Below are 72,089 nucleotides of genomic sequence, written 5' to 3'. Positions count from 1 at the left end.
TAATTTCAAACACTTGCTAAATCAAAACTCTCAACCATTAAAAGAAACATTCACGGTCGAAATGGATAATGGGAAATCCGAATCCACCAACGATATATACATAGGATGTACTCTTACTTTGAATAACTATTCGTTTCCTATTGACCTTATGCCGGTCTCTATCAAGAGTTTCGACGTCATAATAGGTATGGATTGGTTGTGTCCTAACCGTGCTGACATCCTATGTTATGAAAAAGCCATTCGTCTGAATCTACCAACCAATGAAACTCTTGTTATTTACGGCGACAAACCTGGAATGAACCTCCAAATCGTTTCTTGCATCAAGGCACAAAAATACTTTCGCAAAGAGTACTGTGCTTTCTTAGCTCACGTTGTAGACAAAAAGCAAGAAGTGAAAGATATCGCGGAAATTCCTGAAGTCCGTAACTTTCTCGACGTTTTTCCCGATGATCTTCCAGGAGTGCCTCCCAAACGACAAGTCGAGTTCAGAATCGATTTAATTCCAGGGGCTACCCCTGTTGCCAAATCTCCATATTATCTTGCACCTTCAGAAATGCAGGAATTATCCAGCCAGCTTAACGAACTCCTTAGCAAAGGTTTCATAAGACCAAGCTTCTCACCCTGGGGAGCACCGGTTTTGTTCGTGAAGAAGAAGGATAGATCATTCCTTATGTGCATAGACTACCGCGAGCTGAATAAACTTACCATTAAGAATCGATACCCTCTGCCTCGCATTGACGATCTGTTCGACCAACTTCAAGGTGCGAGCTACTTCTCAAAAATAGACTTAAGATCCGGGTATCACCAATTACGGATTTTGGAGGATGACATTCCCAAAACCGCGTTCATAAATCGTTATGGTCATTATGAGTTCGTAGTGATGCCATTCGGATTAACGAATGCACCTGTTGTGTTCATGGATCTAATGAACAGAGTGTGTCGTCCATTCTTGGACAAATTCGTTATAGTCTTCATTGACGACATCCTTATTTATTCAAGAAGTAAAGAGGAACATAGCCAACATCTTCGTCAAGTTTTGCAAACTCTTAGAACAGAGAAACTCTATGCGAAGTTTTCAAAGTGTGAATTTTGGATTAGGAAGGTTGAATTCCTAGGTCACGTGGTCAGTTCTGAAGGAATACACGTCGACCCTTCCAAAATTAAGGGTATTAAAAACTGGTCAGCACCCAAAACACCTACAGAAATCCGTCAATTCTTAGGTCTTGCTGGTTATTATCGCAGATTCATCCAAAATTTCTCTTGAATAGCTAAACCACTTACCACCCTGACGCAAAAGGGGGTAACTTTTAGCTGGGGAGAAAAACAAGAAACATCGTTCCAAACGCTGAAACGAGCCTGGTGTAGTGCACCGATCCTGTCCCTTCCTGAAGGGACAGAGGATTTTGTAGTGTACTGTGATGCTTCTAATCAAGGGCTTGGATGTGTTCTTATGCAAAGAGGAAAGGTTATATCCTATGCCTCAAGACAGTTAAAGACGCATGAAGTCAACTATACAACACATGACCTTGAACTAGGGGCAGTAGTATTTGCTCTAAAGATCTGGAGACATTGCTTATATGGCACGAAATGCACAGTATTCACGGACCATAAAAGTCTTCAGCACATCTTCAATCAGAAAGAGCTGAACATGAGACAACGACGATGGGTGGAGCTACTAAACGACTACGATTGTGAGATTCTTTATCACCCTGGTAAAGCTAACGTTGTAGCTGACACCCTTAGCAGAAAAGAATACTCGGGACGCCGAGTAAAGTCGTTGACCATTAAAATCCATTCACATCTGTCCACACAGATTAGAGAGGCTCAACTGGAGGCCTTAAAACCTGAAAACATGGCAGGTGAAACATTGAGAGGAATGGATAAAAACTTCAAAGTCAGGGATGATGGAGTCCATTGTTTCATGAATCGAATCTGGACACCAAAGTTCAGTGGTTACAGAGATGTAGTCATGAATGAAGCACACAAAACTCGATACTCCATTCATCCAGGTTCAGACAAGATGTACCTGGACCTTAAGAAACTGTACTGGTGGCCTAACATGAAGGTCGAGATCGCTACCTTCGTGGGCAAGTGTCTTACTTGCGCCAAAGTTAAGGTAGAATACCAGAAACCTTCAGGTTTATTGCAACAACCTGAAACACCAGAATGGAAGTGGGAGCGGATTACAATGGATTTCATAACCAAGTTACCCAAGACAGCGGGTGGTTATGATACACCCCTTATTTTAGTGCTTTAAGGCCGCACACTCAACTTGTATGCTAGCACATGAACAAAGACACATAAGGGATACAAGATATGACCTTGGAAATACGTTTTTGACCATTTTTACTAGGAGTGTGCGGCCGCACACCCCATGGCCGCACACACCTGGCCACACACCCAATGGGCAGCACACCTGGTGGCCGCACACGTCCCTATACGACCATACACCCATTTTAGTCGACTTTTGATGCTTTTAACACTTAAATCTAAGTGTTTTCTAAGTCATAGGGTGTTTTCCTTTCATTATTAGTTGTATATAGACTAATTATATACATATATGTGCCTATATATGCTTATTAGGATCCGTTGTGCTCAAGCCTACACTTGACACTTAGCATCCTACAAACCGATCTTTCATTCATACCACTCACTGCAGGTGAGTTCATACCCCCGTATTTTTATAGTTTTTACTGTTTTAAGGGGGGAATACAAGTCTAACACAAAGTTTTTGTGTTATAAACAAGTGATTTCAAATATCTTATCAAAATGAATTTCAGTTTCTATCAAATCAAATGATTTTCAAAATTTGTTTCAAAACGACATCAAGTCACCAAAATGGATTTCAAAATATTAAACTTCTTTTAAATGTTTTATAAAAATATGTTTTCCTCCAAAAATCGTGTTTGTATATAAATATATATATATATATATATATATATATATATATATATATATATATATATATATATATATATATATAAGATTTAAAAGGTTTAGGACTGATAACCCACTTTGGTTCCTTTTCGTTGTTTGGATGTGGGATTACAAGTAACAGTTGTCTGTCCGAGTGTCATTTAAATTTTACTTATATATATATATATATATATATATATATATATATATATCTGTATATGTATACAAATATAAAAGTTTGTTCATTAAGTTTCAATTACCCTTTGTAACATGTTGAGCAAGGGGTTACATTCATGAATACTCATTATCAATTCAGAAAGTTCATATAAATTATAATAGGTATAATTTATGATTCATAGAACATTGATTTATAATTCAAGTATACTAGAGTACATTAGTTTACAAGAACAAAGGTTGATTCAAAACTATTCAAGGATATACATTCTTTCAAGATTCCTGTTAAGAATACTAATTCAAGAACATACTAACAATCATTCATTTCAGAAGGATTAGATTTTCATAACTATTATACAAATAACGTTATATGCTTTTATGAGTCAAGTAGTACATGTTGTTTAATTCATTTTAAACAATATAGTAAAGTCCTAACATTATGACCAGAATCTCCAGCAGGGGATCGAAACAATATGTGTATAGATCTATATTGGGATTGACAACCCTGCACTCGGACTGCTGGCTACAGTCAGGCATACACGCCTGTGAGTGACAAATTGTTATCATCAACTTTCTGCGCATTCATAGCGTTGGGTCAGGCCACCTAGTCAGTATGGTTATAAAAACTCATATAAGATATTAACAACACGTTAATGTATAATTAACTAAACTTTAGTACCTTTTCAAAAGTACTAGTTTTACAAGATACAATTTACAGTTTACAATATTTCAGTTTGTGTAACTAAAACTACTTTCTCATACAACAGAAAATATAGGATTTTCTGGAAACATTATACATATTCAAGAAACAGAAAACCTTCTTTCAAAACATAAATACTTATGCACTCACTCAACAGTTGATACTCTCTTTTTCAAATTACTTGTATTCTCAGGGAACCAGTAAACAGGTACACCTCGAGCTTTTGAGAAGATGGAGTTGTTTATGTCTTGTCTTCTTCTTTTGTATAACTTTCTAGTTACTGTATACATTAGTGAAACTCATGTAAATATTTATACTTTTTAAATACAGTGGTTGTTTGTACTTTGATTACTATTATACATGTGTTGTGATACTGTAAATGAAGTCCTCCACCCCCGGACGTTTCCGCCGTCTGGTTTGGGGGTGTGACAGATTGGTATCAGAGCATTGTTTATAGTGAACTCAATATATCAATCCATAAAAGATATACAAACTATAAATACATTTGGGGCTGAGAGCTCTGACTACAAGTATTCTTTTAAAAGTTTAAGTATTTTTACAAGAAGTATACTAACACTCATACCTATAAGTACAGTATCACAGTCATAAGAACTTAAAAGTATTTGGATGTTGAACATTACATTCAAACCTGGACAGTTATGTAATCATATCTGGGATTAATATAGCCTGATCAACTATATTGATTTGAGATATGACCAACATGCGTTTGGGAGTGATAGCAGTGTTGTGGCATGTCTAAAACTTACCATATATATTCAGAAGAACTTTAGAACAGAACATAAAGATTAAAATACTATAGGGGTATTTTAGGCACTATATACTAATAATGAACATGTGAATTCGGTAGAACAATCAAGGGTAGAACTATAAATATTAAGGGTATATTACAATTATATATAATTAAAATTATATAGACTTAGAATATGTGATTTAGCTTCAATTCATGTTCTTTGTTTGGTTGTGGATTTAGAGCCGGGTCATTTAATCGAAGGTCGAATATAACCAAGTTATACATAATTAATATACACTTTATAGTTATAGTAATATCTAGACCAAGTTGTACATAATACATTATTTGTCAATTGTAGGTCTTTCTAGTAGAAACTTATCGTTACTAACTATATTCTATATCTCTTATCCCTATTCTCGCTTAGATAACAATGGCTGGATTTCACATACCCGGAGATCCGTATTTCCCCAATCAAGAACAATTCCGAATCAGAAGCCTATAATCCACCGCCAATTGCTCAAAATCATAACCCTCGTCCGGTTTTCCAAGGCCCGACGCCTCTGTAGGTAGAAAGCTTGGAAACATGGAGTCAAGAGCAGGGCCAACCAATGCCATACAACGGAGACAGAAGCTTCTACAACTTAAGCGAAGGAGGCTCAGCAGACAGAGTCCTGCCGATTATAGTCAGCAAAATTGCTCGAAATGAAATTCAGGGTAGAACAGCCATCAACCGAATCGGGGAAGTCGATGCTAATGTGAGAATTAATACAATCAATATTAATCGTCTCGAATATGCTCGTGAGAGAGATACAAGGGGCAATGAATCTCTATTGCAAGCATTAGCTGAAACTCGAGCTGAAGTCATAGAGCTTCGAGCACGCCTGACAGTGTATGAAAGACATCTGCTTGCTATGGAGCGTCAAATGGCTGAGATGAGGTTACATCCAAATGATACCCGTCGCCATTAGGGGATACTCTACTTGTTTCCTATTCAATATTTTGGTTATAGTTAAGTCTATGGATAGGTTTTAGCGTTATTTTTCAGGTTTTTCAGTAAGACCACGAAAATTTTATTTTCGATGGGTCTGTATGATGTCGATGTTTTTCTCAAAATTTGGGGTATTGTAGACCTGTCTAGGGTCAAGTTTTCCAGACTTATGTATTCAATATGCCAATTTAATCGACACGCATTTTCTTAGTATTGAAAAATAACCATTCATTTCATATTATTCAGTTACAAGTTGTACTTATCATAGACTTCTATTTCCAATTCATTCCAAGATTCATGTCGAACTATATGTTTTAGTTCAGAGATATCAGAATTCATATTCACTCTTGATATCTTACCATCCTTGTATCTTTTAACTTTTATAGAAAAAGATGCCTCCTCGTAGAAATCCAAGACGTAATTGTGTTAATGAAGAGCCAGTGCCACCTCCGCCACCACCTCCTCAGTTTGACCCCGCTATGTTCCAAGCGGCGGTCACGGCGGCTGTAGCTGCTGCTATGTCTCAATTCCATACATCTGGTGCTAGTGGGTCTGGAACTGGTACAAATCCTGCTAACCAGGGAGAAGGTCATGGGCATTCACGAGAGTGCACTTATAAAGATTTTTCTAATGCCAAACCCAGGACCTTTAATGGGACTGGGGGAGTTATGACATTAAGGCAGTGGATAGAGAAGACAGAAGCAATTTTCGAAATCTGCTCCTGTCCTGAGAGCAGCAAAGTCAAGTTCGCTGCTTGCACTTTTTCGGAAAGAGATTTGACGTGGTGGAATGGTCACGTTAAGTCACTTACTCTGGTAGTGGCTAATTCGATCAGCTGGGAGAACTTCAAAGGTATGCTTATGCGGGAATATTGTCTGCGAGGCGAAGTCCAAAAACTTGAGCAGGAACTTTGGGGTCTTTCAATGGTCGGTTCCGATATATCAACCTATACTAGTAGATTTTGTGATCTGGCAATTCTGTGTCTGGATATGGTTGCTATGGAGAGCAAGAAAATTGAGAGATATATTTGGGGACTGTCGCCCCAAATTCAATCAAGTGTTTTAGCTTCAAGGCCTGTTACTTTTGACAGTGCCAAAGAGCTGGCACCATCTCTTATCGACCATGGAGTCCATCAACACTCAGTGGTTGCTGCACCAGAACAACCAAAGGGAAACAACAACAACAACAACATCAAGAAGGGTCGGAACAAGAGGAAGGGCAAGTTTTCACCGGATTCCTCAAAGAAACAACAGCTGGCTACAGTCAACGCTGCGATTGTACCTACTGCTGTTCCTGTTAATCCAGCACTAGCCAAGCCTAACGCTGCGATTGTACACCTCGAGCTTTTGAGAAGATGGAGTTGTTTATGTCTTGTCTTCTTCTTTTGTACAACTTTTTAGTTACTGTATACATTAGTGAAACTCATGTAAATATTTATACTTTTTAAATACAGTGGTTGTTTGTACTTTGATTACTATTATACATGTGTTGTGATACTGCAAATGAAGTCCTCCACCCCCGGACGTTTCCGCCGTCTGGTTTGGGGGTGTGAGAGACATGCACCGATTTATGATACAGAAAAATGTGTGTCATAAAAATAATGTCCGCTCTCCCAAAATTTAAAGGATTTACAGCACACATTTTTGCGTGTCCTAAAAGTAGTGTCTCACAAAAAAACACGGAGGGCGCTTATCTTAAACGCATGTCCTCTATAAATGTGGCTTTATAGTTTTAGAAACGCACGCCTCCTCTTTAGCAACTAGTAGCGGGAAAAGGAAATCCAAAAAACTAGAAAACCTTCCTTCATTGTTTCCCCTATTTTGCCCTAGGAATTTTCTTTTCCCCACAAAAATCATCGCCGCTCTTCCTTCCCATCCTTACGTCGACTGCTGCTTGCGTCTTTCCTTTGCACTCCGACCGCTGCCAGCTGTTCCTTCCCATTCTCCGACGTCGATCAAGGCAACATGATCACCATCGCTGAGGTTATGTATACATTTTTCTCCACTCACCCTTACCAAAATCACACAACAACCAAACCTAAAAATTATATCTCTTCTATTTCATGTTGAAATAAAACACTATAACTCAAATGGGGTTTCTCTATTTATGTGAACATTTAGAACTTTGTTCAGTTTCAACTGATTGAAAATGTTGTTGCCCTAATTGTCAATTTCTTTTACATGTTCTAATTGTTATAGGATATTGAAAGATTTGGTGGATGTGTGGGTTGAGTCTAAGCATGGTGATCCAATCCCTCTTTTTTACAATTCTTATTTATGAAACTTTAATTTCATATACTTGTTTTTATGCTTTTGCTTCTAATTTCTATATGACTGCAGATGGGGATTCACCTATAGTGCAAAATGAAGTAAGGAGTTCTTAAAATGGTCATCACTAGGAGAGAAAGAAAGATTATTGCAACCCACACAGTTAAGTATGGAATTTGAATAAATCATCCGATTCTTTTACGAACTTTGTTGTGGAGTGATTTTTGATCAATTCTTTACACCAAATCAATTCTGTTATATTTCTTGACATTTGAAAATAATATGTTTAGAAGTTGGTCATATTCTTTGAGTGTTGTCCAGAACAATTTTTCCTTCACATATTAGAAGCCATTTTTGAAGATCATCACGTATGTATGCTTTCATGTCATGTTATTCACTATGTTGTTTTTTATAATTCTGTATCATAATAACATGTGTATAATCTTATGTGGTTTGCAGGAAATTAATTAAGGTAAATACAACACTAGCTGTTAACGGGTTGACACCGTTACTCATTTCAAGATTTAATTACCATGATGCGATATCATGTCTTACTTAGCTAAAATTAATAAAGGTTGGAATTGAAAATTTGAAACTTGTTACTTTTTTCCATGAATAAGTCATTGTTCATTCTATATTTTTTAGACAGGCTGTATATAAACATCATCCACGTCTAGAGCAGATGATTGTAGAGAATGATTTGCCGCAAAAATTACAAAACTTAATTGAAGAACGAAGAGATTGGCAAAGTTCTGGTAAAGCAAATGTCAACCTCACTTTATTGTAACCAAGTTACCCTCAAGGTAATTTACCCTCCCTTTATTGTAACCAAGTCCATTAAAGAACTTTTCTCTTTATCTTCCAAGATATTAATCTTTATTATGTTGGAGGGTTTGGGTACCATGCTTATGGAAAGGCGGGTATTGTTGCTTCATTTATTAATTTCTCTTCATCTATTTTATTACTATATTCTGATTTTTATGCATTTTTTAGGAAAATGCAGTATAATTGGGTCGAAGGAACACTTGTTGTGTCCATTTGTGAGTGAATACCCAATTGTGTCCATTGAGGATCCATTTGACCAAGATGACCGAGAACGCTATTCCAACATGACAAAAGAATGTGGTGAAGAAGTACAAATTATGGGAGGTGATCTTTTAAAAAAAGTTAGTTTTAGTACCTAAGTTTATTAGTTTTCTTTCATGAAGTGTCAAGAGGTAATTTTGTAAATTGCAACTCTTTATATTTTTTTCTTCAAATGTTCCATTAATTATTGATTATACTTTTGAGGTCAAATTTAAAGAGATTCTTTGTATACATGATATTTTTTGTATAATGAAAAAGTTATTGTATGAAATTGATTGTTTTGTTATATATGTATTTTATTTTGTATTATATGACATTAATTGTCATTTAATTTGAAAATTAGTAAATCTATCAAATATATATATTTGAAAACATTTAAAATTATGACATGCAAAAATGTATGTCGTATTTCTTTATGACAGAGGCTTTAATGATACACAATGAGTGTCGTAAATGCATGTCGTAAATGCGCATCGTAAGGTTACGACACGCAAATGCATGTCGTCTTCCTTTATGACAGAGCCTTTCTTGACACGCAAATTCTGTACCCTTTTATGACACGCAATGCGTGTCATTAAAGGGTATTTTTCTAGTAGTGAAATCAACCTCGGTAACTCACTACGCAAATGAATTGCCTAATTTATTTTGATATATGTTCAGATTGTAGACCCTAGCTTAAGTTAGGGATTAGCTTGGATATTAAGAATGCCTCAGAATGTGTGGTGAACTTAAATCATGTTGTGATATCTTATTGTTAATAATTTCACTAATTTTCAAACTTGATTAAGTTTATATTTTGGGACCAGGTTGTTTTTCTGCAAAACATAAACTCTTAATCATTTTGGAATATTTTCACAAATGATTTTCTTAAGTATAATTTCAAATAGCCCCAAGCGAGGGGTGTTTCAGTAAGAAATCCTAAACACCCATTTTGTAACATCCGGAATTTCAGGTATGATATTATTCGGTTAGATTCTTGAGGTTTATGGAGTGACTCGACAAGTTGGGAGCCCAACTCGCCGAGTAGGGTCGAGCAGTCGTATGGGATTAAATGAATGAACTGGACGAGCCGGGAGGTAGACTTGCCGAGTTGGTGCTGGGCAGAGAAACCCTAAGTCTCAGGGTTTGTGACCTATTTAAGGGGCTTCAAGCCCTCATTTCCGCCTCCATTCACCCTTGAGAGCCTGAGAGAAACCCTTAAACCGTTCTAACCTTTGTGAAGTGAGTGTGTGATCATTTTGGGCAATCTTGGTGCATTTCTATGAAGAAGGATGAAGAGCTTCATGATGGGAAACAAAGGAAGGCAGTGGATCTGTGGTATTGAGTGTTTCAGCTGCTAAGAGAAGGTACAAAGTCCTCATCTTGTTCATTCCTTGTACTAGATCTCATTTTGGGAGTTTTAGGGCTTTGCTTCCATCCTTTTGAATCTATGAGTCGAATGAGACATGGTTTGAGGTTGGAAACCTCAGATCTGGACCTCCTAAGGTCCTTAGAGTCTAGGTGTCCCAGCTTTAGTCGTTCAAATGAGGGTTGATGAGCTAAATCCTTCATGAAAGGCATGTATTAGCATTTTGGAGCAATAACCTCATGTATGAACGTAAAGATCGAAGCTTTACGTGATTATTGAGCCTTGGGATGATAGATCTGATTGAAATCGTCTGAATGAACATTTGGTCTAAATGAACTCGCCGAGTCAATGAGCCGACTCGACGAGTTAGTTAGGGTTTGTCCCGAAGAACTGAATCATGCGATAGCTTGACGAGTTAGGGGTCAACTCGACGAGCTGAGCTGGACTGTCACGAGACTTCTGAGGAAAATAAGTGGACTCGACGAGTCGCAAGGGTGCACTCGGCGAGTCGGGTCAAACATGGACTGTTGACTCGAGTTTGACTTCTGTTGACTTTGGGGCTTTGGTCAACATGAGTAGTAGAGACCATGGAGGGGTAAAATGGTCTTTTATCCACTTCAAAAAGTTAAAGAGAGGAAGAATAGCCTTCGGTCATTAGAGTATCACTTAGAGATATTCATCCCTTGTGTTAGGCGGAGGCTAGTTCGAGATTCAGGAGCGAGGTTTTTACTTGCTGCTTGTCAGGTGAGTTTTCTCACTATACTTTACCTAGAGTGGTAACTATGTGTGACCGAAAGGTCTTAGGTGCTTATATGTAAAATGTGATATATGTTTTATGTGATATGCTATGTTATGAGTTGCCTGGTTCGGACCGGAAGGTCGACAGGGCGTGGACCGGAAGGTCAACAGAGTTGGGCCGGAAGGTCAACAGAGTAGGACCGGAAGGTCATCATGGGTAGGGCCGGAAGGTCTACCAGAGTTACAGCCTCGAGTGGCTAATATGTGCATTTGGTATTTTGGGGAACTCACTAAGCTTCGTGCTTATCGTGTTATGTGTTATGTGTTTCAGGTTTCCTCAGGATCGCGGGACGGCACCGACTTAGTTGTACACACCATTGAAAGAGTTACATTTTTGAGGATCCTGGATTTTAACCGAGTAATTATGGAGTTTGAGCTGTAAACTTAATAAATGAGATATTTGTGAAATACATTATGGGAATTATGTAATTTTAAATGAAAAATTTGTTTTGAAAATTCACGTCGTTACAAGTTGGTATCAAAGCCTTGGTTTGAGGGATTCGGATACACCTTCGGGTATGTCTGGACTCAAACCGAGGATTTGAGAAAAGTTTTCAAAAGAAACGATTTTTCTGGAAACGAGTAAATATTTCAAGAGAAAGCGGAAAAGAGCAGTGTGTATAATCAGCCAGCGCCCGAACGGTGATTTCCCAAAATACCCTTACTTTTGTATTATGAGATATGTTACGAGATATGATGCATGTTAGAGATAGGCTAGGTATTTCATATTTTAGGACTAGAGTGGCCTGATTTGTGATGCCTTAGCCTAGGAGTTGTTGTTATTTGTGATGTGCTTTCGAGTATATGCTGAGTAAGAGTATCCAGCAGGAATCCTTTTAGAGAGGGATTTGAGTAGAGGAGTAATCTAGGAGAGATACCTAGATGAGCATTTGTGGAGCCTATTGAGAGAGTAGTTAGATACCCGCGAGGGGTAGAGTTGCTGAGTTCGGTGATATCTTTTGAGTATGAGTAGAGCAAGTGGAGTTATCACCTATAGTGGTTCTGTGTGATGGTAGAGACTATTCGATGCCTGAATGTTGCTTGCTTCGTGCTTTGTGGGACTCCTGATGATGGGAATCAACTACCAAGTGAATATGACGATATTCAGGAGGTAGGTGACTGGCGTCATAAGGAGTTCTTCAGCAGCTGATGGCAGAGAAGGGTGAGGACCTAGGAAGAGCCTAGGGGGTGACCATGGTCCGATGAGTGCGCTGACAGAGTAGAGCATTTCGCTGGGGAGCGAGTACGCGTGTCGGGATTGGTGATTGAGAAGGTTGAGCAGCTACTTAGGAAGTCCGGGATGGTCCGTGTAGAAAGTATGGGTAGATGTGGCAGGTAGTATGGGCCCGTACTACTGAAAGCAGAGGACCCATACTCGATGCAGGGAGTATTCCGGAGGTTCGAAGTAGCAAATCGAGAGGTGATGTCATGGTTCGAGTACCATGATTTGTAGCAGATCGAGAGGTGATGTAATGGTTCGAGTACCATGATTCGTAGCGGATTGAAAGAAGAGGACATGGTTCGAGTACCATGACACGTGGCGGTTAGTGCTTCTGGTTTTACCGGTTATTCCGTGGTGATTGACTAGACTGAGATCAGATGAGAAAGAGTATGGGGCTAGAGGGCCATGATGAACGAGTTTCAGTGGAGCATCCCTTGAGAGGGAAATCGAGTTAGCTCCGAGGGATTGTTGGTGAGATGCCAGTTGGAGTCGCAAGACTCAGGGATGAGTAGGGAAGGTGCGTTATGGGAGAATACGGTCTGGGCTGAGCGACCGGCCGATAGTGGAGATGTCACTTTCTGTGACCTGAGTGGTGCTATTTCAGTGTTCTGCGGGAAGCAGTAGAGATATGGAGTTTCTAGTTTAGAGTTGAAGGTAAACCCTGTGGGGTAGCAAGCGTGGTGACCTTTTCACCAAAATATTTGGGCAGTATGTTGGCTGCGAGGTATTTTTATACCAAGAGAGAGTCATTAGTGGGACAAAGACGGATGAGAGCAAAGAAGTGCCTTGTTGAGGTAAATGTACTTGTATTAGTAGTTTCCGGTGGTTAAAAAGGAGTATATCGGGGCAGTGGCCCTCGTGGTCTACATGGTGTATCGACAATGAGAATGAGGTCTGTGCTTTTATGATCATTCCCATTTTGGGAGGCGGATCGATGAGCTAGAGTCGAAGTGCGCGATAGGACACTATCTCCGGATTTGAGATAGATTGGATTCGGAACAGTGGGGTTTCCGATGGTGTGTCAGTCTGAGGCTTCAAGGTGGCTAGATGCAGTCATGTGTGGAGGATTCCAAGATTTTGTCAGGAACGTGATATTGGAGATTGTTTGGTTTCCTTTGGGAAGGCCCTGGGATGATTGCGAAATACGTTTAAGAGTCAAGTGTGACATGACTGGTGAGACAATCTACTGAGTAGACTGTGGATGTGCCAACTAATGATTGTTCGAACCCTGAGTGGGGGAGAACTGGTTCTCCAGTTAGGGGATCAGTGATCCATTCATGTGTGGTCAGAGGAATGGATATGGGAATCTGCGGTGCGGACGCATGAGCCGAGGATGAGGCGAGGTGCCAGACGGGAATATGTAAGAGTTTGTGTTTACGAAAGGATGAGTGGATCCACGGCAGGTGGCCGTGGATTGGGAAAAATTCATTGTGACCTGTGATTTTCGGAATTAGCATATGTTGAGTTCTAGTGCGATTAAAACGCTGGATTGCGGATGCAATAGTTGTGATTTGTAAGTGAAGGTATAGATTGTGATCTATACCCCTGGAAGGGAAGCATTTGATTTGTCGATCAATTTCAGGGTCGATATGAGTAGTTCTGTATGGGTAGTGACCAGTAGAGGGGGAGCTTCGGGTTTTCGTCAACATGTTCGGAGCTATTGACGATGCCTATGTGTTTCAAATTGGGAGATGGCATTCTCTGAGGTTCTAGTGGTGCGAGAGTAAGATCGGTTGAGAGACTCTGAAAGAGCAATGCAGTATCCAAGTACAGTGTCGTGAGTATGAGATCAGTGGTTTGGGCAAAACATCATGAGATTCTGTGTTGGTGTACCGAGGTATCCGGGTATGATGTCCTTATTTTCGATTATTTTGAGTTCTGAGTTGAGAGCTGGCAAGTGGTGTAGCAAGTATCTATGGTTCCGGTGGGAGCACTTCGGCTAATTGATGTTAAGTGAGATTATTCAAGAATGGGGATTGCAGCAGGGAAAGGTGTTCCGTTATGTCAGATGTCGTCAGAAATAGTGATGCATAATTTGGGTAAGTGTGTACACCTATCTATGGTTGGTCCGCAGGGCATGAGTTAATGATCGCAGTGTGGCGTCGACCTGAGGATGAGATTGTGAAGTGGTAAGAGCAAGTACGGTAAGACTGCGGGGAGCTGCAGTTTCAATGAGTTAGTGCAAAGGGGTGTGGTGATACTACGGGGAGACGTAGTATCCACTAGATAGCGAGATGGTGTGGCGATGCTGCGGGGAGCCGTAGTATTCGCCAATCAGAGGGTGTTGTGATGCTACGGGGAGCCGTAGTACTCACTAGTCAGCGAAAGGTTGTTGTGATGCTGCGGGGAGCCGTAGTACTCACTAGTCAGCGAGAGGGTGTTGTGATACTGCGGGGAGCCACAGTACTCACTAGTCAGCGAGAGGGTGTTGTGATGAAGTACTCTCTGATCAGAGCATGACGCAGAAGAGTTTTAGGTTTGGGTAGTCGTATATTTGAGGTTTGGTAATCTGGTGGTCGAACTAGGGGCGAGACTGGGGTCTCCATATTTGTCGGGAATCGTTATATTCTGAATTGAGTTGTGGTTGTCGCAACCAAAGGGAAGTGGAAAAGTGGTATACGCGCGGGTTGCGGGTCATGAGTCATGAGTTGAGTGCTTCATTGCGTCGAGTGGTTCCAACTCTGGGTTAGACCAAACTCTCTAGTTTGAGTTTGGCTCTGGTGGTGTGTTGGGTAGGCGAGATGAGATTCTGGATTCTAAGGTGGGTTCCATGTTGAGTGGTATTGGTTGTCAACTGATGTCTTAGACCTGTATAGGTCAGTACTCGGGTACTGGAGGTACCGCAAGAGGCATAGAACTATGAGCAGTGATAGACAGAGGTCAGGGTTGAGTTGACCTTCAGTTGGGAGTGTAGCATTCGGTTGGGATAATGCAATGGTTAACCTTGGATGTTCCACTGTTGGGTCGAGATCAGACCGGGTGCTCAATGTTAAAAAGGGATATGTGGAATGGAGCTGAGGCTTATGATTTTAGATGTCTGAGGGCACTTCTGAGCGAGCATGATTATTCTCTTGTGTCTGAGGGTAGAGTGTTGAGAATTCATTGTTCGGATGGGTTCTGATAGCAGTTCAGTGGATGAGCCCTGGTGGGATGTGAACCCTTCCGTTCCTTAGGGCGTGATTCAGATCATTTAGCATGCTTGGTATGAGTGAGCGGTAGCCGATTGTTGGATTTTTGTCTTGTGAGAATCAGAGGAGCAGTGAGATGTCAAGGTTTGATATTCGGGGAGCGAATAACATGGTGATGTCTTGAGTGGGTGGTCTGGCAGCGGGCCATGCCGCTAGAGTTTCCAGATTTTGGGAAGGTCAGAAAACGGGGTATCTTAGCGACAAAGGGGTCGGTCTTGTTCCAGATTTGGGAGTTCCTGTTTGGATTCAGGTGTCCATGGAATAAGATATCGGTGGGGTATGAGGTCCTTTCAGTGGTGATTTCGAGTTATAGGTTCGAGCTATGTGTTGTTGAGGAGCGATTTCGAGGGCGAAATCTAATTCAAGTGGGGGAGAATTGTAACATCCGGGATTTCAGGTATGATATTATTCGGTTAGATTCTTGAGGTTTATGGAGCGACTCGACGAGTTGGGAGCCCAACTCGCCGAGTAGGGTCGAGCAGCCGTATGGGATTAAATGAATGAACTGGACGAGTCGGGAGGCAGACTCGCCGAGTTGGTGCTGGGCAGAGAAACCCTAAGTTTCTGGGTTTGTGACCTATTTAAGGGGCTTCAGGCCCTCATTTCCGCCTCCATTCACCCTTGAGAGCCTGAGAGAAACCCTTAAACCGTTCTAACCTTTGTGAAGTGAGTGTGTGATCATTTTGGGCAATCTTGGTGCATTTCTATGAAGAAGGATGAAGAGCTTCATGATGGGAAACAAAGGAAGTTAGTGGATCTGTGGTATTGAGTGTTTTAGCTGCTAAGAGAAGGTACAAAGTCCTCATCTTGTTCATTCCTTGTACTAGATCTCATTTTGGGAGTTTTAGGGCTTTGCTTTCATCATTTTGAATCTATGAGTTGAATGAGACATGGTTTGAGGTTGGAAACCTCAGATCTGGACCTCCTAAGGTCCTTAGAGTCTAGGTGTCCCAACTTTAGTCGTTCAAATGAGGGTTGATGAGCTAAATCCTTCATGAAAGGCATGTATTAGCATTTTGGAGCAATAACCTCATGTATGAACGTAAAGATCGAAGCTTTACGTGATTATTGAGCCTTGGGATGATAGATCTAGTGTTTGGAGTGATAGATCTGATTGAAATCGTCTGAATGAACATTTGGTCTGAATGAACTCGCCGAGTCAATGAGCCAACTCGACGAGTTAGTTAGGGTTTGTCCCGAAGAACTAATCATGCGATAGCTTGACGAGTTAGGGGTCAACTCGACGAGCTGAGCTGGAATGTCACGAGACTTCTGAGGAAAATAAGTGGATTCGACGAGTCGCAAGGGTGCACTCGGCGATTCGCGTCAAACATGGACTGTTGACTCGAGTTTGACTTCTATTGACTTTGGGGCTTTGGTCAACATGAGTAGTAGAGACCATGGAGGGGTAAAATGGTCTTTTATCCACTTCAAAGAGTTAAAGAGAGGAAGAATAGCCTTCGGTCATTAGAGTATCACTTAGAGATATTCATCCCTTGTGTTAGGCGGAGGCTAGTTCGAGATTCGGGAGCGAGGTCTTTACTTGCTGCTTGTCAGGTGAGTTTTCTCACTATACTTTACCTAGAGTGGTAACTATGTGTGTCCGGAAGGTCTTAGGTGCTTATATGTAAAATGTGATATATGTTTTATGTGATATGCTATGTTATGAGTTGCCTGGTTCAGACCGGAAGGTCGACAGGGCGTGGACCGGAAGGTCAACAGAGTAGGACCGGAAGGTCATCATGAGTAGGGCCGGAAGGTCTACCAGAGTTACAGCCTCGAGTGGCTAATATGTGCATGTGGTATTTTGGGGAACTCACTAAGCTTCGTGCTTACCGTGTTATGTGTTTCAGGTTTCCTCAGGATCGCGGGACGACACCGACTTGGTTGTACACACCAGTGAAAGAGTTACATTTTTGAGGATCCTGGATTTTAACCGAGTAATTATGGAGTTTGAGCTGTAAACTTAATAAATGAGATTTTTGTGAAATACATTATGGGAATTATGTAATTTTAAATGAAAAATTTGTTTTGAAAATTGACGTCGTTACACATTTAGCCTAAAGTTTGAGATGAAAGACTTGGGTAATGAAAAGAAAATAATTGGCATGAAAATTTCAAGGAATCGATCTATATGCAAGTTATACTTAGCCAAAGCAACTACACCAACAAAGTTTTACACGATTAAACATGCAAAATGCCAAACCCGTGAGTAAATCACTTGCCGACCATTTCCAGTTTTCTTCTAAACTTTATCTAGAAACAAATGATGAGATTGATAAGATGCCAAAGGTTCCTTATTTAAGTGCGGTTGAATCATTAATGTATGTTATGGTGTGTTTTCGACCCGACTTATCACATGCTTTAAGTGTTGTAAGTTGTTTTTATGGCTATTCCGAAAAAACGACATTGGAAAGCCATCCAATGGATCTTTCGCTGCCTTCAAGGTAATTCTAATACATGTTTGGAGTTTGGAAAATCAATATATGGGTTATATGGGAACTTTGATTCTGATTATATATGCGATCTCAACAAGAAAGTTACTGAAGAAGGTGCACTAGATACTGAAGAAGAAGGTGACAACTTCGCCACCAAGGGAGTCACTGGAAAGCGGTATGAAGGCCTTCGACTCATCCGCTTATTGTGTCTGCTCTCACTAATCATACTACTTCCGTTTCCCTCTTATTTAAAAAAAAAGATGTGTTTTTCACTTATACATTATATACAATCGCTTTCAGTTTGTTGTTAATTTATCAATTTCATATTACAACCAATTGTATATAATTGGGTACATACAAGGATAGAGCTAGGATTTTAAAATAAGAGGCCCAATGGAAATACTCATAATCATTATCTTTGATAGAACGTATAAATGACATTTTTTTTAATTTAAGGCAAAACTTTTATTTATAATGTTAAATATAAATAAGTATGTAAAAGTAACTCTTCAAAAAATATGAAAATGATGAAAATAGAAAATAAGAAAATAAGTTGAAAATAAAAAGGTCATAAATATAACTTTTGAAATTTTAATTAATTGTCTGACACTCTCACTCTCACAATCAAATGAAAAAGGATGAAAAATAATGTTAGTGTATCTCACATCGGTGTAACATGATCTTATAAGTGGTTATATATATTAGAGTTTCACTATGTCCACAACGATTCTTTCGGAGAGACAATCTTGAGCTCCACATATATTTACATGGTATCAGAGCCAACATCCCGCACCCCCGTGGCTCAGCACATCCCCGTCTTTACTCATCGAGCCTCTGACTCTGAGGGGGAGTGTTAGTGTATCCCACATCGGTGCAACATGATCTTATAAGTGTCTACATATGTTGGAGTTTCATTCTCTCCATAAAGGCTCTTTTGGAGAGAGTGAGATGTTGTTTGTTTTTTCGAAACGAAGATTCATGAAGTTTACGGACCACCTCTGCAACCCTCTGCAGCAGAAGAGGTGGAAAAAACGGCTGCAACCTATAATAAAAAACATGTTTGTTTTTTAACATCTACGGACTGTTACAGTAAACTGACATTTAAATAAAATAATTTTATAAACTGAAAATAGTTCTTAACAACGAAATTTAAATAATTCTAGTCTTAAAACATTGAAATAATTCTAAAAAGAACATGTAAAAAAACAAAAATGAAAATTTCTAAAAAAATCCAAAAAATATAAAAGAAACTATCAAATTTTTTTTAAAACTAATTTTAAAAAACATAAAAAAAATTAAGAAAATATTGCAAACGATGTCTACAAAGTTTAGTAAAAGAATTACACATGTTTAAAAAGATACAACCGAAACTGAAAATATTATTAACAGAAACGGTAAAAAAATTTAAAAAATCAAAGTTTTTAAAAAAAAAATCAAGTTATAAAAAGTTATGGAAATTTTAAAAAGAAATTGTATCAAATCCGTAAATCAAAGTTTAAAAAAAAATCAAAGTTTTAAAAAAATAAGTTATACCAAAATTCTAAAAAAAAGATTCATTTGAAAAAATGAAAGCTGAAGAGGTTTGAAGTGACAAGTCAAGTGTTGTGCCGCGCAGAACACGTGCAAATGTTTTATAGTTTGAAGTCTTTCAAAAAAACAAACTGATGAGAGAAGGCAAGTTCTGCGCGTGTGCCGCGCCGCGCAACAAAAAATAGTTTGAAGATGTTTTTTGTAGAAAAACAAATAGGACCTGAGAAGACAATCTTAAGCTTCATATCTCCCTATTCTAATAAAAAAATAATTTTAATATTCTTTTGACATGTGTCATCATATTAAACCTCCTAATTAATGCATATTTTATTCTTTTTTTTGCCATGTGTTACCCTATTAGCATCCTAATTAATGCATGCCACTTGTCAACCTATTAATTTTCTATTTCAAATTTAAAAATTTAAATTTCACACTCTAATTACATTAAATTAATAAATTAAAATTAAATTAATACAAATTATAAGATGATATAATTTCACGTATTTATTTAAATTAACGATTATAATTTTATATAATTAAAAAAATATCTCTTAATTAATAATTTATTTAAAATAATTGTTTAATATTTTTAGATTCTCACTATGAAAGTTTATTTATCTTTGTAACCGTACCACGGTTATAAACTAGTATATTTCCAAATAACTCTTCAAAAGTGTAAAAATAAAAAATAAGTTGTAACAATTAGAAATTTGATTATATGTCTGTCACAGACCACTCTAAGATACCATAAAAATCATAAACCTTAAGGTATTATTACTAATTTCTCCTTAAATTATTTACAGCCGCCGTATATACGATATAACCTGTTCCTGTGGAAAAATGAAAATGTGATAATATTCCTCCCTTCAATAAAATCTTTTTGGTTGTAGTACTTATCGTGACTTCTATCTCATACATTGTTATGATCGTATGCCCTTATTCTTAATAGCATTTAATTGCCGGTCATTTTCTCTCCTAGTAAACACTTTGCACGTTGAATTATGATCAGGTTACTACCATTTATTAAAAAGTGCACATAAAGATACTTATTTAAAGTGCAGAATGGTAGATTATCCCATAAATTAATTTACATATATATAATTTTGCTCAAGTTCTATCTGAATGTGAAATAAAGTGCAGAATGGACATTAAATCGGTTATGATCAATAACTATTATTCTTTAGATCTAGTACCAAGACATAGACATATATAAATCGTCACACAACACATAAATAACGAGCGTGTTTCTGTTCTCGTTTTATACATACGTTACATATATAGTTCTTGAGCAAACGTAGTTTAACATGGAATTACACAACACTTGATTGTTGATTGTTGGATGATTTTGTTTCTTCGTTAATTTTTAAATTAACATAAGCATTATTTATAATTATAAAGCACTGATGGGATACACCAGGTCATTTATGAAGGAAAGCACCTCATGTGGCAAGAATATATTGGCTGCAGACTGAGGTCAAGCTCGTTTGTCCTTCCTTCAGCTGCTTCTCCTTCACCACCACCACCACCTTGGTTGTAATTTCCTCTACATCACATATAAAAACAAATTATAATGATCCCTGATTTTGGCATAATGATCATAAGAATAATGTACGCTACACTGAGTTTCAAGCCAGTGATTGTGGCCTTCTCATAATCAGAAGAGAATCAATACATATGCATCACAGAAAGCTTATATATAAAAACAAAAATCGCAATTAAATGGCAAATATAATATAAAAAACCGATTACCCCATGTGGAGAGAGGGAGGTGGTGGTGGCATGAGGAAGGATGGATCGGTTTCCATATAGTTATGGTGATCCCATTCATGAGCATTTTGTGTTACTGTCTTTTCTTTCTCCTTCTCTTTGATCTATTCATAGAATACACACTAGATATCACACACTTGCCCAATTTGACAATAACAAACTCAAGAAATTTGCGAGAGTGTAAACCTATCAACTTTTTTCTTTCTTTCTTATTTTATTTTATTTTATTTTGAATTAGAAGAAGAGCAAACGAAACTTACTTTCTTGGTCAACGTAGTGTTCTGCTCTTGTATGGCCTTTCCCTAGTGAATCAATATTAATGTCATGCATGAGAAAATGGAAGAAGTTGCTAAAAAATCATATAATGAAAATGGACATTTAACTTTACTAGACTGCAAGGATAGATCTGTGTTTTATATCGTTTAGTGAAAACTATTATGCATGGTTAAATTAATCTTTGAAATTTGATAATTATCTTCTTTGTTAAACCATTAGTGTCGTTTGTTGTCTAGCAAAAAAAATATTTGAGAAAAAAACTGTATGTTTTTCAAAAGACAAAAAAACATAAAATAATTTGACATTTTCTTTTCCTAAAGACAATAAATAGTTTCTGATTTTGAAAGTCATTTTTTAAGCTGTAACCCTAATATGATATTTTTTTCCACCTCCACCTCCGCCTCCGCCACCATCACCACCTCCTCTGCCACCTCCGCTGTCACTACAACTGCCGCCATCCCCACCTCCTCCGCCACATTCAACCGCCGTCTCTCCTCCTTCACCACCACCGCCACCTCCACCTCCACCAATACCACCCGCCGCCATCACCAACACCAACATGCCAGTCTTTTTAATGAAGACTTTAAAGAAACATAACAATTTTTTTATGAAGATTAAAGACATATAAAGAAAATATTTTACTGAGGCATTGTGAAATGGTGAATTAGTTTTTCTGAATAAATAAATGAAGATAACAAAAACAGATATAACCTGAAAAAAATGCAAAAAGGAAAGGAAATAAATCCACCACCTTTTTCTGAAGCTCGGAGATTGATTCATGCAGGAGTTGATTCTGCAAGATAAAAATTTCAGTGACTCATGATCTAAAACTATATATATAAGGTACTTAACAAATTAAATATCTAGTATATATATGCATGCATACTTTTCTTGTGCGAATGTTCTTGAGACCAGTATCAAGCTGTTGCTCCAAATTTTGGATTTCTTTCAAGCTCAATGACTCTATATCTTCTCCCATATAGTGCCTAAACAATCAAACAAACAACCAAAAGTTTTTTAAAAAAAAAGAAAAAGAAAAAGATTAGTTCCTTTCTTGAAAGAAGAAGAAAGAATAAATACAAAAAATGCACCTGTGATTTCTTTGTAAGAGTTCAGCCCTAGATTTAAGTTTGTTGTACTCCAGGGTCCAGCTTCTCTGTGTATATATGCAAACAGAGTCAATCATGTCATCATTGAAAGATCAGAAACAAATTGTAAAAATTAAATTATCCTGTTGAAATAACTAGATCAAAAGCATTTGTCATGAGTGAAAATATTGTCAGGTACGATGAATGAATGATTCTTTAGCAGTGAGAAAGTGAAATATTAAGGTACCGGTGCAGCATCGGCTGCAACTAGCTGTCTCTCAGTGTAAGAGTACCGCTCATATCGCTCCAAGATGCTTTCCATGCTGTGGCAAGTCAAAACAAAAACATTAAATAAAAACATAAAACTCCAATTTAAACACTTTTTTTTTTTTTTTTAAATTTAGATGTTCAGTAGATAAAATCGTTGCCTATTGGATCTTTCTTTTCCGCCAAGTGATTTGAAACCAGAATCCAAAGGTTTAACATAAGGTATTATAGAATTGTATTTCATGAGAGTTGAACAGTACTAATACCACAGTAGGGGATAAACATGTAAAACTGAGCTGAATATTCTAATAGAACGGATAGATTTGAAATATAAAATAGATGGATTAAAACATTTTATAGATAATTAGGAAGGAATTATTCAAGATAAAAGAAGGAAAATATATATGAAATAAATTGAAGATGATACAAATTATAAAGAAAAAAAATACCTAGCCTATAAGACGTATATTTCAATAAGTGATTTTTGGAACCCTCCTTATAGTTTAAGCTTAAACAATGAACGTTCTACCAAACATGTATATGTTTGGTTATTAGAATGTTTATAAATCTTTTAAAGAAAATGGAGTGCAAGGGTGTTGGAATTTAAATAAATAAAATTATAATGTGTCTGGTTGACAAAAAAATTCAAAGGAATTTAATCCAAATCTTTTATATATGGGGTTGGCTAAAAGACACCCCAATTTGCCATATAGACACCCTAATTAATTTTTGATTGCAAAAGCCGCTAGATTACTCTAGGCTGGTCTATCGGCGACTAAAGACTACTCGGGGATTAGTGATCACCTAGTCAAGACCATAAAATTAAAAAAAAAAAATTCTAAGAAATAAATAAATATGACTAATATCATAAAAAAAACAGATGAATATAACTAATATCATAACATAATAGATACACATGATTAAAAGAACACATATTATTCCTCAAAAAGTTTTATATTGATCTAGAACATCTTTAAGACATTAAAAATTTATAAGCTTATAAAGCTTCACTAATTGTATAGATTGTGATAAATGCCTAAGTGTCACCTAGTTGGCCACCTACCCCTAGGGACTAATCGGTGACTAGTCGGGATTTTTTTTAACATTGTTTGTAATTATGTCACATGATTTGGAATGTAAATAATAATAATGACACGATTACCCTTTATTAATTGTTTGTTTATAAAACTCTTAAAAATTGTTCATAAAATTCTTCTAAGTGTTTGTAAGATATATAAATATACATTTTAAACTAAGGCCCTCCAGACTCTCCACAGAGGGCTCCGTTGTTCAGGTTGGCATGAACTACGAACCACGAACACCACCTCGGAAGTCCGTTGTTGGCCGTGATCGTGGTTGGTTGTGGTGGCTACGATGACTAACCCGCGACACAACCTTCACCACCACCCCGACCAAAAAAAGAAAGAAAAAAAACCCACGGTTACCACTTCAACCAATCAAAACGAAAAGGTGAATTGGACAAAAGAGGCAGAATAGAAATTAACACAAGCATGAGTTTCGGCTTCCCAAGACCCCATAAACAGAGAGGCTCAAACATAAACTTATTTTTGGAAAATGTTCGAACCATGTTCTATTGTTTAATGGGAAGTGAATGTCGAAATTCCGAGCAAATTAGTTCAAAGCGGCGCAATTTGAGACTAAAATATAGCAAATTCGGTGGAATCTACAACAATCTAAACAATATGAAAAACCAAAGACAACTGGTAAAGTTTTTCCATATCTTAAACCTTGGCTAAAATTGAAGGATACTCCAAAATGGAGAGAAAGGACATAAGGGAAAGAAGAGACTTCTTTTGGTTCGAAGCGTACAAGAAATGTCGATGGAAGTTAACAATAATCAAACGGCCGAATACACATCGTCATTGACCGATATGAAGAAATAGAGCAAGGAAAGCGGCTTCCAATTCGAGTTCTAACGCTCACGATCATTTTGGAGAAAAATTTGATCGATATGTCCAAATACAAGAGAGAAAGGCGGTGATGATGAGTTGGGTGGAAGAAAAAATGGTAGACACGCAAACGTTGTTTCAATCAAAAAACGATTTAGAGATATTGAAAATTAAAGTCGTCAACTACGAGGGAAAATATATGAGGATTTTTCTCACAATGAAAGAATCCGTTCGAGCGAGATATATAAATAAGGAGTAGTTTTTTTTTTTTTTTTTTTTTTTTTTTATGTTTGGAATTTTTATGTTTTGTAGTTTTTTTTTAATTAATGTATTCTTTTTTTAATGAATGAAAAACTAGTTTAAAAATAATATCTATGTTTTTATTGTATTTTTCTATTTAATTTTAAATAAAAAAATATAAGGTAGAGTGGTGTTTAGTGGTGTGCATACCAAGTGCTTAGCGGTTAGATGTGGTGATGAGGTGACACCACCACATAAGTGATTAGAGATGAGTGCTCTTGATGGCCTAATGTTAATAAATATATAAATGTTATTAATTTATTTCATCCTTAAATCTCTCTCTCTCTCTCTCTCTCTCTCTCTCTCTCTCTCTCTCTCTCTCTCTCTCTCTCTCTCTCTCTCTCTCTCTCTCTCTCTCTCTCTCTCTCTCTCTCTCTCTCTCTCTCCTGGGTGAAAGTCATTCTTTTGTTGGTGCAACTTTTCTCTTTTGCAGGTACCGTTACTACTTCGACAACATGTCTCACCAACACCTCTAGCCACCATAAACAATACTTCACGTCCTCATGTTGCAACACGGCATAAAACTCAAAAAGGTGCATAAGTAAGTTCGCCCATTTTAGTGCTCTCTAGGACATCCCATACCCCATCCCACTCTCGCCATTGGTTTCCTCCCTATCACCTGTTTTTTTATTCCAAACCCTTCATCTTGACACGAATCTTGCTCGTCTATCTCTTTCCTTTCCTAACAGATCTCCTCAACAACATTCAACCTATCCTCACTTTACCTCATCCAGGCTCCAAACAACCTAGTTTATTGATAAAAGTAAAATAAGAAAACCTATTTTGACTTCTAGTCTGGCATAGTGTATCTGAGAATCGATGTAGTCCGAGAACTTATATGTAATGAAAATAATATTATGAGGTCTTTAATGGTAAGAAGTGATCTTTTTGGAATAGAGGTGGGCCATGATGTTTTGAATAGAGGTCGGTCGTGAGGATTGGGTGAACATATTATAGAGACACAAAAATTTGTTAGAAGATGGCATCTCTCATGGTGATCTTTTTAAAAGAAACATGGGAGTTGGCAATATAAAACTATTTTCTTGAATGATATTTGGCGTGGGAACTTGACTTTGAAAGATTAATTTCCCAATGTCTATGTGTTATGTTATGGAGCCTAATCTTCCCTTGGATGTTTTTGCCACTACGAAGACTAAGCATTACATAGTGACAACAAGGTGACTGTATAGGCATCTACTAAAAGACTACATAGTGATTTTTGTTTAAGCACCACAATGTATGGCGACTGCGGTTTTAAAGCAATAGTCAAATGTGTATACGACTTTTCTTAGGCATAACTGCATGTCAACTTGTGTCTATATATAAATAGAGTTAGGGTTGTTCACTATTTGGATAAAACCAAAATATACAATTAAACAATTTGGATTGAACAATTTGTTTCAAATATTCGGATTTTTGGATTAGTTTTTAACAAAACCGAATTATTATTTTAAATTTCAGATTGGTTTTGATTTATAAAATAATAACAAAATATTCAAAAAACCGAATAATATTTTATTATTTATTTAATATATCTATAATTATTTATTAATTTTGTAATTTATTTTTTCAAATAAGATCAAAAGTGTCGCCTAATAAAAAACATTAACATGCATTTTCTCTTAATAGTTTATTATTATTATTATTATTATTATTATTTTTATCTACACTATATTAAACTATAATATTACTTCTTAGTTGTTTCTTATAAATGTTAAATCACAACAAAATAATTTGTTTTCTCTTCTTCTGTAATATTGGGTTATATCATAATTATATGTCGTTTTAAAATGTTTCAATTTTTGATAATCAAATTATAAAAATCGATCCAACCAAATTGTAAATGGATTAGATGAGATCGGATTTGAATTTAGTTTGAACTATTCGAATCATTAAAATCAAGTTGGATTCACTTGATTGGATTAGATCGAACCGATCCATCCAAACGAACACCCCTAAGTAGAGCTCCCTTGTATGAATGTAACCCTAACACAAAAATGTGTGACGACTATTATTGATAAAACTTCTCCCTAGTTCGTCTGTAGACATAAGTTAATTTTTATAATCGAGTGAACCATATTAAATTATTGTGTTTTTTTTATTTTCTTTGTATCTTTATTTGGTGTGTGTGATTATGTTTATCAGTTTAGTGAACTCCTTAATCCTAACACTATGTTATTGAAGCTACCTAAAATTTCCTAATTGCTAATATAGTGATTAAGTAATAATTATGGAGATTTTGTTTGGGAGTGGAAGAGAACGGTGCATTCTGGATAGGAATCACAAGAAATGATTAAACTTTTACGACTATTGTGGTGATGTTCTTTTGTCATCCAACCTGGATTATTGGAGTTGGGTTAGTGATGGACATGTATGTTACATTCAAATCCTTAAATAGAACCATGGTAGATGTTAACTTTGATTCCTTACATTTAGAGCTTGTTTGGCGATAGCTTATTTTATTTCCTTATTTTTATTAGTTTATTTTAATATTTTTTGCTCTTTTTATTAGTATTGCCTTGTATATTCTTTATTTTTTTATCATGGATCGTGTCGGGTATTTTCTATTTTTCATAAGATATTTTGCAGGGTTTTGGGCTCATTGAGGTTGCGGTTTGACTGGAGTTGGGCTTAGTGGGCTTCTCGATGCATTATTGGGCTTTACGGATCCATCAAAGGAGATTTGGGCTTAAAAAGTTGAAGATTTGGAATGAAGTGGGCTTGTGAAGATGGATCATGGATTGTTATTTTGGGCTTGGAGCATCCATATTTAAAGCTAAAAGATGATTGGTTAATTTGAATCATGTGGGATATGGAGGGGACCAAGGGAATCTTTGGTAGTGGGATGGTTAGTGGAGGAGCCAATAGCATTCCAGCAGCACTTGCGCGGGTGGAATTTCCGTCGTGCGGGTACCCGCGCAACTGCCCAGTTTTGGGCATTTTGGTCATTTGGCTTGCCATTACCTTGGGGGATGAGATCTATCAGCTATCACTTCGATTTTACACCATTGGAGACCAGAAGAAGGCGATTTTGGAGCTTGAGACTCATTTTTTTTCATCTTTTCAAGTTATTGGTAGTTTCTTTATGCAATTAGACTTTTGTGATTGTTATTCTATTGCCATGAGTGGCTAAACTCTCTATTTTGGTTAGCCTTGGCTAAAACCTTTGAATGTTTGTGGGTTTTTGAAGGATTCATGTTTATTTATCATTTATCTTATGTCTATGATTCTAGTTCATATTTCCTATGCTTGTTTAATGCTTTGATCATGAGCTTGGTACTTGAATAAGCAATTGTTGGTTTATTTCTTTGGTTTAGCATTGAATCATTGAATTTACTTAGAACAAGGGCTTTATGATGGTAGAAATCATATCTAGCTTATGAATCATAACTCCTTTATGGATGTGTAAGCATTGACATCCTCTAGGAATTGGGGATTCCTTCATTCTTAAGGCTAATCGACCTCTTGGGTTCAATTGCTTCAATTAGATCTTTGATTTTGATTAAGAAGGTGTGTTGTGGGCTTCCCCAACCTCCATACTACCTATGAGGAATCTTGGCATATCATGCTTCATGATTGCTATAACCAATTTGGGATGAATGATAAGCTTCATGTTGAATCCTAATGATAAACACACAAATGTTCATTGTGTTGAATTGCCTTGGTTAACCAATTCTCTTCAATATTTGAGCATCTCATCATCTTGCTTAATTGCAAGCTTTTTAGTTATTCAAGTCTTTTAGTTTTCAAGCAATCACAACACCCCCCCCCCCTTTTTAGTTTAATTGTAGTTAGTTAGTTTATTTACACTAGTTCTATTGGATTGCATTGGTGATTGAATACAACCATTTCCCCAAGGATCGATACCCCTTTTTACCATTATATTACGTTTTATTTGCAAACAAAGGGTGTAATTTGCTTGGGGGACTTGACATCCCATCAAGTTTTGGCGCCGTTGCCGGGGAAATTGGTTATTGTTATTTGATTGTTTATGCCTAGGTCTACAAGAACCGGTGAACTACTCTACAATCCGGAAATTGAAAAAGAAGCAAAAAGGTTGAAAAAGTTAGCCAAACAAGCAAAGTAACAACAACTAGTTCAAGCTTCTTCCTCTTCTCCACTAATCAACATAGAAGATCAAGTTCATACTTCAAGTGATACCGATACCGAGCCGAGTTCTCCAATTGTTGGTCATTCCTTTGAAGACATTTCGTTTGAAAACTACATAGCCATGAATCACACTCCACCTCACAATCCCAACCCAAACCCAAACAATCAAGATGCCAATACCCCACCCCAACAACCAAGACAACAAAACCTAGAACCTCTAATAGATATGCACCTTGGAATCAACCCCCTCATCAACCAAATCAACCCAATTATCAACAACCACAACCACAAAACCAAAACTTCCATCAAAATAACCAACCTCAAAACAATGCTTTTCAAGTTCAACAACCACAAGCACATCAACCAAATCAACCTCATTACCCACAACCTCTAATGTACCAACAACCAATGTACCCCCAACAACAACCTCCCTACAACCAATACCCTAACTACCAACCTTATCCACCACAAATGTACAATCACCAACAATACCCATACCCACCTTACCAACAACCTCCCAATTACATGCACCAATATCCCAATAACTCCAATCCACCCAATCCCCCTCAAGAGTTGACACTTAGACAAATGATGGAGACGGATGTTACCCACACACCCCTTGGTATTGTTTATCCCGCAAACCGTCGAAGGATTGAATTGAAGTCAAGTTTCATACATCAACTCACCAAGTTCCATGGTTTGGATAGAGAAGATCCTCAAAGGCATTTGAAGTCCTTTCATATGATATGTGTTAGCATGTTGCCCGAACATGTGACATTGGATGACTTCAAGCTAACCGCCTTCCCTTTCACCTTGGAAGATAAAGCTAGAGAGTGGTTATTCGACTTACCACCGGCATCTATTCACACATGGGAAGAGTTACTCAAAGCCTTCAATAGCAAGTTCTATCCCACCTCCCGGATATCAAGTCAAAGAAGTGACATTTTGGGGATTCGTCAAGAGGAGAATGAGACTTTTCATGATTTTCGGGAGCGATTCAACAACTTGTGTACAAGTTGCCCTCAACACAACATACCCGAATAACTACTTCTTTAACAATTTTATGAGGGCATGAATGAAAAAGATCGAAGGATGATTGATGCTTCGAGTGGTGGTGACATCTTTAACAAGACACCTCAAGAGATAAGATCACTTTTTGGAACCATTTCTCAAAATCAAAGGAGCTTTGGGACCCGAAATGAAATGAAGAGAAATTCTCCACAAGTGGTCGGTGAAGCTAGCAACACCAAACACTTGGAATCAAAGCTCTTGGATTTGAATAATGTGTTAAGTCAAATGGTGGTGGGAAGTGGCCAACAATTAATGGTGTGTGGAATTTGCGCAATGACGGGACATTATACGGATAAGTGTCCCTCACTTGGTAGTGAACCAGAGGATGTTAATGCAATGGGCGAATATCAAGGTCAACCAAGACCCATGAGATTTCAAAACACTTACAACCCAAATTGGAGGAATAACCTAAACAACCCATACCCACGAAAGCAAAACCCACCAAATGTTATGACGAGACCCCAATATCCACAATATCCTTCCCAAAATCCTCCATATCCACAAACATCTTATATCCCTCCAAATTACCAACAACCTCAACAACAAGGCCAATCAAGTGGTAACCATGACATGAGTCTTCAAGAACTTGTCACTTCTCTTGCTCAAATCCAAACACAATTTCAACAAGAGACAAAGAACACCTTCTCCAACATTCAAGCACACAAATTGGAGACTTGGCCACCGCTCTCAACAAGATAAAACAAAGGGGTAAACTTCCATCTCAGACCGAGAAGAATCCGAATGTGAGTGCAATAACCTTGAAAAGTGGGAAAAACCTTGGAGAAAGCAACCCCAAAAGAGTTTCAAGGGAAGAAGAAGATGAGGTTATTATTGTTGAGCCTACAAAGGTTGTAGTTCCTATAAAGGAACCGATTGTGAAAAATATTGAGCAACCTGAATCTTCCAACAAGACCATCAAACCATTGGTCATACCACCACCCTTCCCTTCCCGGTTAGCTGCTTCAAAGAAAAACGAGGAAGAAAATGAATTCTTTGAAACTTTCCGCAAGGTCCAAATCAACATTCCACTATTGAATGCTATTAAGCAAATTCCAAGTTATGCAAAATTTCTCAAGGATTTGTGCACCAAGAAGAGGAAATTCAAGGCAAATGAAAAGATTCAAGTCAATACAAACGTGTCCGCGGTCATCCAAAAGAAGTTACCACCCAAATGCAAGGACCCGGGAATGTTTGCTATCCCTTGCACTATCGGTGATTTGCATGTTGAAAGTGCTATGCTAGATCTTGGAGCATCGTTCAATGTGATGCCATACTCGGTTTTTCAATCTCTCAATGTTGGACCTTTAGAAGAAACCAGAGTAATCATTCAATTAGCGGACAAGTCAAGTGTGTCTCCAAGATGAGTGTTGGAGGATGTGTTAGTACAAGTTAATCAATTTGTTTTTCCCACGGATTTTTATGTCATTGATCTTGAAGAGAAGACTCCTTCCAAATCATCTATGATCCTCCTTGGAAGACCTTTCATGAATACCGCTCACACGATCATTGATGTCCATAAAGGGAAAATTACTATGGAGTTTGATGGAGAGATCATTCACTTCAACATCTTTGAAGCAATGAGGTACCCTAGCAACATTTCTCCATTGTATCGGGTTGATGTGATTGAGCCAAAAAACGGGATAAGCCCTAAATCATGCACACACAAGATTCTTATGGAAGATTATTGCAAGCCTAAGAGAGAATCTCAAAGAAGATTGAATCCTCCAATGATGGAAGTAGTCAAGAAGAAGATAATTAAAAGGTTCAAAAGGTGCAAAGAGAAGAAAAAGGCATTTCATGACAAGCACATAACCCAAAAACACTTTATTCCAGGTCAAAAAGTTCTTTATCATTCGTGTTTAAAGTTATTCCTGGGAAAATTGCGATCTCGATGGCACGGACCTTTCATTGTTATAAAAGTGTTTGATCATGGTGCGGTTGAAATTAGGAGTTTGGATACGAATCAAATATTCAAAGTGAATGGGCACCGCTTGAAACCAATTTATGAAGTCTTTGACATGGGAAAATTCGACAACGTAACATTGGAAACTCCGATTTATGAGGATTGAAGGAAGCAGGACCATGTCTTGGCAAAGACGTTAAATAAATGCATTGTGAATAAATAATCTCCGCTTAAAGTTTTGATGTTTCTAGGCTTGAAGTTGGTTAAAAATAAGCATCCTGAGGTTTAGCAATGATCTTGGTAAAGTATGCAAAAAGTGTCAAAAATATGCAACTTGCGCGGGTGCCCGCGCAAACGTTGCGCGACCCAACCCTACCCGCGCAAAATCCGAGCTCAAATTACCCCCACACGAGTTTCATTATGATGTATGCGCGCGGCTGCTCCCCACCCGCGCAAAGCTTGTGAGACTGCCCCCCACCCGCGCAAATATGCCACTTCATAAGAAAAATTCGAGCCATTTCATATGCTTCCTTTGTGCGACCAAGCTTTCATCCATGTGTATTTAGTCGGCCAAGAACTCCACCCACACATCATTGTACGACCCATGTGTTACTTCCGTACCGTCCTTGCGGGCCTCCTCCACCTTTATCCTGGTACGATCCTTCCTTACTATCATCCTAAGCATTGAAGACAATGCTTAATTTTAAGCTTGGGGTGAGGTATTCTTATATTTTATTTTTTTTGTTGCATTTAGGTTGTATATAGTTGTATTTAGAGTAAGTCATTTAGGCCATTCATAAAAATTGCATAAAAATTCAAAAATATTGCATATTTTATTTCTTTCTTTTTGAATTTCATACTTTTTAGTTGCATTCTAGTAAAAATATTGCATATTTTATTTCTTTCTTTTTGAATTTCATACTTTTTAGTTGCATTCTAGTTTATGTTCATGCATTTTTGTTCTCTCTTTACTTCTCATCCCTACAGGTACCATAGCGTCGAGTCATAAGTATTGAATCATAGATTGGTCCCGGGTCTTGATATGGAATTCCTTGTATTGGATAAATGGGACACGTTTTGAGCCTCACAGACCACTTTGAGACCGCTTGTGTGGGGCTGAGATGCAGGTAGCTTGATTGGGTCTAGGTGCGGAGGTATGTGGTTGGTCAAACCGATGTGTGCGAGCAAAGATTAGCCCGGTAAGGTATTTAGAAGACATTGAAGACTCGCATCTTGGTTTTGGGGGGAATACCCCTTAGTACTCCCGAGTCTCGTCCGAGCCTTGCTTAGTTAGATTCTCACCACCTTTTTAAGATAGGTCATCATTTTTCTAGGGGTCTAGAGTAGATAGTTTGATAGATTTTGTTTATCACACCTTGCATTGAGGTGCTTGATGAACTTTGAAGTGGGTCCCCCAATTCACATCTTTTGGGACCAAGTTTTTTCGGTAACACCCATTTTTGAGTCATATCCCACCCTTTTTAGTTGATCTTGGCACATTGTTAATGATCATGAGGTGTTAATGTTAGCCCCCATCCTATGTTTCATGGTGAAATTCCTTAAACCTCCAAGAAGAAAACATAAAAAAATGAAGAAATTGGAAAAGTGAAGACAAAAAGAAACAATGAAGAAGATTAAAGAAAAGCAACAAAAAAAAAAAAACAAAGAAGAAAAATGAAGAAAAAGAGCAACACAAAAAGAAGAACAAGAATCCAAGTTCAAGACTTCTCTTCAAAAAAAAAAAAAGAGAGAGATCGAGCTACAACGAGGCTGAAGTCCAAATAACAGAAGTTCAAGATTGAAGATTTAAGTTGTTAGGTTTAAGTTTAGGTTAAGTATAATTTTCTTATTTTATTTTATTTTTGATTTTGGTGAGAAAAGGCTATGACGATGAGACGGTAAACTATAAATGACAGTACAAGGGAGAAGCCTCTGAAACCGGATGTTTGCCCGGAGGCAACGCTGCAAAACCCTATCTCGTACTATACACTTTAGCCTGACAAATGTAGGAATCATAATGTGTGAAGATGCGACATTCCTTCGTGCACTATGGTCTACATTGGTGATTTAAAGTGCCCCCACTGGGCGCATCCTCTGTTTCCCTTGTCTTGCACACTGCGATTAAATCCAGTGGTGATCTATTCGCCCATCAAGTGGTTGAGAATGTGGTTTATGGTTCTAAAGCGGGGAACATTTTGAAGATGTGTAGGGTCCATGAAAGACTGATTCTGACCATGTTGACTGATGTTGACCAAGTTCTACGGTATCTTTCTTTTTCCTTTTTAGTTTAGCTCATCCCGAGCTCATTTTAGTCTTGTTCTAACTTGAGGACAAGTTAGGTTTAAGCTTGAGGTGATTTGGACTAATTGAATTCCTTTGAAAGTATATTGCTTCTCTCGAAGAGCAGGTTTCAACCACATACATATAGCTACAAATCTATCTCGTCGTGGTATAGTAATTCATTTACCTAGGGACGGAATCATAATTTTTTTTAATAAAAGGGGTTATTGTGATATATATATATATATATATATATATATATATATATATATATATATATATATATATATATATGGTAATTAATTTCTTTGTACCAGATTTTAGAAAGTTTTATATCATATTATTTAGTTTTAAAGCATTCACTTACTTTTCGTGTTTTTATGGTAAATACAAACTTTTTAATTTAATAATATATATTAAAACATAAAAAAACATATATTAGAAGTAAAAAAAAGTGATTGTAAATAGTGTATTGTTACTTGTACCACTACCTTGTTTAAAGAAAAGAAAACGGTGCCGATGGGTTTTAAGGAAAAATACACTAATAGCAATTGAGTTAGGCGGCGCAACACTCACTAGCCCCCCTACTGCTTCCGCCCGACATTTACATTGATGCTTGTTTTGCAAAATCGTGGCAGAATCTGTGAACCATACTTTTCTAACCTGCTCTTTTGCTAGAGTTGTCTATAAATGGGCATATTCCTAGAGAGGTACGGACTTCGTGGCTCACTCATCCCTTTAATAATGTCTAAGGCATATTGGTGTAGCTTACTGAAGAAAAAAATTCAAGTTTACTCGTATATAGGTGTACTTCGCTATTTTGTTTGTATGGAAATCTTGGAACACAATCAAGTTTAGAAAGACACAAGCATCCTAATGAAGGTACAAGATGAAATACAACCAAATTTGTTTATCATGATTAAACAAACGTCTAAGTTTTCAAGCATGAACTGGTACGACCGGTCTTGCTCGCATGTCGAGAGCTATTTTACTTGGGGAATCATTTCAAGCATGAACTGGTACGACCGGTCTTGCTCGCATGTCGAGAGCTATTTTACTTGGGGAATCAGGGGTTCTATTTTGGGTTGTCAAAGTTGGGTGTTTGACGTGTGTAGACTCTTGTCTTTTCAAGTGGTTCAATATATATATATATATATATATATATATATATATATATATATATATATATATATATATATATATATATATATATATGTATAATTTCTACCAGAATTTTTTTTTCTACACACCATTCTAGTCTTACCTCAAACACCAATCTAGTTTTAGGCATAGATTTTCTTTTGTTAAGATTTTTTTAACTTCTTGTATGAATAATTCCTTTTTATACGATTATTACTTTTAATTTATTATTTTCTTTATATAATAAATACTATTTTGTTGGATTATTAGATTATTTGTTTATTTTTAATGTATACTATTAATTCTTTTTAATTTATTAGTTCCACCACAAAGTCGCCAGAATACGCAAAAGTGTTGCCTCTCATCATCGAAAATCATTGGGATTACCACAAAACATCTTCAACGGAGGTCGGATAGAAACCAACCAACCTTTTCCAACCAACGATGACGGTAGTCACCTGCGATAACACCACTACCATCACCCGATCAATATCACCACTTTTAATGTTTACCGATAAAGTGGCTAAAGTAAAAAAGGTTCTTAAAATTAAGAGAGAAAGATTGAGAACAATTCATTATGGATATATATTCTTTATAAATATATTATTTTTGTTTTATTTATTTTGTAAAAAATATGGCTTGAAGGAAAATTTAGATGATTATAAAGTTATTTTGACGATATAAAACAAAAATTTAGATGACAATAAAGTTATTATTACGATATAAAACAAGAAACCGATACCATATAAATTCTCTTATTTTATTAAATATTTAAAGATCTTAGGTTATTTTAAAAAGATTTTATGTTTTTTTTTATTTTAATCATATTAATTTTTATTGGTTGAGAATAAATATGAATAAAAAATAACTAATTATGAGGAAAAAACTAAATTATATGAATAGTGATTAAAAGTTAAGGTTTGTAGAGTTTTAGTCAAATGATTAGATACCATAATAACCTATATAAATACAAGTCCATCTATCTATATCCCTTGATAGTATATTTATACCCTCTGATAATTATATTTTATATTTTCCTGAAATAACTTATAGCTATAATTATATAATAACTAGACGAATTCTCGCGCGTTGCGCAGCGAAGATTAAAAATATATTGTTAAAATATTAAGAAATATATGTTTAAAATGGTTATGTTATTGACATTAACTTTGAGATAATATTTTTACAACAATATATATATATATATATATATATATATATATATATATATATATATATATATATATAATCTCTATTATTTTGAACAATAATATTCATTGACATCAACCCACATTTTTCATTAATAGAATTAAATATAATTATCTATTTAGTATTATTTTTAACAATTATTATTATTGATTAATTATATTTTTACTTATGCGATCATTTTCTAATTTCAATAATGATGTTCATTTAAAATACAATTTATTTATAGCTAAATGTAATTTATAATTTGATGTTATTATCATTTAAAATTGTTATTCATTAGTTTTAAACCACTTATTATTAATAATAAGTTAAAGAAGACTTTTAAGAAACACTTAATATTATTATTAAAATGTGAAACATATACTAAATAATAAAGTGATAAGATAGACAATTTGCATTTCAAAAGAGACTTGCATGGATAATATCACATATCCATGTAATTTGATTTTATTATTTATAATTATTGCTTATTAATTTTAAAACCACTTATTATTATTAATAAGTGAAAGAAACTTTTAAAAAACACTTATTGTTATAATTAAAATGTTAAACATATACTAAAATATAAAGTGATAAGATAGACAATTTGCATTTTAAAAAAGGCTTACATGGATATTATGGATAATATGACATATCCATTATTTTTAATTAATTATTGTTTTGAAGCAACATGAACATACAAACATGTATATAATAGTTAATTAAATATTATATATATATATATATATATATATATATATATATCATCTTCCATAACATATGATCGATAACATGAATCTAATTTAATCTACATTAAAATTTCACCCACAACATACAATGATATTCTTAAAATAATACTTAAATCAAGAAAATACAAAAAATAATTAGTATATAACAAACTTACAAATTAAAAACTTCAACATAATAACATGGCTCGAAAAATTGTTCAAATCCCTCAAACCAACACAAAAAACTTTAAACTTGTTTTCTTTGTGAATTTTGTATGTGATTTGTATTTGTGTGTCTACTAAAAAAGATTGACTTTTTTATAGTAGAATATTCATTAATTGTTTATTAAATATATTATATAAGTTATAAAACCTTTGAATTATTAATCATTATTAAGAGACTTTTGAGTAGTATTCATTAAAATAGGAGGTTTCAAATGCATGAGGTGTTTGCAAATTTTTATGAGGGTTTCAAATGCATGAGGTTCAAGGAAAAATGCTAACTTTATAAGTATGTATGATTAAATGTCATTTCATTCTCATCAATGTTGTAATCATTATATGAATTGTAATATAATTACAAATATTTAAAATAAAAATACACCAATTAATCCACGAGATAAAATTAAACTTCGATTTTTTCTTTACTCAATTGAATGTAAGGATTTAAATATCAGTTGCCGCTTTGAAAGGGGAGCATTTATTCTTCTTAAAAACCAAGTTATTACGAGTTCTCTAAATACCCCACAACATCTATTATATTAATAGCGGCCTGAGTTCAATCTCTTCTTATCAATACCAAAGGAAATCAAAACCATTTTAAGCTCATCACAATAATTGGGAATGCAAAGGCAGTATATATATATATATATATATATATATATATATATATATATATATATATATATATATATATATATATATATATATATATATATATATATATATATATATATATATATATATATATATATAATTTCTGCAACATGTTTGTTTAGTTTCTCTTTGTAATTATAGAATTATTATTTGTGTACGTTATTTGCATTATTGTCCTATGAGCATTTATTAGAACGCTTTAAGAATTTTATCCATGCCATTATGTTTCATCGACAAACTAGTTGGTACTCCCAAAATAATGGCTTACTAGTCAATAATACACCTTTAGGTTTACAACTACCTCTGAGACATAAATTAGTGTACATTCCATGATGGACCAGGTAAACTTGATCTTCACGTTTTAATCAATTATTGTATGCGAATGAATAAAATAAAAAATAAAATAAAATCGAACATGATTTAAGAGGTTATTAACGAGATAGACCAGATAAAGTTTTTTTAGCTTATGAAAATAGGTTGTGGTAAAGTTTTCCATGATGACAATAGTTTGGATATTTAGAGAAACAAAAAATATTAAAAATGAAGGCTATGAAACGGTGTTAACGAGGAGGCTTTTGTATTGAAGGCAAAAGATATACCAATGGGACTTGGTTAAAGTGAAGATGATCATTGAAACTGATAAAAGGTAATGCAAGAACAAGTCACCAAAATATTAGATTTTTTTCTTATTATATCATCATAAAGATATTATCTCGAGGAAAAAACACTGAAACAGAAAGAACAAAGGGAGACCGTGGAGATATCGATAGTCGATACTGAAAAAAGGAAAGAAAGAGTAGAAAAAGGAAGAACATGTATCATGTATGCCTCCTCAACCTTCTTTCTTTCATGGATATTCATTATTATAACAAATATTTTTCTTGGGAATGGAAGTATGAATGATGTCTAAAGCATAGAGAGTGTGTATTCAAGTAAATCGTACTATTAGGTTAGGAGTAGTAGTTCATGAAGAAAAATGGTTCCAAATGTCATAGGTGTAGCAAGAATTGGCTAGTTGTGAAAGAATGCGGAGATTGGTATGAAGATATTGGTTGTTTATGTATTTTCATTACAAGGTCGTTCACTATCATTAGGACTTAAGAGGATAAAGTAAAGTAGTCATCTCTCTCTTCTATAAACGACAAGTTAGCGAGACACTAAGAATACAAGTCGGAACAACATTCAGGATATGGATTACAACGCCAATTGGCTTATAACTTGCACCTAATTATATATAGTATTGAGGGGAAATTATCCATATTCAAGACATTTGTCTTGGAGTTCCAACAATTCCATAACACCAACAAAGTTGTAGAAATCACTGTGTCAAAACAAGTTTGGAATTCTTAATGTTTCAAAACATTTGGCCATGGAAACGATGGATGTTAAATCCACAGCCGACCAAAAGTGGCCAATATCCCACCATGTAAAAATTACATGCCAAGTCGTATATGTACCTAGGGGTCGATCTAATTTTTTTGAATAATGAGCTTAAAAGAGATTGAGTATAGAATAAGGAAGACTTAAATTGGGCAGTGGTCTTTAGGTATAGTGAGATTTAGCTGGTTGAAGACTTATAGTCCAATTAAGAGAGATGAATTAGGGGGCTCAACACACATCTGTCCCCTGCTAGCTCCAATGCATTACAAAAGAGAAACTTGTGATCTTTAGTTTGCTCATCTGAACTACAAATAAGACATAAAGAGGATGATAACACCATGACCTTAATAGATATATTAACATGAATATGTAACATCCTCTCCTAAAACTTCATATGAGGATTTTCACCATGCATTAAAAAGCTTACTCCATCTTATCTTGTAACCTTCAAAGGCTAATAGGACCACATACACCATCGATCTTAATATGTTCGTGAAGAAACTAAAATATCAAAGGTCTAACACCCATACTCACAATTGTCGGAAATGATATCCCTATTCTCCAATTGAAGAGCCAAAGAGCTAAGATGTACTCATACTACAAATCCTCTCTCAAATCATGCCTTTAAATCAACATAAAAGCAATATTAGAATGACAAAAGCCATAATTTCTCTCACTAACACGGGCGTCTAAGTTGCCGACCAAAGGTATATAGCATAGCCTAGGATATATAACAAATATGGGAGATTAACCAACCACACGCCATACCAAAAATGAGAATGCTCTCCCAACTTATGCTCCAACTGAAGAAGGAGTGAATATGAATGTTTAAATAATCGAAAACCTTTTGAATACCGATGATGTTTGTCTAAACTCCAACCCTAATTCCTTTGTGATTAGAACCATCTCATCTTTGAAAGGCAATAATAATAATATGATTCCTGAAGAGCATCAAAGTCAATCTCCAACAATCATCACCATCTTTAAGCTCATATCATCCAACCAAAAGATAATATTTTAATAACATCAACTTCATATTCATAACTCTAGCTCAAGAGATAATTTCATTTACAATGAGAATATTTCCAATTAGATGCCCATTTTTTATGTAGGTAGATTGGACATTACTTAATACTGATGATATTACTCTTATGGGCATGTTGGCTAGAATTTAGCAATAGTTTTTATGTACAATTAAGAAAATGGAAGATCACTAACATATTGCTCTAGAATTTCATTTAAGGAGAGAAAAAAGAAGCGAGAGGATTGAGAAAAAATCATTGCTCCTAAGTTTATTTATTGGAAGGAATATGAGAGAAGGAAAGAAAGATTTATGCTAATCTTCCTTAAAAACTGTCCTCCAAATCGGAAGGAATTGGAGACAAATGAAAGGAATATCATTCTCTTTCTTTTCTTTTCTCTAGTTTCCTTTTCCTTTCTTTCCTTTAGTGAACGCGGAGCAGAGTGTAACCTTAGGAATGAGGTTATCAAAGGATGAGTTACAACCTCTAGGCACACATACCAACCTTTTGTATCCTTTTACGAAACAAATGATATCGTTGTCGATTATGACCTAATTGTTGAATCTAAAAGTGAAGCCATCCGGGCCTGAAGCAAAACCCAAGATCCTTTTTAGCTTTCATTTAAAGACGAGGAATTATCTTGGAAGGAATTTTTTTGGCAACCGTAGCTTTTTGAATAAAGAGCTATGTTGACTTAGTTAAATAAAGGTCGAAACTTTTCTAAAAGGTTTGAGGAATCAAATTTCAATTTGTTCAAATGTTTTTATGTTGTCCCACCTTGATCACTCAATTTTTTATAAAGTTTAACACTTAACTTTCAATTTTCATCCTTTATTCTATAAGTTTTGAAACAATATTACTAAATAATAACCAAGTTTTCATTACAAGCAACATAAATATTAATACTAACATCGATGCAATACACATATTCTAGTAGACACTACAAAAAATGAGTAATGTACTTAAATGTAACCTGTTTCTAGTTATAAAATCCAAACATATATATATATATATATATATATATATATATATATATATATATATATATATATATATATATATATATATATATATATATATATATATATAGGGAAATGATCAAATGAGAACATCTAAAATGTTAAGAACGCGAGAATAAGTATATTCATTTGTGATTCCATGTATTCATTTGTGATTCCATGTATTCATTTGTGGAGAAATGATAAATTTTTACGCACAATCAACATGAATATGTCTTTTCTCTTCAATTGAAATTAAAGGCGTAAAAATTTATCATTTCTCCACAAATGAATACATGGAATCGCAAATGAATATACTTTGTTTTCGCGTTCTCAACCTTTTTGGTGTTTTCATTTGATCCTACTCCTATATATATATATATATATATATATATATATATATATATATATATATATATATATATATATATATATATATATATATATATATATAATCCACTTTTATCTTTCTAAAACATTCATTTTCTATATTTGTTATAAAAGTAATTATGTTATAGTTATAAGTATACAATGTTCTTTGCATTCTTTATTACCTTATTGAAAAGCAATACATACACATTTTTTTATAAGGTTATGTACTATTAAGATAAAACCTAATTGTCTAATTTTGTATTATTTGGATTGGATTATATGATTCGGTAATTCGAATCTTTGGATTAGTTATGCCAAAACCGACTTATGATTTTGAAGTTTGGATTGATTGTAATTATTATATATTTGGATTAGATTATATAGTTCAAATAATCGAGAATACTTGGAATAGTTGTTTGCATTGGATACTTTTAATATATATATTCAGTTATATATAGTTTATTAGCACTATTTTTTAAATTAAACTAGAAGACATGCATTCCCAAACAAATCGAATATCAATTAGTTGTAGAAAACATACACTGAAGTGTCTGAAAAGACAGATTATTTTTTATAATTATTTAAGTAAAATTCTTATTTGAAAATGCAGGAACATAATTCTTGTAAAAGAACTGATTTTTTTGGTTAAAAGGATCATAATTTCAAAATAACAGAATAATTGTATAACTTAGTTACTATTAATTAACTGACATTGTCTCAATTTTAACACAGGTAGCTATTTTTTCGGTAAAGAATGAAAAAGAATTCAAAACAATAAAACATAAGTAAAACTTCAATGCTTAGCAACTTAATTAAAGATTCCAATGATGAAGATGATTGTTCCCAGAAGAAAATATGGTTCTTTTCAAGTGCTTGTTATCAGATAATGAAAGGTAACCCGTTAGTATTCATCTTATCTAACATTAGCATAATTATAAACATATATATGATCAATGCTCAATTGCAAAATCTATTACTTTTAAAAGAAACTTGTTGTTCCATCACAATCAACACCGAAGAGAAAATTTGAATATTGAAAACAAGCCATTGCATAAGTTTTGGCCGTTTATAAATGAAATTTTGCTGCTTTTGTACGTTTAATTTATTTGCTGGGCTAAATTATTGAAGAAAATATTATGTTAACTTTTTAGTGAAAAAAATCATTTCATTTAAACACATTTAAAAAAAATTATGTTTTTTTTTCCTATGATTCACTTTTGGTTACACCATTCCAGGATGAATGACATTGACAATACTTTGCCTCGTCTTCAGTGACACCAATTGTTTTACCACATTAATAATTCCTGAAGGATTTGTATACATATATTTCCATAATTGTTTTGCCACATTATAAATTACCGAAGGATTTGTATACATATATTATTATATATAGGCTTCAAATTAAGGTTAAAAAAAGTGTCCTTTTTAGTAACTTTATGTAATGCAACATGGTATTATATATTTAACCAAATGAATAAAACCTAAAACCCTTAAAAATATTTATTAAACGGTGAAAATTTATGAAATATTTCTTTTGCTATAAGGTATTTTTCAATAATTTCATATAAATACAAAGGGTTTCCCTATATTTAGCCAGTTCCTTTCTCTTCCAAGTTTCATAATGTGTTTGATTTGAATGATTTTAGCAAAGCAAGAACACAATAATATATAGACACCTGAATGAATCATTTGCATATATAGAAAAATCAATGGATACTAGGGATATTATACTATTATAAAAAATAAAAAAAAAAAAAAAAAAAAAAAAACCAAAGAGAGAGAAGCTAAAAGACTACGAGACTAATAATAAACTCTCCCCCAAATCTCTTAATGTAACATAAAAGACCTTCATAACCTAGTTTTGGTTTTGGCACAACTTTCTTAATTCTTGAGTGTGGAGAGTAGCAATTTAATTAATTAATGTGTGGATTTGGTTCAATTTTCATATTATTATAATGTCTAATAAATTGGGAGCCTAGGCTTTAGATGCTATTTGGTCCAATTAAAAAATAAGAAGTATATATATATATATATATATATATATATATATATATATATATATATATATATATATATATATATATATATATATATATATATATATATATATATATGTGTGTGTGTGTGTGTGTGTTTTAGAGACTATGAAAGCTGCCATAGAAACTAACTATCATGTTTAATCATAGCATTTAAAATTGAGTAAAAAAAATCAAGATTGAGTAAAAAAAAGAGTATGTCAAACATGAGTGGTTAATTGTCACGTGGTTCGTAGAATGTCATGAGAATCTTTTCTGTTTTGCATGCCTATAAAATGGCTTGTGTCCATTTCAATAAGCAATTGAATCATTCACACAGCGACTGCTTTCTTGATATAGTTTCTTCTGAGATTCTTTCAGTGACTCCATCCTTAAGAAGCTCAGTAATCGTGAGATCAAAGACATTCTTCTTCTTTTTGGTTAGGAGTCACCTTTAAAAATTGTAATATGGTGACGTGTGATATTAGCAATGCAAGAAAGTGGTAATTGTATGAATGATTCACTTTTGCTTATTAAAATGGAAACTAGCCTTTTTCATAGGCGTAGAAAACAGAAGAGAAAAACGGAACTGTATATATGGAACCTGAAAGAACAAGAGAGAAAAAAAAAAAAAAAAAAAACTCTCCGCAGGTTAATGCTCCTAATGTAACTAACTAAAAGAGCCAAATGATAATATTATAAGAACCATATGCCCTTGAATAATTAAGTTATTTTTAACTTATTGTACATATAATGATGTTCGATACTCATTTGTGCTTAATCTCATATGTCAATTTTGTTAATGTATAAAGAAACCTACCATAGGTCATATTTATACCTATATATGTCCCCTATCACCAAATGCTGTTAGTTTTGATCTTAAACTTGTTGATGTTTTGACACATGTGAATGGTGCGCTGAGGCATCTGACTCTCAAACATTTTGAAAACTCAAACAAATTATCAAATTGGTCGGAAATAAAATGAAAAACAGCCAAAATGCTTCTCCTTAAGTTGTAGAACAGAAACCCTAAATCATGGTAATTAAGAAAGACTTTAATGTTTGTTCAAATGATTAGAATGAACATTGATCAAACCCTCAATCTCCAAATACTTTGGTGTTGGCTGTAAAGTTGATTTTAAAAGTGCAAGTAAAAAATATAAGGTCAAAAGTATTCCAAGAAATATACTTAATTTCAAGTATTGATTCTCTTTATTTTTGTAGATCCAAACAATAAAAATATTCTTTTAAAAAAATTGACATGAATTCCCCAACTCAACTTTTAATACAGAAGAAACAAGAAAAGAAATATTCCCAGGTCAGATTTTATTAAGAAAATCTGATGGAAATGTATCGATCGAAGGAGAAGAGGTAGAGAACATTATCCCGTAAAATTTAGAGCTATAAAATTCAACACACATGGTAAAAATGGTTGTGTTTCTAACTCAATTTATGTATATCATAATTAAAGATTCCCCTTAAGATCAAAGACACCTACTCATACTAGATAAATTAGTACGGACCCTTTCTAAATTCTTCAAGGATTAGTAAATTATACATATAAAAATTTGATTGTAATTGTTACTTTTTATATATAAGATAAGAAAGTAAAGAGACAAAATTATGCGAAAACGAAGCAGCTTTGAAACATGATTATTTACTTAATAAGAAGATCAGACGTTAATCACCTTTTCTTTATGATATCTATATTAGAGTATCCAAACACACACAAAAAAAAAAAAAAATTAAATAAATAAAAAATAAAAAATGAAAACCAGGTGAAAGTTTGAGGATTTCACATATATTCCATGAGAACACTGTTGGATCGAAGACAACACCCATATATAGTTGATACAAAACAAATATATTAAAAGTAATATTAGTTTTTGGTAGATCCGAATTGATTGGTTTGCCTTAATATTTTTATGATCCCAAAAGTGGGTTTAGATTAATTAAAAATATTATTTTTGTTGCTTTTTGGGTTTTTTTTGTTTTTGGAAACAAGCTTTGAGAATTGTTACAGATTTAGAACCCTAGTTGAAATAAGAATATATATAGAGAGAGGAAATATATAGATGTATAAAAGAGGAAAGGAAAAGGGTACCAAGAGTCGGTAGAAAACTCAAAGAGCTTTCCTTTGTTGGAGAAGACAATTAAGGCAACTTCAGCATCACAAAGAACGGAGATCTCATGGGCTTTCTTCAACAACCCTCCTCTCCTCTTTGAGAAAGTTACTTGCCTGTTAATCTTGTTCTCTATCCTCCTCAGTTGTACCTTTCCTCTACCCATGATTTCTTTTCTCTTTCTTTCTCTGATCAATCTATCTTCAGAAAACCAAACAACCAAATCCTGAAACTGAAGATACTCTTGGCTAGAAAAGGAAAGCTGTGATCAGGTTTTTGTTGTTTTATTTCTAGAAAGAGTGGGTGGTAGGGGGGGTTTGCTTTTATGCTTCACTGAACCCTTCCTTTTTTCTCTAATGGACTTTGAACACCCTTGGCTTCCATGTTTCAGCAAAAAGGGGGAAGAAGTTATTATATAAATAAATTTAATGAAGATCTAAAACAAGAGTGCCTAGATGCCAAAAGAGTTATGTCCCAGCTATGTTGGTCAGTATCATCAAACTACATCAACAATTTGTTTGTTCCTTACAACAATAATTGTACTGTAAGAAGAAGGTCCCAGAAAAAGACGTCTTTACCCTTACAAAAACAGTCATACGATAAGAGTAGGAAGTTTTGATGCAATTAGCTATAAGCTTCAATCGGAGAATAGTTATTTTGGGTTCATTTTACTTGGTTTATTTTGTTTGTGTTGCTGCTTTTGTGCATATTTCTCTTTCCATGATTAGGTTTGCTCATGTTCTCCTTTTGTGTTTTCCATTCCGTTAAGGAAGCCTTGTTTTGAGGATGTATTGTACATATTCAATGTTTCTATATCCAATGTGTTTAGACTTTATATATTGGATATATATAGTGGGTTAATAAGAAGTTGATTTTGAAAAATTTTAGTTGACATTTCTTTTGTTTTTTTCTATTAAGTGTTATGGAAATTTTCAAGAAAGCTATTACATTTTTGACATTTTATCTAAAGATTATCATTATTTCAAAAAAATTATTCGTATTTATAAAAAATTCATATTAAAAAAGCTTTTAGGAAAAAAAATTATATCGTATGAAATTCAATAGTATGTTTTTACAAACTTACATGGATCAACATTATTGAGATACATCATATATATATATATATATATATATATATATATATATATATATATATATATATATATATATATATATATATATATATATATAGGGAAAGGTTATTTGGAAAACAAAAAAACCCTAAAAATCATAAAAATACATAAAAAAAAAATACTTAGGGATCACAAAACTTTTTTTTGAAAAAATCGCAGCTCTTTATACAAAATCGGTGAAAAAAATTTTGAAATTTTTTTTTTTTTTTTTACAAAAAAAATTCAGCGAATTTTAACAAAAACCTGCGGTTTTTTATAAAAAAAATTCAAAAAAAAAAATTTGTGATCTCTAAGTATTTTTTTTTATGCATTTTTTTTTTATTTTTAGGGTTTTTTTGTTTTCCATAGAACCTAAACCTCTATATATATATATATATATATATATATATATATATATATATATATATATATATATATATATATATATATATATATATATAAACAAAAAATTGGTGTATTGATGAAGTTTTCCTTCCTTTTTCACAAATCGATTGTACCATGAGCTATTTATCAGTTTCAAGAATTCAATTTGGGACGAAGATCATCATGTCCTTTTTTTTTTTACTTATGTATTAGTGTCGTCAAACCAGCAAACAATGAGGGGTTTTAAAATATTGTTACTTATAGTAAGGAACAGTATAGTTGAAGCAGTGATCGCATGCACATAAACACAAAACTATGGTTGGATACATTTTTGCACAAGGTGTATGGCTAGACACAAAAATGAATGACTATTAAAATAAGTGGAGGGGTTTAATTATCTAAAAGGAACTAAAAGAAACGATAGCATAAAAGAATGTAAAGACGAGATTTTTAAGAAAATCATATTTTGAGACAATTTCAATTACACATTCTATTTAACTATATGCAAATGATCATGAATTGATGTTTAGATATTTTTTAACTTAAGTTGTTACTAACCAATATTAACAAGCTCAAATATCATTTTACTTTTAAATTCTCTAATTAAAACAAACTCTTTAACTAGCCTTAGCTTTACGAACCCTAATCCAAATAACCTCTTAGATTTTGATTAAGTTGTTTACTAATATTCCCAACAATACTTAATACTTCTTATAATCCTAAAAGCTTAAAAAAATATGATTTGAACCAATCATTGCTTGTTACTTGTGTTAATTCATAAAACAATTAAGGATTTTATAAATTAAGTAACTTTGTTCAAATTAAACTAGTTCATGCGGTTAAAGCATTTTATTAAAACAAAAGCATAAATCACCATGTTAAAATCAAATCCAAACATCATTATGATGAAATCAATCACACATAGTCGAATTAAGAACTAGAACCAGAATAGAAAAGTTTTTAGCCGTTCATGTATAAAAACATGATTCCAAAGTATAAATCAAAAAGTGTATTGTGAATTAAACGACTAAAAATACAGAATTGTTGTTCCAAATTATGCTCTTCATCATTTTCTTACGCTAAAAGTCATCTGTTGCTGGTAGACATGTCAATGAGATGGGTTTAAAGTGAATCGTCATTGATCCAAACCCTTTTAACAAATTTAAAAACTTGATTAGCCTAAGTCCAATAACCCTCAGGGTTTTGAATAATCGAATTCATACATTTATCCACCGAATCAATGAATACCCGATCTATTAACCCGACCCTTTTACCCTATTGAAATTACCCCATTAAGAATGTTATGCAAAAACCAGAGATGTCAGGTAGGATGACAAAGTGGTCTGTGAAGCTAAGCACATATGATATCAAATATAAACCAAGATCAACAATAAAATCACAAGAACTAGAAGACTTTGTGGCTAATTTCAGTGATGATCTACAAGCTGAAGCAGAATTGGAAAGCAAGGAACTCCAAAAAGAAGAAATCATGGGAAGATGTACACTCTTCACTGACGGAGCTTCCAACTCTTCAAGCTCGTTTTCTTCATCTATGTTGAATACTTCATTTTGAGCATGATCGTTCTTGAATCCGTCTGCCACTCCAAAAGTCATTTCTTCATCTCTTACTCGCAATGTGAGTTTTGACTCACGTATATCCACCAAGGCTCGTGTGGTATTGAGCAAATGACGCCCAAGGATAATTGGAACATTTTTATCCTCTTTCATGTTAAGTACTACAAAATCAATTGAAAAATTAATTTTCCAAATTTTACCAAAATGTCCTCAACTATTCCTCGAGGATGAGTCACTGAAAGGTTGGCCATATGAATTGTCATTCGAGTAGCCTTCGGATCTGGAAGATTGAGCTTTTGATAGACGAATAAGGCATTAAATTTATGCTTGCTCTAGAATCGGCTAAAGCGGAAGTCTCCATATTATTTTCGAATTCACATGGAAGTGTAAGGCGTCCAGGATCCCCCGTCTTCTCTCCCATAATCACCATGGAACTCTGCTCACTAAGGACGACCTTGGAAGTCTTCTCTAGTTGTTGGCGAGTGTCGAGTAAGTCTTGAAGAAACTTTTCATATTCGGGCACTTTAGCCAAGGATTTATTAAAAAGAGTATTAATAGGAATACCCTTAACTTGCTTCATAAATTTCATATGCTCTTGCTCCAGTGGGGGTGAACTCTGGCTCGAGAAGGAATTGGTAGCGGAGGACGAAAGACTTGAACACACAAAGAATTTTTCTGTTTAGACCTAGTCCACGTCGTGGAGATTGAATCTCCACGTCGTGAAGACAGTGATTCTGCAACAGTTTTGGCTTCGATTTTCGACTTCTTTTGATGTGGTTCGGGTTTCTTTGGCCTTTCTTCTAAAGCTTCTAAGAACTCAGAAATAGTATCTTCTTTAGTGTCGATGGCCATGACATGCGGTTGTGGTTTTTTATCGGAGATTTGGGGAGATAATCATTTGTTAACCAATGTAGTTAATTGACCAAGTTGAGCTTCAATGTTTTGAATCGATGCTTGATGATTTCTAAGTAAAGCTTGATGATCTCTCATTAGAGTTTGCTGGTATCTTATTACCGCATCGGTCTCATCATGTTTTTTTTCCGAAGCCTCCATTAATCTAGTAAGCATGGACTCAAAATCAGCTTTCTTTTCAGGTTGTTGTTGCTCTTTTTGGTAGAAGCCTCGGCTTGTTTGCCTAAATTTCTCGTCTTTTTGCTTTTTGTATTCATCGTATGGAAACCATTCTTTCTTTGGGTTCCTCCAGTCTTCATCATAGCGGTCTCCACTTGAGTAGCATATTTGGGCTTTCTTATTTCCGTTCTCGTCCAAATGGCAATCCTTTGTCAAATGTGGACCGTTGCATTTTTCATAACCCACACGTATAGCATATATGGATTGATCCATCTTCGTCATTCCTCGATCCATATTATTCAACATAGCCAAAACAGCCGACATGTCTTCAGAAGTGCCACTCCCAATTCCTTTAGCTCCATTATTTCGAGGATTGTGATACTCACGCGAATGCTTAGAAAAATCTTCAATTAACTCCGTAATTTCAGAGGGATTTTTCTTCGTCAAAGGTCCTTGAGAATCAAGGAGTTGCCTTGTCATCACATTTACCCCATCGTAGAAGTTTGATACTTCTTGTTGCACATTAAGATCATTTTGGGGGCAATTTCTAAGTAATCCCTTGTAACGCTCCCATGCTTCGTAAAGTGATTCACCTGGTTGTTGCTAAAAGTTAGCAATTGCCTTCTTGAGTTTGGACACTTTTGATGGTGGGCAAAATTGCTCTAAGAATTGTTCACACATTTGTGCCCATGTAGTAATTGCATCGGGTGGAAGCGCTTTTAACCAGTCTTCAGCAGCTCCCTTGAAAGTGAGTGGGAGCATTCTCAATAACACCGTCTCGCGTGGAACATTCGGGATGTTGAAGTAATCAGCAATGTCATTGACTTCATCAAGGTGTTTGTAAGCATCCTCATGATATTTCCCGGAAAATGGAACATCCTTAAGTGCGGAAAGAATATGTCCTTTAAGCTCGAATGTTGAGGTAGCGGGAATCGCGGGTTGCACTAAACCGGGACCGGTGTCCTCTCGAATTCTTTTCTTGTATGTTTCCATCGAAATGTCGGCAATGTCCGCCATGTTGTTTCCTTGCTCGCTTTCGGGTTCGCTACTTTCATCTGTTTCGTAACCAGATTCCTTTTTATTAGGAGTGTTCTCAATGCCTTCGTCTTTCGGGTGGTTGCTAGATTCTCCTACGTGTTTTCCCTTCTTCTTACTAAAAACCGATTTTAGTTCCTTGAATGGTGATTTCTTTGGTGTGTTTGTTTCTCCTACGTTCCTGTCCGTCTTTTTACGAAAAGCTGACTCCGGATCTTTCAGTGGTGGTCTCAAAGGTGTATTGGACCCACAAGTCATAAACTACTGCAATAAAAACAAAAATTAAAACGTAAAAATGAACAAAAAGCAATTTAAAAGTCCTACTGAACGTTCACCACGACGTGGTAATGCTACCACCTCGTGTTGAAGCAGATAAACTAAACAGAATGCTAAAAACGAAATAAACGTAAAACATCTGAGTTCACGTCGTGAGTTCAGTAATTCAGAAAAAATCTAATGCTAAAAATTAACTTTTTGCAGGTTTTACCCCACAAAAAGGATAGATTAACCTAAAGCAATTAAATCTAAAACTAAATAGTCGTTCCCCGGCAATGACGCCAAAAACATGATGTGCTAAAAATTACCCACTAGTTTTAAATTTATAACGCTACGAACTTAACTAGCTAAAATGCACTTGGGTAGTGTAGCTAGTCGGTTTATAGAATAGTTTCAGTAAGTCGAGTGTCGATCACAGGGAACAGATTTAATTTACTAACCTAATTACTACTAAATTAACCTAAAAATATGCAAAAAGTTAAATTGGTGTTTATCTAATTTTACAAGTTCAGACAAACTTAAACTCTTTAACTAACGATTCAATCAATTACTAAAAACACATCCATTTAGTTCGAATCCACTTCTCCTATATGGTTAGCTACTAATTATAGATTATTACAGTTGGTTATCAAATATTATATTATCAACAATTCAAGTCCAAATTTACTAATGTTTTCACTAATTCATGTAAAACTATGTATGGTCATACATTAGCAAACACATAATCAGTTATAAAATAGAGATTGGCTATGTAAGATTGATCAAACTAAACACAATTATGGTCACAATTTATGTTCTCCAGCACAACTAATTTAGTTACTTTTATGACTTATCTAAGATTTGGTCGATCCTAGCTCTAGCAATTTAATAGTTACTAAACTACTAGGTAACAAGTTCATGTAATTTAATGGTCACTAAGCTACACATAACCTGAATTCAAGCAATCAAAGTATAAAATATTAACATGCTAGGTAAATATAATAAACACAAGCTCAAAACCAACTATTAAAATCCATAATTTGATAAACTAAACCATAGAGTTAAAGCTCCATCTAGCTAAATGAAAGCTACTAGATTCAGCTACTTATAGCTGAAAACATTAACACAAAACCAATATAAATTGACATGATCAAAGTGTACAAAACCAATATGTGAAAGTGTTCTTCAAACTCTTGATCTTCAAGCTAATCCCCTTCCCAAAATGCTTTGGATTTGGTTTCTCTGACTAATTCTCCTCCAGAAATCTCTCTGAAAACCATCCAAGCCTCTTCCAATCGTAAGAATGAAGGCTAATTTATAGTTTTGAGGAAATAAGTGATTCACGACGTAAACAGGAGTTTCACGTCGTGACTTGGGTACAAATCCTTATCGGGCAAGGATTCTTACTTCACGCGTACTTATTTTCTGGAATACTCACTGCACGTCGTGATGTTGAGGGCCATTTCATGATTTGGGTTTTTTCGTTGGAATTTTCTTCTTTTAAGCTTTCATCCTCCAAAGTTCCAACTCTTGTCAATTCTGGTCCTTATTCTTCAAGAATGTTCCTTTTGGCTGCAAAATACAATTTAATCTCATAAGTATCATATATCTTTGCATTTAACCAAAATATTCATAGAATTGTATTAGAATATTGCCTAAAAATGTGTATAAATATGGCACTATCATTTTCCAAGTTGGAATTATTTCTTAGGAAGGATCATCATCAAAGTTTATCGAGTTATGGCTAATCGAGGATCCTCACTGATGAACTCCTAAAGCAAGGATCCTATCATATGTTGTCACACCCCCAAACCGGAACGGCGGAAACGTTCGGGGGCGGAGGACGTCATGTACAGTATCACAACAATTGTAAAATAGTAATCAAAGCAACAACAACCATTGTATTAATAGTATAATGTTTACATTGTATTCGAATCATATAAAACTGACTCCAAAAGTAATTAACAGATAAAGACTTGAAGCTACTATGCTCCATCTTCTAGAATCCGATGCTAGTACCTGTCTACTAGTGTCCTGAGAATACAAGTAGTTTTGAAAGAGTATCAGCATTTAAGCTGGTGAGTTCATAAGCGTTTTGTTTTAGAAAAGAGGTTCTTTGTTCTTTTAAAAGTGTGATGTGTTTCTCCAGAAAACCCTATATTTTCTGATGTGATGAATGATAAGTACAATGATTCGTACCAGTTCCTCCGTTGAGTACTTAGTGTATACAAGTCATATATAATCCAGATCGAACAAACAATCGATTGTGTCGTTCTGCCCCAAGTTCACAACCAAACAAGGAACAAGAAATGAGGCGGAGGCCACACGTCCCACTGGTTGTCGGATACTCATGTATATAACTCTGTCGTATTCACTAGGTACTTACAGAGTTAACTATATTAGTCATTTGAAATCTGTTGAAATTGTTTCTCAAGAAAATCCGATAATTTCTTAGTAAGAGTATAATAATACCAGTTCCTTCTATGACCACTTAGTTCATACTAGCTATGTATAAACCAATATCGAACAGAAAGTTGATTGTGTGGATTTGCCCTAAGCCCACAACCAAACAAGGAACAGGAAATGAGACGGAAACCGCACATTCCACGGTCTATCGGATATTCTTCATACACAACCCGGGTGCATAAACTAAGGAATTATATAATTTACAATGAATGTTCGTTAGTTGAATGATAAACCGATTGTTTGTAAAATACTGATGTTTGTCCTGGAAAATCCTACATTTTCCATAAAAGTGAGTTGTTGTCTTAACTGTTCCAAAACTGTAAAGTACAAGTATTTTTCCTTACTTATGTTGTTAAAGCATTGTTCTGTTTGAAAACCCTGGCTATCACCAGTAATGTATAGTAGTTTTATTACTTAAAATAAAACTAGTCGAAAATACATGGTTCTGTATACTGGAAGTGTTGTTAATACTCTCCTGTGATCACTTAGTACATACGAGTTATAGAAATCTAGATCGAACAGACAGTCGATTGAGTGATTTCTCCCTCAGCCCACAACCAAACAAGGAACAGGAAATGAGGCGGAAGTTACACATCCCGCTGCATGTCAGATGTTAATTTCATATCACCCTAATGTATATACTAAGTATCATATAGTTATTAAACCTGATGACCGTTTGTTAAGCATATTATTACGTGAACGATGTAATTGTTTAACCCTGTGAGTTCTTATAACCATGCTGATGGACGATAAACACTACGACGTACTTCAGACGTCGTAAACTGTAATGACGATTGTCACCCCAGGTTGACTGTAGCTAATAGTCAAGGTGAGGGATTGTCAGTCCCGTATAGATCTATACACAAACTCACGCTCTCCCTCCAGGAGACTCTGGTTACTAAGGAGTAGACTTCCCAGAAGACGTGTCTCACGATTTGGTTCTCTCAACGAATTCACGAATAATACAATGAAAATCCCTTTTTGTTAATGTCATGTAACTTTGTAAAAATAGTTCGTTCGTTCCATAAACTATACTTAACTAGTTTATGAGTTCGTTTCCGTGTTAAAATCTATGCTTGTAAATAGTTAAGTCTTAACGTGTTTTTGAATTTCGTTCGTAAGCCTAGTAGTCACAATGTTTACCGTGTTTAGTAAGTTTCATGTTCAAATGCATGCGAACTGTAAGAAAATATAATAAACAAAATTATATTTTTAAACACAAGATTACTTGTGTTTTACTTGTATTCTCCCCCTGAAAACATTGAAAAAGATTGGAAAATATGGGGGTATGAACTCACCGTGGTTTTATGTGTACGTGCTGGACAGCGAGACTGGAAAGATGACCTTCGAGTTGGCGTACACGGAACTAACGATATCCTAATAATAATTAAACACACAATTGCATTTAATTTAGCGAAACCATTTATTTAAAGTGTTAGAAAACACTTGTATTCGGGTTAGGAATGTTACCGAGACTTGTTTGAAATGGAAAAAGAAGGTCTACAGCCAAAGTTCACGGCTCAAGACTGTTTGGGCCGTGAATTGTTTGCGGCCGTGAACGGGTTTGCAGATTTGAAGATTTGAAGGTTGTTCTTGGTGTTCTTGGTGAAAACTAGAAGATTTGAAGATTCGATCTTGATAATATGAATGTTCTTGGGAGAGATTTGAGAGAGTTTTTGGGTGAAAAATATGAAAAATGAGGAATCTCTCCGGGAAAAATATATATACCGGTTGGGTTTACGGCCGGGAATGGGTTTAAGGCCGTAAACTCGTTTACGACCCAAGGGTTTGCGTCCGTAAACACTTGGCCAGACGATTTTCGCTGATTTTTCGAAGGAAAACGGGATCTTTCGAGTGTTTTTGTGTTCCGAGACTTATATATATTTTATTTATATAATTTAAATGGTTTTCCAACCCTTACGATCTTAACAGAATGAATAAAATTCGAAATTTTATTTGACGGAAATTGACTTTTGTTGGTTGGAAAGTATCGGGTTGTCACATATGTGAACTTCAAAGACCATACGAAGTTTAAACTTCTCCTAAGTCTAAAAACCACAAAGCTAAAGGATAATCAGGTTCTATCTATCCTTATTTTCAATTTATCTCTTCTTATGCGATGATTGAAGATTTATCATCCCAAGAGGATCTCAACTATTTTGAGATCCTAAAAGGGTTACTAACTATTTTCAGGCTATTCGGATCCTGAGCGTTCTTGCAAATCCTAAACTCTTTAAGATCCTGATTATAAGGATCCTAGGAAATCCTACTGCTACAATCACAAGACAATCATACAAATAAAGAAAGATATACAAAAGCAAGCATAAACATGAATTATAAGGGTCGCATGCCCCACAAAAACTTAAATTGTCATACACCCCTTAAAACCAAAAACTATTTAAACTAATTTTTTACAAACCTGGACCGTAGACTGGTTATCATCGCCTGGAATCTTCTCCTCTGCGCATGCCTTCGGCTGTTGCCCTTCAGGATCCTAACTGGTGTTAACAGGTTCACCGGTTAGTTGGGCAAGAGCGGCACGCCACCCTGCCAGGTTCCAGGATCCTACGTTGGCCACGTCTTCAGCTATTTTGATTTTGGCTTCCCAGACGGCCACGACACCGCTAGCCTTTACCTCGGCGATCACCTCCTCCATCTCTGCTACGTGCTCCTCTTCCTTCCCGACCTTCTCCTTGCTCAAAAGTTCCACCCTTTTCAGGAGGTCCTTATTGGTTGCTTTCCACATTTTCTCTTACTCTTCGAGGGCTTGTTCGGCTCTTTCAACCCGAATCCTCAACTCATCAGAGACATGGTTGGAGACCTGAAACGAGAAAGACATAAGAAATAGAAAAGTGTAAAAATGAAAAGGAAGAAGGATATTTGTTCTTACAGCCTAAGAGAAGAATACCAACTTTCGGAGTGCATCTTCCGCCCCAAGATTCTCCAAACTCAACTCAGTGGACCCTATATTCTTTCTCTTCTTGGATCCTGGAGTTTTCACGGTCAAATATACGGGGGCTCTAATGATGGGAATGGAGGACAAGGTATTCTCTTTCTTCACTACCAATCGACCGTTGTACATTGCCGTATCCAAGTCAGCAAGGGTTAAGTGGGCACCAGAACGGGTACTCTTGGATCCTAAGCAAAATAAAAAAGAGCATAAGAAGTCAGGATCCTCCATACGACAAATAAGAAGAAGAAATTAGGATCCTTACCTTTCGACATGGAGACAGTGGTAGATGAACTTTCTTGATGATTGAATTGGCTGAGTTTGAATGACCTCTCTGATTCAAACAAAGTGAAAAAGATTTTGATCCTATTTTTTGTATCTCCGGCAGGAGGAACTAGATTGTGAAACTTAAAAGCTACAAAAAATCAAACAACATACGAAATGTGAATGTCAGGATCCTCAATATAAAAATATCAAATAATACCCTTTTTAACCCAGGACCGAGGTAATAGATTTCCATCAGGAATGGAGTCGCGTTTCACGAAAAAATATTTTCCTTTCCAAGCACCATCATTATTCTTGGACTTCAAAACAAAGGGAAATCTATTAGTTTTGACCATGGTTGCAGAGATCGGGATTAATCGTGGATTAATCGTTTGACGTTCTCCAACCGTCGAGGATTTGGGTATTAATCAGAAATTTAGGATTAATCGGGTTTGGCGAGATTAATCGGTCAACAAAAGTCAACAAAAGTCGAAAAAAGTAAAAAAAAAAAAAAGTCAGAAAATGTAAAAAAAAAAATTAATTTTTTTTCAAAAAATCAACTTTTTTTTTACTCCAAAATTTTCAAATTTTCAAATATTATACCAAAATGTTCATATTTTCGTATTTTTAAATTTCAAATTACAAATTTTCTTATTTTCTAATTTTGAAGTATTTGTTTTTGTTAAGATATATTAATATTTGATTAATTTTAATATTTTATTAATAGTCTATGGTCACCGATTAATCCTCAATTAATCCCCGCCAAGACCGATTAATCTCTTAACACCAGTCGACCGTCGAGCGATTTTTACAACATTGGTTTTGAACTTCAACAGGAAACGGGAGTTCCCAAAAGTCGTAAGATCATAAATAAAGGCTATCTCATTGCTACCAATGGAAAGATCACTGGAACGATTCAAATGATCAATCCAATAGAGGATCCTCCAAATCATTGGCATGAATTGAATGTACGAAATTTTTGTGATCTCAAAAAATTCAGAAATGAGTCCAGAGAAGGGGTAAGAGAGTCTGTGACATCCCCAAATTCACGGTCCTTTTAAAAATTTTATTTATAATTATTTAAAAATCAGAGTATCCATTTTAAAGAATAATATCGCAGAATTTGTTCCCAGAAAACATGATAAAGATATTATCAAAACATTTACGAAGAAATATATTTTGTTTATATTAAAACATTGGGATGTCATCGTCACTACAGAAACATAAGCATAAATAGACCTTACATTCATTTACACTAATAATTTACATCTCCTTTAATCTCTCAATGTAATGTATCTTCGTATCGATACCTGTGATACAAATAAACTAAGTGGGTCGGGTTGGGAAACCTGGTGAGTACATAGGGTTTTCAACCCACAATAATATTGTAACATCCCAAATTCCAAGACCAAAAATTTCATTTTTAATTTAATAATTCATAAAACATATTATTGAAAACATCATCAAGTTATCTCATTTCATAAAAACCCATAAGTCATATATCTCAAAACATGTCATAAGATAATAATGTCATAGTACAAATCCCAAGAATCTCATGTGCGGAAAATCATGTGTGTGATGCGTTGCCATCATGCCGACTCTTTTCCCTTCGAAGAGGAAGTACCTGAAACCAAAACTGAAAACCGTAAGCACAAAGCTTAGTGAGTTACCCCACCATACCACATACCATACAATAAACATATTGTCAGGCATATCTGGGTGCCCGACCTACCCTGCTGAGCATACCGTGGTGCTCAACCTACCCCTGTTAGGCATATCGGGGTGCCCAACCTACCCCTGTCATACATACCGGGGTGTCCGACTTACCCCTCCGATTTATCTCAACCGGTTACGGGGACTATTTCACCCCCAACCACTACCACATAATTGATAGCTTATTTTATTTCCTTATTTTTATTAGTTTATTTTAGATTTTTAGCTCTTTTTATTAGTATTGCATTGTATATTCTTTATTTTCTTTAGTATGGATCGTACCGGGAGCTTTTTATGTTGCATGAGGAATTTTGCAGGGTTTTGGAGCTTATTGCGATTGTGGATTACAGTGAAGACGGACTTGTGGGCTCTCAAGGCGCTATTGGGCTTGGCGGATCCACCAAAAGAGATTTGGGCTTAAAAAGATAAAGGCTTGGATGAAGTGGGCTTGTGAAGATGGATCATGGATAATTAATTTTGGGTTTGGAGCATCCACATTTGAAGATAAAAGATGATTGGCTGATTAGAATTACATGGATATGGAGGGGACCAAAGGAATCTTTGGTAGTGGAAGGGTGGAGTGGTGGAATGAAGGACCAATAGCATAACAACAACATTTGCGCGGGTGGAATTTCCGTTGCGCGGGTACCCGCGCAACTGCCCAGTTTGGGCATTTTGGTCATTTGGCTTGCCATTACCTTGGAGGATCAGATCTAGCAGCCATAACTTCGATTTGGCACCATTGGAGACCTGGAGGAGGCGATTTTTGAAGCTCAAGACTCATTTCTCTTCATCTTTCCAAGATTTTTGGTAGTTTCTTTATGCAATTAGACTTTTGTGATTGTTGTTCTATTGCCATGAGTGGCTAAACTCTTTATATTGGTTAACTTTGGTTAAAACCTTTGAATATTTGTGGGTTTTTGAAGAATTCATGCTAGATTATCAATTATCTTATGTTTATGGTTCTAGATCATATTTCTTATGCTTGTTTAATGCTTTGATCATGAGCTTGGCACTTGAATGAGCTATTGTTAGTTCATTTCTTTGGTTTTGCATTGAATCATTGAATTAACTTAGAACAAGGGCTTTATGATGGTAAAAATCATCTCTAGTTTATGAATCATAGCTCCTTTATGGATGTGTAAGCATTGACATCCTCTAGGAATTGGGGATTCCTTCTCTCTTAAGGCTAATTAACTTCTTGGGTTCAATTGCTTCAATTAAACCCTTGATCTTGATTAAGAAGGTGTGTTGTGGGCTTCCCCAACCTCCATACTACCTAAGAGGAATCTTGGCATATCATGCTTCATGATTGCTATAACCAATTTGGGATTAATGATAAGCTTCATGTTGGGTCCTAATGATAAGCACACAAATGTTCATTCTGTTGAATTGCCTTGGTTAACCAATTGTTCCTAACATTTGAGCATCTCACTATCTTGCTTAATTGCAAGTTTTTAGTTGTTCAAGTCTTTTAGTTTTAAAGAAATCATAACACCCCCCTTTTTTTTAGTTTAATTGTAGTTAGTTAGTTTATTTACAATAGTTCTTTTAGATTGCATTGGTGATTGAATACAACCATTTCCCCGAGGATCGATACCCCTTTTTACCATTATATTATGTTTTATTTGCAAACAAAGGGTGTAATTTGCTTGGTGGACTTGACAACCCACCAATAATAACATATCATAAACATACTGTTAGGCATATATGGGTACTGTCTACCCATTCGGTCTCTTTCAACCGGTAACCGGGGACTATTTATCCCCTCCTACCACTATCACATAATTTCATAGCATACTAGCACATAAAGCATAACAGATAGTGGCATACCAGACAATTATCACAAAGACAATCAATCCTACTATAAGCACCTACTAGTGGGCCGACATTGGTGCCTTAGACCCACTTCAATTGGAAGGTAACTCACCTCACAAAGCTGAGTGTCGAATTTCACGGTAAGAAATCCCCAACTGCTGCTCCGAAGGCTCCCCGTCTATCATTATCATAATAACACTTAGTCAAAAATCCATAATACTTATTAGGGTAAAATGACCAGCCCACTAATGGCCCAATTTTCTAAATTGGGCCCAACTCCTCAAATGGGCCTTATCGAAAGCCCAATAAATCCTTAGCCCAATATAAGTAATTTCGAGTGGCCCATTATGGCCCAAGAGGCCCAATACTTTAAATCTCAGTTCTAGGCCCAAAAAATGTACTCTATAGTGGGCCATGAGGCCCAACCATCCAGGCCCAAACTTCTAAGGCCCAAAAAACCAAAGTTCGCCACTCTGCATGCGTACGCGTGGCGTACCTGGCACGTACGCCGAGCGTACGCTGACCTTGACCAAAAGCGGGAAGTTGACCCAGTACACGCAGCGTACCAGGGTGTACGCCCAACGTACTGGCCAGCTTCCTTGGGGCTCCATTTATGACTTAATCCATTAAGTCCTCACGTATAGAACATAGATCCAGGTCCTTTAAGACATCCTAATCCATAAAGTCACAAACTTTATGTGCTTGCATGAATGGGTGGGGGTCAAACCTGATTTTGGTCCTTAAACAAACTTTGTCACCATCAAACACTTGCATGGTTGTGGCTTAACCATCAAGGTTCGATTTTTTATGACTCTAAGTGCTTCCAACAACTCAAAAGGAAAGCTCTTATGGTCTGAAACTATCAGGATACAAGAAACCCCAACAATAGAGTCAAAATAATCCATAAAACACCCCAACATTATAACTAAGCATGCAATGGTCAAGTTTGAAGCTTGATACCTCAAATGAGTCAGAAATGGTGCTAATCCCCTGGATCTACAAGCTCCCTTTGAATCCTTGCTCCTTCTTCAAACTTCTTTCTCTTCCAAAACACCAAAACAACACCAAGATGCTCTCAAATGGCTACCAAATCACAAGAACACACAAATATGGGTTAGGGTGTTTGTGGTGGCTGTCTAAGGGTGAGAGGGTGGATGGAATAAGGGCATAACATTCTTTATATAGGGATCAAACCCTAAATTTTAGGGTTTTAGAGTCTGCATGCGTACGTTGTGCGTACCCTTTGGTACGATGGGTGTACGTGCATGGCGTCCGCGCCTTCATCTCATGAGTACGCTGAGTGTACATGGTATAGTACGCCCCGCGTACGGCACTTCTCAACCCAATCACAAGGGTCCAATGGTCCAAGCCCAAACCAATTCAATTCATTAGCCTTATAATAAAATAATTAATACCTTATAAATCCTGGATGTTACAAATATAATTATTATGTTTAATCATCAAACAATTAACCCAACTTCACATCCCCATTGTCTTTTTTATTCTTAAGGATCTACCCTAAGAATCATCTATTCTTCGTTCATTCATTCCTAAGGATTGTCTTAGGGAATAGGCACGAAGTCCATCGCTGCCAGGGTTTATCCAACAGGCATTAAGTCCATGGTTGTCGATGTTATCTATTAGGCACAGCTGTCAATATTATCCTTTAGGCGTAGCTGCCAGGATTATGATGTTATCTATTAGGCACAACTGCCAATATTATCCTTCAGGCACAGCTGCCCGGATCTTTTTAGAGTACATTTGGTGAACACGTAGTTCAAAAACATCTACAGGTTGTGGCGCACCTGCCAATGTTTGTCACACCCCCAAACCGAAATGGCGGAAACGTTCGGGGGTGGATGACGTCATATGTAGTATCACAACAATTGCATCATAGTAATCAAAGTAAACACAACCATTACATTGAATATATATATATATATATATATATATATATATATATATATATATATATATATATATATATATATATATATATATATATATATAGGTATTTACATCTGTTTGATTCATATTTATATACATCAAAAGTAGCAAAAATAAAGACATGACTATATATGCTTCGTCTTCTCAAAAGTCTATTGAGGTACCTGTCTACTGATTTCCTGAGAATACAAGCGATCTTGAAAAGAGTATCAGCATTAAGCTGGTGAGTTCATAAGCATGTTTTTGTAATGAAATCATGTTAATGAATCAGTAAAAAAAAATGTTTACATGTTTCCAAGAAAATCCAATATTTTCTAACATATGAGTTTGTTACAATGTTCCATAAAGTACTAGTTTGATTGCCTGTTTACCACCAGATGAATTGTATAAGACTGTTTTGAATGTAAAACCCCTTTTTGTATGAAAAACCCTGGCTATCACCAATATGCATAGCAATTTCATTACTGAAAATAAAACTATGAGTTGAAATCCCTGGAATCATCCAGTATAGTATATGGTAGTTCTATTAATTTAAATAAAACTAAGGAAGAATGAAATCCCGTAAACGAAAGGTTAGTTTATACTATTGTGAGTCGTATAAACATGCTTGATATGACCTATTGACCTTTACGACGTTCTTCAAGTGTCGGATATATGACATTTGTCACCCCAGGCATGCCTGCCTAACTGTAGCTAGCAGTTTAGGTGTGTGATTGTCAGTACCGAATAGATCTATTCACAAATCTCACGCTCTCCCTCCAGGAGACTCTGGTTATACTATGATAGGATTTAATTCAATACCCCAACAAGGGTACAATTCGAAGTAGTGCCTCACAATCCTGTATAATCTAGTTTACGTACAATTCTGTATTGATCTATTGTATTTAAACTCGTGTGTATAATTTATAGAGTGATAATTATACTTAAATAATTATGTAATAAAATATCCTTGTTACCCGAGAATATCATAAACTAAGTCTGTCATAGTTTATATGCTTAGCAATGTATAAGCTCTGAATTTGAAATACTGTATATTGAAACCCCAAACTATACCTATTATAGTTTGCATGAATATTATGTATTTGGTTCATGAATTGATCTGAAAACTATGCAATTTGGCAGTAAGTCGAAAACGTCCCTTATGCTCAGCATAATACAAAAGGGATAAAATATCTAAATATTTTATGAAATGTGGAAACCGTATGACTATATCCATTGCATCAGTTTTAAGTGTTTTGAAATCCTTTTGTATAAATTCACAAAATCATTTGTGAATTGGCTTGTACTCTCCCCCTGAAACCATTAAAACCATAAAAGTATAGGGGTATGAACTCACTGAGTGTTGCGTGAAAACTCAGACAGTGAAACTGGGAGTGAAGACCCTCGAGTTGGTGTACGCGGCACTTAACGGGATCCTAATATCAATTAAATACATTTATGCATTTTATTAGCGAAACCATTATTTATAGTGTTGGAAAAACACTTGCTTTTGGTTTAGGAATGTTACCGGGACTCGATTGAATCGGGGAAAGCGGGTTTTCAGCCAAGTTCACCACTTAGGGAGGGTTTACGGCCGTGAAGGGGATTACGGTCGTGAACTGTTCTCGGCCGTGAACAGCCCCTTGAAGGGTATACGGTCGTGAACGGTGTTCTTGAAGGAAATATGAATGTTTGAAGGTTTCACGGCCGTGAACGGATTGCGGCCCTTGAAGGTTTGAATATTTGAAGGGTTCTCGGCCGTGAACTCAAGAACAACGATGCTTGATCCGACGAAAAACGCGTTTTAGATGCTCCACAATAACGCCCAAATGTGATTCTTGATGATTTTTGGAAGAAAAGAGGGTATTTTGGTGTTTGCGGTTGAGAGGTTAGAGAGAGAATGGGGGAGTTTTCGGCCAGAAAAGTGTAAATGAGGGATGGAAGCTCATATATATAGGTTGGGTGTATGGTCGGTGGTGGGGTCCACCCACCGTAAACAGGTTTACGGCCGTGAACGGGTTCACGGTCGTGAACACTAGTCAGGCCGATTTTTGATGATTTTTGAAGGAAACTCGGGTTTTCGCGTGATTTTGGTTCCGACTCGTATATAAATTTAATTATATAAAACTTAAATGATTTTCCAAACCATATAAATTTAACGGAACAAATAAAAATGTGAAATTTATTTAACGGAAAGCGGCTAACTTTAACGGAAAAAGGTTTGGGTTGTCACAATGTTCATCTATAGGGCACTAAGTCCATAGTTGTCAATGTTCATCTATATCGTCTTTCATCTCTCATAATTCATCTACCCATCTTTAACCAATATTTTTATAGATATAAAATACATATACAGTTTAAATAAAATTAAACATGTATATTTTGTTCATCCAACATAGATATCAAGGACACAGATAATATGCACACATGATATGCAACTTATATTAAATAATTCATATCTATGTGTAAGATGAAAGTAACTATGCACTCACTTGTTAAAGCGATGACTCGAAATCCGGGCAGCGCTTCGCTTCTAATAATCGTCTTTTCCTTTAACAAAACCTAGTATTATTATCACTAGATTTTAGTCTAATATTTATTGCGACTGATTATTAGTATAGATTTATCATTAATTTAAAGTCTACTTTCATGATTTATCAAGTAAGGATCAGTCAGGCAGGACAGTTGGGAGGCAAGACCATTTCGGCATATAGCTTTTCTGAAATCCAACAACCAAACCCAAAGTGACCATTCTAGACATCTCTCCCGTAAGTAGTTCAATCAGTATAACGACTATGAATCACTGATAAATCTTGTTTATAGGTTCATAATAACGATAATGAACTTAAACATACGTTATACTTAAAGAAGGGTAAGCATAACTCACTTACAAGGGTGTTTAGCGAGGAACTGGACTCTGCGCGGGCAGAACTTCTGAGTTGAAATCTCTTCTTCTCGGATCCTTCTGGCGCTCTAGGACTCGCTACTAACTCCTAAGAAGGGCTAGAGAAAAGCCTTGAGACTTTGGGGGGATTTGGGAGAGAAGAGTTAGAAAGGTATGAAGAAATGGGCTGTTTTGCGCCTCTATTTATAGGCTGGGAACTAACCAACAGGGTGTGTTCTGAGCCCCAACACGTCGTGTTGAGGTTCCAAGTGTCACCATATGTTAGTAAGGCGTGGGGAAGAAGCAGTGGCTCAGATCGCGCCACATGTCACTCGTTGGTCACTCTGAAACTAATTATCTTCTAAAATCCATAACTTTTGCATACGAGTTCCGTTTTTGACATTCTTTATATACACGCGTAGTTAGCGACGTGATCTACAACTTTCATTTAGACTTCGTCGGCTAATTTTGACTTTATTTTTAAAGTTATATTTTAACAGGCTTAGACAGTTAAAGTCCGTTAAAAATTCATAAATTTGTTATCCGACGTCCGTTTTCGACTGTCTTTATATCGTTGAGCTCCTATTAATGAGATCTTCAATTCTTATTTAGGTTGTGTCAGCTAAAAATCGATCGATCTAAAATTCGATTTTCGGGTTGTATACTACTATGTCAAATCTTAGAAAAACCATAACTTCCTCTAACGAAGTCAGATTTGGACGTTCTTTTTACGTACATTCTCGGTTAAGCATATACTACGACTTTCATTTAGATCGTTGAGGCCAAAAAGTATTTTGTCAAAAATTCACTTTTTACGATACGCGGCGGCATGCCGGTTTTGTCGCAAAACTTCGACGGGTCGCAACTTCTTCGATTTAAGTCGGATTTCAGCGTTCATTATATGTACGGAATCCTTGTGATAATCTTCTATCAAAAAGTAATTTTTAACGCTTCTTCAATTTAAGTCAAATTTCAGCGTTCCTTATAAGTCGGATTTCAGCGTTCCTTATATGTACGGATTTAAGATTATTTATTTTAAATAATCTTCTATCAAAAAGTCATTTTAAAGCTTATTATCTCTAAATTGAATAGCCCGAATCTGCAGGCGGTACAGAGTCCAAGGGTGAAATGATACTCGGGGAAACAAACCCAAGTAGAAGAAACGAAATCAGGCTGAATCCTAGCATCACAAGCCCTAAAAACTGTACATGCAGGAAAAGTTCCAACCGACTTCAAGATCTCGATGTCATCATCGGTGAAGGTACAAGTTTCCTCATAAGACAAGATCTTCTGATCCGTGAAATCATCATCGGGTATAGCAATGATGCTTGTACGAGATCGAGTTGCTTTCTTGCCTACGATCAGAACTGAATAGGGACGAAAAGAAAAAGAAACAAGAAGAGTACCTTCGATAATACGTGATGAACATCGGAAATAAGAGCTAAAATAGTAAGATAAAGCTGAAGTTGAACGTCTTATTTATACAGGAATCACGAAGAGGTAAAAGGGTGATTTGACTTATTCCAACGGCTAGAAATCTATCCGTTGAAATTTAAATTACCCTATCCGTTAAACTTCAAAATCTTATCTCTTTTTTATTTTGTTTAAATTATACCTTTAAATATTGGATAACTAACTTCAATATTTAGCAGGAATAATTTGGGGGAAATTGTTAGGGCCAGGATCCTAGAATTACATCCAGGATCCTCAATATTTCCAAACCCTCAGGGTCCTTAAACATACTTCAAGATCCTGATTATTATCATTTATTTTCCTAACATCTATAACAATTATATTCTTCTTTATTTTTCTCACATGTGCAGAAATAGTCAACTAAAGACTTATTCTCAACGAAGAGTCATCTTAACTAGGAAAAAGACCCGGAATACCAAGCCAAAAAACGTTCATATGCTGATTCTCGGAGAATCCCGAAAATATCGGACTTCTTGTTATTAGCATTAGACTATAAATATCACTTGTATTACACACACAACACACACAATTAGCTCATCTACGATACTTGTACTTATATTTACACTTTCATCTCTGTAATCAACATTTTTAATCAATAAAATCATCAAGGCAGGTGATCATTATCACCTCCCAAGGTTTTGTGTCGGAGATCCTAGCAAGGATCAAGGGCTTTCCTTGTAAACCCTCGTGTTGTCTTGATTACAATTTTCTGCTCACTTCAATTCAAATACCACAACCTCTCATTCAATTTGGTTGAGTTTCACTTGTGTAAAATTTTATACCAAAACGACTATCATACTTTAATAGTTGAAATCATGATACATAAACAAATACAAAGATAAACAACACAATCGTCCATAGGGCACCAACTGTTTCACCTCTTTATATTCTTTCAAAACATTTATGTAGTTTCATTAAAACATAGAAGGATAACAGGAACCAAAGCCAATATGAGAGTGTATTGTGTGTGAGATTGTTATAGGAGGGAGAGATACTGAGTACCTACAACGATAACCGATCAGTGGTGATGTTGATGACTAGTGATCACAGTAACGGAGTGGATGGCACCACTCGAAGGAGTGTTGCTACCGGTCAGTGGTGAAACACGAGAGGCGGAGAAGGTGAGTCGACCACAAGGGCGATAGAGAACAACAGATAAAGGCCTATAAATGAGTCTGTGACAATGGATGACTATGATCTCAATGATTAGGGTTTCCTTGGTTTGTTTTCTAAGATTTTGAAACCAGACGTTTATGTTATTTTCAAAAAATTTAGTTTTTGATAATTACATCTGATTTTGAGATTGGTTATGTGGTAGGATGAGATTTTTCAGATTTAAATTAGTACATTTATTTGATTTTTTGATATTTTGAATTTTGAATATTACCGATCTTTTTGAATCTCAGATTCCTTTTCAAAATATGCACGAAGTGATCTGAAATAGTTCAAAATTTATGGAATTTTGGTATTATTGGGCTCAAAAGCGAGGGGGCCATGACCCCCTACCCCCTTAGACGCTCCGCCACTGAGTCAATCAAATGTTATTCAATGGTTTTTGAAACAAATGTTTAATTGATTAATTTGTTTTTATGAACAAAAACTCTTTGTAATTTTTGGGGTGTTACAACATAAAGGAACGACATTCATTAATTATTCTTCCTCCAACATTAAGGTGGTGTTTGTTTTTGTCTGTATATTTTATTTTCCTTTGCGCATATGTAAACTAGAGTCTCATATCCTCTTCTAACCTATGTTAGCCTAAAAAACACCCTTTAGACCTTTTTTAGCCTAAAAACACAAACCCTAAAATCTTCTAATACGGCTGAAATAAGATTTCTAAGTTTTTCTACAATAAAATGTGTGGCTTACATTAACCTCATTCATCAAAATAATATGTACATGTTTTTTGTCCTTTTTTTTTTTAAAATCGAATAGTGCATTAATGAGGCTAAAGTATCCTCATATTGCTATATGCGCACTTGTTTCTTCTGTATAAACGATTATAGCTTTTTTATTTTATATTTATTAAGTTTATTCACGTAGATCTTTGTTTGATTTTTTTTTTTTTTTTTTTTTCAATCATGTTGAAAGAAGATAGTAGAACATCAAAACCATGTTTATAGTTTTACGTTGTGGGACCGGAATAATAATAAAAAATGTAATATGAACATCTTGTTTTATTTATTGATTTATGTTTTCATATTTTTTATTAGTTGTTTGTTAGTAAATGTGTTATTTCTAAGATTCTTGTTTTGGTGTGTTTTTTGTTTCTTATTATATTACAACTTATTGGAGTTGTATTTAAATTTGTATAAAAGCATTGCATTTATATATGAATTATACAAGATATTAATATTTTTGTATATTATATAATATTTATATATTAATAGTTTATATTCTAATATGATTATATAAGATATTAATATTTTTGTATATTCATTTTGAAAATGTTCGTCAATATAGTTTAATAATTATATTAACATTTGCGCATGTATTGATATTATTTATTTCTTTTCTATAAATAATAAACTCAATCTCTTCATATTTTAATATAAATTTCTATTATCCTGCTTATTGTAAAGCATATAAATGTTAATAAAAATTAATTTTCTTTCATTTTTTATAATACAATCGTATTGTTTAAAAAATTACCTAACTATCCTATTTAAAAAATTACCTAACTATCCTACTGTCATTAAAACATGTAGTTTGTTATTATGGTTATTTTTATTAACAACACGTAGACGCTAAAAAACAAATAATTTTTTTTAGATTGTATATGTTAGATCTATCTCTTCTACGACAAATGTTTGTAGATGTGGTCCCACATGCTACATAGAATATGCTTTTGTAAAAACAAACAACACCTAAATGCAGCCTCGTCACTACAAGAAAAAGGCCATTACCGGCGACAAAAGTCGCCGGTAAAAATCCAAAATGTCGCCGGTAATACTAATAGCGGCGACGCGTCGCCGGTACTGAGTCGCCGCTACTGCTTCGTCGCTATTGATCACTTTGTCGCCGGTAATGAGAAAAGTCGCCGCTATTGACCCTGTCGCCGCTAATGATTCGTGTCGCCACTAATAACTGCGTCGCCGGTAATGAGTCTTGTCGCCGGTAATAGTGTCGCCGATAATAACAATTTTCTTTTTTTTAATTTTTTTTAATTAATGATTTTGGTTGCCGGTAATAATGTCGTCGGTAATTACATAACAATATTCGATTAAATATCAAAAATAATAGTGTCGACGTTAATTACAAAACAAACATCCGATTAAATATCAAAAATAATAGTGTCAACGCTAATTACAAAACAAACATCCGATTACAATTAAATATCAAAAGTCATAATATCCGATTAAATATAAAAAGTAATAATGTCGCCCGGTAATTACAAAAAACAACCAAAGTTTTACAATCTACCAAGATAGCAATTAAAGTGTGACAACATATGCAAATAAAACGCATCCTTACATACCATCATCTTCATTCCCATCGTTTCCTCGATTATTTTGGGATTGAAAAAATGACTACAGTTCATCCCTACATGCCGGGTCATTCAACATTGCGCGAAGATTTTCCAACTACATAATTAATAACAACATATATAAACTTATAAGTTAAATTATCAAACATAAACAAAAACTATCAAACCACGTTGCTATTTTTAAACTAAGACAAAAAACCAAAGTACGTTGTTATTTTTGAACTTGGGACAAAAACTTAATTACCAAACTTTTTAGCAAATAATCACCACAAAACCAAAATTATCAAATCAACATACATTTTACGATGCTAAAGTAGATTGCTATTTTTAAACTACGACAAAAAACCAAAGTATGTTGTTATTTTTTGCACTTGGGACAAAAACTTAATTACGAAACTTTATAGCAAATAATCACCACAAAACCAAAGTAGATTGTTTTACCTGTGATGGTTGTGATGGTTGTGGTGATGGTTGCGAAGGCTGTGGAATCGGCAGGAGAGCAGAAGGTTTACGGCCAATGCCTCTAATATGGCCACGTCGCTCTCCTAATACTTTCTCAAACGCAACTCTTTCTTGAGCGGGAGTTAACTGACTTTCACCTTGAGTTTGTTCTAACAGCTCTTCAACTAACCGATTCTGTAACTCCCAAAAGTGAGTAACAATTAAGTATAAATAAACATTTAATTATATGATAAAATTATAATTAAATACTTACATATTGTTGTTCCGCCTCAGCAGTAACAAATACACCATTCTTATCGGTATGAGCTTTGCGAAACGTTTCCACTCTCTTCAGGTTCTGTTTAAGTTTAAAAATTATATTATATTTTAAATAAATAATTACATGTATCGTACGTTACCTTCTTATAGCAAGTACTGCTATACGAGCTCGACCCCCCACAATTCACATTTGTTTGCATTTCACGGATTTTTTTGTTCCTTTCTCAAGCAATTTTGTGTTCGTCCGTTTGAAAATACTCAACTGCCTTCGCCCAGTTATCAACTAGCATACCCTCCGGAGGATTGGCTAATGCTCCCGGGATATCATCATACCCTCCAACTGACTTAAAATATTCTTTTGCGTCAGCTTTACGTTCTCGATAACCTTTTAACAAAGCTGCTTGAAAACTCTCTGTCAACAGATTAGCTTGTACATCCTGGTACATCTGATCAAAATCAAACTTTGTCTACAAAAAAAAAAGTTAACCAAGTAAAAAACAATTATAGTTAACCATATAAAATATATTTAAATAAATAATTACCGCTAAATGTTGTAATACGGTGTCCTGTATTGAAGGGGAAACTTTTTTCCAAGTCCATTTGTCAAACGGGACCATCTGCCACATTGTTTTTCCAACTTCTCGGGAAAACATGTCTTTCGGCTCTCCTACGGGATCAAATGTGATATCCCTATCATATTGCAAGCTAATTGGTTTCCCCTGGTTCCGTAAGATGG

The 72,089-nt window shown here is 35.1% G+C and overlaps 1 protein-coding gene and 1 non-coding gene across 2 annotated transcripts; one reads left to right on the top strand and one right to left on the bottom strand.

Annotated features, from left to right (window-relative positions):
• Positions 1 to 20,635: 20,635 nt before the first annotated feature.
• On the bottom strand, positions 20,636 to 46,597 carry LOC145129173 (agamous-like MADS-box protein AP1). Its single transcript, XM_079063900.1, has 8 exons — positions 46,202 to 46,597; positions 22,785 to 22,860; positions 22,541 to 22,605; positions 22,336 to 22,435; positions 22,201 to 22,242; positions 21,434 to 21,475; positions 21,156 to 21,277; positions 20,636 to 20,949 (listed from the first exon to the last, which is right to left on the bottom strand). The coding sequence occupies exons 1-8, from the start codon at positions 46,384 to 46,386 to the stop codon at positions 20,829 to 20,831; spliced, it is 753 nt and encodes a 250-aa protein (XP_078920026.1). The 5' UTR covers positions 46,387 to 46,597; the 3' UTR covers positions 20,636 to 20,828.
• Positions 46,598 to 50,888: 4,291 nt separating this feature from the next.
• On the top strand, positions 50,889 to 50,995 carry LOC145135216 (small nucleolar RNA R71). The gene has a single exon (XR_013719677.1). It is a non-coding gene; the product is annotated as a small nucleolar RNA R71 (small nucleolar RNA).
• Positions 50,996 to 72,089: the final 21,094 nt, after the last annotated feature.

This window comes from Lactuca virosa, chromosome 8 (assembly GCF_052849685.1).
Source record: "Lactuca virosa cultivar CGN04683 chromosome 8, Lactuca_virosa_CGN04683_v6, whole genome shotgun sequence".
Lineage (NCBI taxonomy): Eukaryota > Viridiplantae > Streptophyta > Magnoliopsida > Asterales > Asteraceae > Lactuca > Lactuca virosa.
Note: the sequence above shows the minus strand (reverse complement) of the source record. Positions and strands in the feature narration are given on the sequence as shown.

What these genes read in the sequence shown, in the direction of transcription:
- LOC145129173 (XM_079063900.1), bottom strand. Translation starts at nt 46,386, where the DNA reads ATGGGTAGAGGAAAGGTACAACTGAGGAGGATAGAGAACAAGATTAAC. An exon ending in GAGTTTTCTACCGACTCTTG is followed by an intron (nt 22,861 to 46,201) that starts GTACCCTTTTCC and finishes GACTTGCCACAG; the next exon opens with CATGGAAAGCATCTTGGAGC. An exon ending in TCTCCGAGCTTCAGAAAAAG is followed by an intron (nt 21,476 to 22,200) that starts GTGGTGGATTTA and finishes TTGATTCACTAG; the next exon opens with GGAAAGGCCATACAAGAGCA.